Raw genomic sequence first — 60,948 nt, 5'->3', positions numbered from 1 at the left:
TAAATGAATGTGATATTTGAGTCTCTCTCTCTCTCTCCCCGACTGAAATATTTACAGTTTGTGTGATATGGGGATTGAAGGCATGTTTAGTTTGACATTAAAAATAACTTTTATTAACAATGGCAACACTGCCATGTTGCACTGAGCCTTACTGTTAGAAAACCACATCAGTGTCCGACTTTCGTCTGTAGCAGATGCACCTCCCCCGACTTCACTTCTCAGCTTATGTCTACAGTCGATTGCTTCAGCCTTACCACTCAAACGCAGCGTGTGTGTGCGTCCCCCTCAGGTGTGAGGCGTCAGTGTTAAAAGAAAGATAGTCTATTACAGTGATAAGATAGTGAAGTGACAATGGAAATGCATGTCCTCAAAGATGGAAGGCAGATGGGAGGAGGCGAGATCAGGTGGGACCATTCTAGCCAACGAGAGGGCAGATGCTTGTGTCAACAGGCCATAGAGCTAGGTAGAAGACTCATCTTTGTATCTGTGCCATGGTTTCCGTTAGCCAGTAATTGCTGGCTTCTGGCCAATAACAAAATTGCAAAGCCGATAAATAGAATTGTCCGGGCAAAGGAAAAAATACCATTGCGAAATAATGCTTTTTAGCCTATTCGTTGATGTAAATACCAGTCGATGTAAATACATTTGAACGGTCTTGCATCGTTTTGTGAAATTAAATTGGTGGTGTGTATATTCGTTATGTATCTTATTTACCACAGGCCTACAACATACATATACAGAGCCTTGGAGAGAGAATCTGTCTGTCAGCTCAATAGCTGCTGCCACAGCTCCTCAAATAGCTCTTTCTTTGCACCTGGAGTGAAAAGTGATTTTATAAGCCCAATCTTTGTGCAAAAATTATACATGTAATTGCTTGTTTTGATGGCCATAAAAAGAGCTACTATTTTTATTTCTCAACTGGTAATTGAAGCATGCTTCCCCATTTGCCATTCAAATGCATAGGCAACGGAAGGCAGGCTTCATCAGCACGTCACACACCACTTTGCAATAAGCTGCCTTGCAAAAGCATTCAACCCCCCATTTTTTCCTATTTTGTTGCATTACAACCTGTAATTTTAAATGATTTTTATTTAGATTTCATGTAATGGACATATACAAATTTGTGAAGTGATTTTTTTTTTAAATCACCCCCAAAAAATTGTTAAAGTGGTGCGTGCATATGTATTCACACCCTTTGCTATGAACCCCCTAAATAAGATCTGGTGCAACCAATTTCCTTCAGAAGTCACATAATTAGTTAAACAAAGTCCACCTGTGTGCAATCTAAGTGTCACATGATCTGTCACATGCTCTCAGTATATATACACCTGTTCTGAAAGGCTCCAGAGTCTGCAACACCACTAAGCAAGGGGCAGCACCAAGCAAACTGCACCATGAAGACCAAGGAGCTCTCCAAACAGGTCAGGGACAAAGTTGTGGAGAAGTACAGATCAGGGTTGGGTTATAAAAAAATATTCAAAACTTTGAACAACCCACGAAGCACCATTAAATCCATTATTAAAACATGGAAAGAATATGGCACCACAACAAACCTGCCAAGAGAGGGCCGCCCACCAAAACTCACGGACCAGGCAAGGAGAGCATTAATCAGAGAGGCAACAAAGAGACCAAAGATAACCTGATTGGAGTATCTGTCCATAGGACGACCACTTTAAGCCGTACACTCCACAGAGCTGGGCTTTACGGAAGTGACCAGAAAAAATACATTGCATAAAGAAAAAAATGAGCAAACACGTTTGGTGTTCACCAAAAGGCATATGGGAGACTCCCCAAACATATGGAAGAAGGTACTCTGGTCAGATGAGACTAAAATTGAGCTTTTTGGCCATCAATGAAAACTTTGTCTGGCGCAAACCCAACACCTCTCATCACCCCGAGAACACCATGTTTTTATCAGCAGGGACTGGGTAACTGGTCGGAGTTGAAGGAACAATGGATGGCGCTAAATACAGGGACGTTCCAAAGCCACAATCCCAGTCATATTAGCAACCCATGCTAGTTGTTGCATCTTTAAATCTCCCCTCTTTCGATATTTTTATCTCTGTCACATGAAACCGCTTTTGACAATGGTGTTTTCCCACTAATTGCGTAATGGAATGAACATTCATGAGTAGCCTACTGTCTTCTGTGCATTGCTACGTTTATAATGTAAAGTAATAATAGTTTATCTTAAGCTAAACATTCTGATCTGTTGCATCAGACTCATTGCTTTTAACTTGTTTTTTTTTGTGTCGCCTAGGCCTACTGGTTGTATGAATTTAGGATCTATCATCCCACAACTGTCCCAGAGTCTGATTGGAATAGGCTATTTCTTTCTCGACAAGCTGACCAAGAGAATATGATCATTTTTCTACTATAGGGGGATAGTAGATTGACATAGGCTAGTGATTTTGCGGTTCGACACTCATCTTGTTGGCTGAGGAAAAGCACATGTGGACCGTTATTCTAGCATCTTCAAAGTGTGCATCGGAATTCAGTAAGAGGGATGCAGGTCGTTGTATCACCGACTTGCATGTTCTGTTAAGAGGAATTACCATACAATACATGTCATTTCTGTCATTCTGAGCGCCATTGGTGGAAGCCCTAATCAGGTCAATGCATATGGGTTGTACATTTCTAAAATATCCAGTAAATAAAACTGTTCTTCTTATTCATTGATTGCTTCCAACTCATAGGAATCTCCACCCAGTTCACTAATTTAACATGTTTGAAGCCCTCAATGGCAATACTAAAATGGGTTATATCTGAGTCCTCTATCTATCTCTATGACAACAGGGTTGCCACGTGCTTCCATGTATATCAGTGCATGCGTAACAACCTAACCATTACGAAACTTCTATTCGATCAAATTAACTAAATTTAACACTCCCTCGTTGACCTCCAAACAAAAATACAATTATTTATAACTTGTTATTTGTATGAGCCCATATTACCTTTTTCTAAACCTAGTCATAGGCCCATATAATAGAACAGACTAGATACTTTACTGCCCATTTTTCAATGGGAATTAATCATTTTGCTGTCACAATACTCAACCTCACACACACAGCAATAAGGCAGTAGAAATTGTAGGGCCTAGGTTATTTGTTTAAGGGCACAATGGCAGTGATTGGTGGGCTATCTTGGATGAGAGATCATCAGCTTTCCTGTTGCCTGTTTAGTTTCCATTTGTACCTGTCCCAGAGGTGAAAATCAGAAAAAAAGCTGTTGTTTAACACATTATGAGGTGATATAAAGACAGTATGGCTGTCATACATGGTTATGAAAAGTCACACAATATATACAGTACCAGCCAAAAGGTTGGACACATCTACTCATTGAACGGTTTTTCTTTATCTTTACTATTTTCTACATTGTAGAATAATAGTGAAGACATCAAAACTATGAAATAACACATATGGAATCACGTAGTAACCAAAGAAAGTGTTAAACAAATCAAAACATATTTTATATTTGAGATTCTTCAAAGCCTTGATGACTGCTTTGCACACTCTTAGCATTCTCTCAACCAACTTCACCTGGAATGCTTTTCCAACAGTCTTGAAGGAGTTCCCACATATGCTGAGCACTTGTTGGCTATTTTTCCTTCACTCTGCGGTCCAACTCATCCTAAACCATCTCAATTGAGTTGGGGTCGAGTGATTGTGGAGGCCAGGTCATCTGATGCAGCAATCCATCACTCTGCTTCTTGGTCAAATAGCCCTTACACAGCATGGAGGTGTGTTGGGTCATTGTCCTGTTAAAAAACAAATGATAGTTCTACTAAGCGCAAACCAGATGGGAAGACGTACCGCTGCAGAATGCTGTGGTAGCCATGCTGGTTAAGTTTGCCTTGAATTCTAAATAAATCACTGACGTTGTCACCAGCAAAGCACCATCACACCTACTTCTCCATGCTACATGGTGGGAACCACACATGCGGAGATCATATGTTCACCTACTCTGCGTCTCACAAAGACACGGCGGTTGGAACCAAAAATCTCACATTTGGACTCCAGACCAAAGGACCGATTTCCACTGGTCTAATGTCCATTGCTCATGTTTCTTGGCCCAAGCAAGACTCTTCTTATTATTGGTGTCATTTAGTAGTGGTTTCTTAACAGCAATTTGACCATGAAGGCCTGATTCACACAGTCTCCTGAATGGTTGATGTCTGTTACTTGAACTCTGAAGCATTTATTTGGGCTACAATTTCTGAGGCTGGTAACTCTAACAAACTTATCCTCCGCAGCAGAGGTAACTCTGGGCCTTCCATTTCTGTGGTGATCATAATGAGAGCCAGTTTCAACATAGCGCTTGATGGTTTTGCAACTGCACTTGAAGAAACCTTCAGATTTCTTGAAATTTTCTGGATTGACTGACTTTCTTGGACTGTCGTTTCTCTTTGCTCATTTGAGCTGTTCTTGCCATAATATGGACTTGGTATTTTACCAAACAGGGCTATCTTCTGTGTACCACCCCTACCTTGTCACAACACAACTGATTGGCTCAACCCCATTAAGAATGAAAGAAATTCCACAAATTAACCTTCAACAAATCTGTTAATTGAAATGCATTCCAGGTGACTACATCATCAAGCTGGTTGAGAGAATGCCAAGAGAGTGCGAAGCAGTCATCAAGGTAAAGGTTGGCTACTTTGAAGAATCTCAAATCTAAAATATATTTTGATTAGTTTAACACTTGGTTACTATATGATTCCATATGTGTTATTTCATAGTATTGATGTCTTCACTATTATTTTACAATGTAGAAAATAGTCAAATAAAGAAAAACCCTGGAATGAGTAGGTGTGTCCAAACTTTTGACTGATACTGTATTACAGCATCATAATGCATTATACAGTAAAATGTTGCCAGAAAACTAAAATGGCACTACAAATAAGAGTCTAGATTCCTGTGTAGACCTTCAACAACCCTACAGCAGCAAATTACCAAATGTTCACCCCCAGCCCAGCATGGGCTGTCAGCCTTGAATGGTGATCTAAACGTTTATTGGGCAGTTCATAAATGAAGCCGATTTGATACCACAGGGCTGAAGTAGGCTGACTGGTCATTGTAGTGGTAATAACATTGTGTCAGCAACTAACTAATGATAGGTGTTGAATGCATGACCTGGCTATGAACTTTACTCAGAAGAGATATCGATAACGTTATGGCTAGTCGACTACCTTGACTTTTTAGTGTGTGCAGCGTGGCTGGTTGTGTAACGCAGGGCAGGCTTTGTGCAGGTGGATATTGTCTGACAAGTAGAGAAACTTGAACTCGCAAATATTGGCTTTGTCCAGAAGAGGTGTGACACCCACAGCTCTGAGAATACATGAAGTACTACTCAGCCTGTCTGTGTAGAAATGGGGAAAGTATACTGCCTCTACCTCACAGTTCGACCAAGGTGTATGAATTGAAGAATAAACTGAAGGTTCAAAAGATTCGTAAAATTGAAGTTTAATATGAAGTGAACTAAAAACGTTTTGGTATAAAGACTTAATCATTGATGTCTTTGGATATAACATGTCTAAGCACTCAAAAATGAGTCAGTGGTTGGAACCAGTGAATATTGGTATATTCCACATAAGACGAGGGATGTTATGCACCCCAAAATCAGATGGGGACCAAAGTACGTGAGGATGGCTCGGGGGTGGTCCACATGGGGGTTTTGCCTCCCCTCCATAAATTGGAGAACTTCGCTTTTTTCAAACACCTGAAACAGATTTGTCCTGCAATCTAGAGCCATAATTATTCTGCTTAATTCTATGTAAAAACAATTAGATATATGTATGTAATTCTGCATATCTAAGCATATCTCTTGATCTCTCTATATCCTCCTGATTGGTGGTTCTTTTGTTAATGAAACCAGATGTGCTTCTCTGCATCGTCACAAAAATCTGGGTAAAAGATTGAAAGGAATGTGAGTCTTATTCAGTATTTAATTATTGCTTGCTTTTCTAAAGTCTACCAACCTTAGCATGCTAAGATAGTTAGACAAGCTAGCTACTCTAACTTTATCGCCTGAAATGGCTTCTAGGTAGCTAGTTATGAGGTTGGGAGACTGTGAACCTATATGGAACCTATCCAAAGCCAACTTCATAAAACTGCGAAGTGGCTAGTAGCATTACAGAGTCCTTTTATTTTTCCCCCAGTTTTTTTTACAGGACAAATCTAAGGGAGCAAGGCACGCCTCTGCATAGGACCGTACATTTATTGGGGGTGTTTTACCAGAACATTATGGTATGACATGATATACTGTCTTTGGATATCTTGAGTTCTCAGAAAGAGTCCATGGGGCCATAGCTTCCTTATCAAGACAGTACCATGAAAATACATTATTGAGTCCCGTTGATTGGTAACCATGAATCATATCTTGGAAAAGGAACACTGTTTTATGGATGGGCCAGTGCAGAGAGCGTGGTGTGTCACAAAAGTACAAAGTTCCCCTGGAATGGCTATTCTGTGTCTGTGGTGAAGCAATCACTGGTGCATGTTCTAATCTAAATGATGTCTTGTGGAGACATTTCATAAATGCAAGCCTGAGTTCTGAAAGTCAAAAAATACTTCTTCTTGTTCAAATGAAAACAAAGCGTGAGCATTGAATTGAATGTAATGGAGGACAAATAAATATAAACTAATGTGAACAAATATGAATAATTATTTAGGTGAGTTTACCCTAGCCTGGTTGCCAGTCTGTTACTGCTCTCTTGCCAACTCTGGGACCAGGCTACAGACAGATCTGGGACCAGGCTACAGACAGATCTGGGACCAGGCTACAGACAGATCTGGGACCAGACTACAGACAGATCTGGGACCAGGCTACAGACAGATCTGGGACCAGGCTACAGACAGATCTGGGACCAGGCTACAGACAGATCTGGGACCAGGCTACTGACAGATCTGGGACCAGGCTACTGACAGATCTGGGACCAGGCTACTGACAGATCTGGGACCAGACTCAGATGGGACCAGGCTACAGATAGATCTGGGACCAGGCTACTGACAGATCTGGGACCAGGCTACAGACAGATCTGGGACCAGGCTACAGACAGATCTGGGACCAGGCTACAGACAGATCTGGGACCAGGCTACTGACAGATCTGGGACCAGGCTACAGACAGATCTGGGACCAGGCTACAGACAGATCTGGGACCAGGCTACAGACAGATCTGGGACAATGCTACAGACAGATCTGGGACCAGGCTACAGACAGATCTGGGACAAGGCTACTGACAGATCTGGGACCAGGCTACAGACAGATCTGGGACCAGGCTACTGACAGATCTGGGACCAGGCTACTGACAGATCTGGGACCAGGATAGACAGATCTGGGACCAGGCTACTGACAGATCTGGGACCAGGCTACAGACAGATCTGGGACCAGGATCTACTGACAGATCTGGGACCAGGCTACAGACAGATCTGGGACCAGGCTACAGACAGATCTGGGACCAGGCTACAGACAGATCTGGGACCAGGCTACAGACAGATCTGGGACCAGACTACTGACAGATCTGGGACCAGGCTACAGACAGATCTGGGACCAGGCTACAGACAGATCTGGGACAATGCTACTGACAGATCTGGGACCAGGCTACAGACAGATCTGGGACCAGGCTACTGACAGATCTGGGACAATGCTACTGACAGATCTGGGACCAGGCTACAGACAGATCTGGGACCAGGCTACTGACAGATCTGGGACAATGCTACTGACAGATCTGGGACCAGGCTACAGACAGATCTGGGACCAGGCTACTGACAGATCTGGGACCAGGCTACAGACAGATCTGGGACCAGGCTACAGACAGATCTGGGACCAGGCTACAGACAGATCTGGGACCAGGCTACAGACAGATCTGGGACCAGGCTACAGACAGATCTGGGACCAGGCTACAGACAGATCTGGGACCAGGCTACAGACAGATCTGGGACCAGGCTACAGACAGATCTGGGACCAGGCTACAGACAGATCTGGGACCAGGCTACGTTCAATACCAAACAGTTAATTTAGCCTCACTGCCAACGCATGTATCACCTGGTAACCACCACAATACCTTCAGCTACATATCCACATGGCGGCAGCACCACCACAGCTACAGATCATGCACTGAGTGGACAAAACATTAGGAACACCTCCCTAATCTCCAGTTGCACCCCCGTTTGCCCTCAGAACAACCTCAATTCGTCCGGGCATAGACTCTACAAGGTGTGGAAAGCGTTCCACAGGGATGCTGGCCCATGTTGACTCCAATGCTTTGTGTCCAGTTGGCTGGAGGTCCTTTGGGTGGTGGACCATTCTTGATTCACACGGGAAACTGTTGAGCGTGAAAAACTCAGCAGCCCTTCAATATTTTTTCTTGCCCATTCACCCTCCGAATGACACACATACACAATCCATGTCTCAGTTGCCTCAAGGCTTAAAACTCCTTATTTAACCGGTCTCCTCCCCTTCATCTACTCTGATTGAAGGGGATTTAACAAGTGACATCAATAAAGGATCAAAGCATTCACCTGGTCAGTCTATGTCATGAAAAGAGAATGTTTTGTACACTCAGTGTAGATTACCTCCGAGCATTATCATCAGATCACACACAATTCAGCCCAGCATGCACTGCAGCATTTACGTAGACCTAGTGGTAGGCCCACACATACTTTATGAATAAAAAAATACAACTAATAATATAGTAAATGTTTTCTCACACACTTTCCATCATGTTAAATATTTTATTTGATAAATAAATCATAAACCATTAACATGATATAATAATAGCAATCATATTAGGCTAATATATTATACAGCATTGTAATTGACTTGTGGAGCTGGAACTGTGCTGACTGACACCATTGAGAATGTGTTTATGGTAACACTTGGCATTATGCAAAGTGTTGTCAAATCAACAACCACAGCTTGAAGCTGGATGCATTGGTTAATGGACATTTTGTATGTGACAGGTGGAAGTTTGCCTATTCAAATGAAGCCCATATGAAGTCATTTAACTATGCAATGGTGTTGACAGAGCAAGTTGGCAGGTGTCCTCTTGAAGAGTGCAAGGTGTTGTAATGGTCACATAGGAAATTGCTGGTTTAAACAAAAAGAGAAGGCAAAGGGTTTGCATACAGCCTAGGTCTTTAGAGACCAGTTTCAGTTCATTTATGTGTGTGTGTGTCTCTCTCTCTCTCTCTCTCTCTCTCTCTCTCTGTGTGTGCGTCTCTCTCTCTCTCTGTGTGTGTCTCTCTCTCTCTCTCTGTGTGTGTGTGTGTGTGTCTCTCTCTCTCTCTCTCTCTCTCTCTCTCTCTCTGTGTGTGTGTGTGTGTGTGTGTGTGTGTGTGTGTGTGTGTGTGTGTGTGTGTGTGTGTGTGTGTGTGTGTGTGTGTGTGTGTGTGTGTGTGTGTGTGTGTGTGAATGGAATAGTTGCGTTAGAAGGGAGATACATCCATATCCCATTGCAGATAATGAGCGCTGTAGGTTTACCCTGTATAGCGTCCTGCCTTGATCGGGTCAATAATGTTGCCTTTCCCTCCCCGCAGCCTATGTTCATGTCATCCAGTGGTTCTCTCAGTCTCACGCGTGATTACCCGATTTAGTAGCATCATCATCTAAACAGACAATGCCGGCCCACCCATCCCATCCATCCAGTCATGTTCAACCCCTGCAGCGTCCATGGTATGGTTCGATTGCCTCACCACCGCTGCTAGAAGCGCGCCCACGCTGGCGTGCGCCATGATTGGCCGCAGTCCCTGTCGATCATTTTAGCATCCCCCTACCGCCCCTCTGCCCTGCACGTCTGTGGTGGCATCACAGAGCACAGACCGGCATATATGACATACCATAATTCGTGGGGTTTGTGGATGCATGCCAGAGCGAGCTAAAAGCAGTTTCTGAGATACCCTGGACAGCGCACATTCTGTCTCCTCGAGCCCACCTCTCTCTCTCCAGGGTACCGTGCCTCACAATCTCAACGCTATTTGACCTTCGCGGTACAAATTACAGGGCTTTCTACATCCAGCAAAAAGAGATGGTAAGCACACTACCCATATCGGCTATACTGTCGGCATTTTGTATGGGCGTCAACTGATGTTTGACACAGGTGACAACACGATCGAAGGGAGATAGACTACCTCTTGGGGAAATAGCTCTGATTCGTGTGATTGTCTGAATTTTAATTGAATTATTGGAAGTCTTGTGTCAGACTTGAATTAGAGGCACTATCAGTGTTTTTATACTTGGGAAAGTTAAGTAACAGCAAGGAGTGTGCAACTGATGATGGTCAGGCGATGGGAAAGTGCAAATTGCAAACTCAATAGTTATTGAATTGTTACGGAATTGATTTTGTTCACTGCAGAAGGCTAAACATAGAAATATATATTATCCTATATTGTAACATGTTATTGCATGGTGCATAGATCATATGCATTTTAATAATACATGTATTACTATGTGCAGTGTGCACACTATGATAAAACCTAGTGCTGCGCTATTAACCCGGTTATTTTTCGTTTTTAAACATCTAATTGACCAATGTAGGTTAAATTATTTGAATCTCATGTCTTTCTTTTTTCTGTGCACTCTTTGCACAGTTTCTCTAGATCAAGCAAGAACTTTGCGATGTTGTAGGGAGTTGTAGTTTCTAACAGGCTAATATTCTACATAGTTTATTGCAGAAAACGTGGTAATTAACTACAATGATCATAATCCATTGTGTGCCTACTTATGTGGTCTGTGTTTCTTTTAGCCTGCTACATAAAAGAAACAAGAATGAGCCATCAAGAGGGATAGAGAGCAGTTGCATCGCAAGGTATCTCTACCTGAAAATACATGATCTAAGTGACTGATAGTTGGTATTCAGCAGTCATAAAAGTATGCCTTATTTACTATGAAGAACTACTAAAATAGTGATTTTGTCAGACAGCATAGGCAGCAGTTGTATAGAGATGAGATGATGAATATACACAACAACTGAAATATTTTATTAAATAAAGTAATAAATTATGTCTAATAAGTGATAAGCAGTAATGGGCAGTCACTACCCTCATGGGACTTTTATTAATTGTTTTATTCTGTGTTGTTACAGCATTCAACTCAGATAATGCATAGTGCATTTATTTAAAAAATGTATAATCGAAACTGAAATCGAAACTGTCATTCTTTTTTAAATAATTGAACCGAAACCGAACCGACCTCAAAAAGCACTAATCGCTCAGCACCATTTAATACCTACAGTATTCAACTCTTTTTTTACTTCGTCAATACCTTGCAATGTCTGGCTTGTTGGTCCCTTTTAGTAGAGTGCTTGTGTCAGCAAGAACCAATTCTGTTCTTTAAAGAGGAAATCTGCAGTTGAAACAATAACAAAACAAGCTCCCCACTACTGTTTCAGTAAAAAGCTGAGGGATGGGGCTGGAGAAATGTAACCTGTTAACAAACCCTGTTCAAACACAACAATACTTCCAAATCCATCTGAATGATTTATTGTACTTTGATTGTTAACAAGAGTCAGAGTTGCTTGAAAGATGCTGTCAGCCAGGAGCTGGGAAATCAGGAATTACAAAGCTGCTCTGGGCTATTAAGATGCACATAAATCCCACACAAAAAGTATTCCTTTTCCTCCAATCCCAGTTAATCCTAAACTGGCCCTTCTGGCTTGACCACAAATCCAGGTTTTTACCAATACCCTTCCCCATTTCATTTCTTGATTGTAAATATGAACTAACAAATGGGCCTAACGATAACCTTGTCAATGCCAATAGGGAAAATCTTAGAGTAATACTTTACTTAGTGTAGGGAGGGATATGGTACTTAGTGTAGGGAGGAATACTGTACTTAGTGTAGGGAGGGATACTGTACTTAGTGTAGGGAGGGATACTGTACTTAGTGTAGGGAGGGATACTGTACTTAGTGTAGGGAGGGATACTGTACTTAGTGTAGGGAGGGATACTGTACTTAGTGTAGGGAGGGATACTGTACTTAGTGTAGGGAGGGATACTTAGTGTAGGGAGGGGTACTTAGTGTGTAGGGAGGGATACTGTACTTAGTGTAGGGAGGGATACTGTACTTAGTGTAGGGAGGGATACTGTACTTAGTGTAGGGAGGGATACTGTACTTAGTGTAGGGAGAAATACTGTACTTAGTGTAGGGAGGGATACTGTACTTAGTGTAGGGAGGGATACTGTACTTAGTGTAGGGAGGGATACTGTACTTAGTGTAGGGAGGGATACTGTACTTAGTGTAGGGAGGGATATGGTACTTAGTGTAGGGAGGAATACTGTACTTAGTGTAGGGAGGGATACTGTACTTAGTGTAGGGAGGGATACTGTACTTAGTGTAGGGAGGGATATGGTACTTAGTGTAGGGAGGAATACTGTACCTAGTGTAGGGAGGGATACTGTACTTAGTGTAGGGAGGGATACTGTACTTAGTGTAGGGAGGGATACTGTACTTAGTGTAGGGAGAAATACTGTACTTAGTGTAGGGAGGGATACTGTACTTAGTGTAGGGAGGGATACTGACAATCTGAACCAAAAGCTAGTAGTTATAACTGAGTATCTGTTTGAAGCCAGGTAAAAGAAAGACAAAGAGTAGACTAAAGACAGCCAGGTGACGAAGTAAATGATTGGAAAACAACAGAGGATAGGTTTTATAACTACACCTACTACACAACAAGCTAGTTCTTTGAGGGCAACATAGTATGACATGCATGGGTACCAAAATGTATGAAAGTTACTTTTCTTACAGTCTTTCGAGACTACTCAGCTGATTTGGTTCTGGGTGCTGAGATTACATTTCTCATTGATATATTACAGATGTAGGATCTTAATTTGAGCCAGTTTGATACAGCAGGAAAATAATCCTGCAGCAGCAGGAAATGTGAATTACTATGTGGATTATAATTCATGAACATTTTTCATTGGGGCAAATCAAGTGTGTAATTTCAAAGAGCAAATTACAAACTACAGAAGCCTTTTTAACCTCCAACACTACAAGTTTGACATTCCCCGCAACAGGGTGATCAAATTAAAATCCTACATCTGTATTTGAATAAAACAGATTATTTTTTTCCTCCCCATAATGCTCAAAAGTGCTTGCGGAACTGTGATATAGCTTATCAACAATATGAAATATGGTTATCCATAGTAAATAAAAACAATATTTCCAAGATTTGCATGTGCTCTGGCTGTCATTGCTGGCTCTCTAACTAAGTAGCCAGTCCTGTATGTCTCTCTGTTGGCCCATAGACCTAAGGGATAGTTTAAACTCTCAGCTCAGTTTAATGAGATAAGGGACACTAAGTGCCCCTGGACATGTACAGGACAGGAGATGCCAGTATGGTGGCACCAAAGAGCTGAGGACAGGTCACAAATTGTGTTTGTCTCCTCTGCGTCAGAAACCCAACACCCCATAGCGTATCAGCTTTGGTCTGTGTCGGCCCATCTCCTAAAGAAGGTGGAGGTAGACTGAAATGTCAATATGGCCCCTACCGCTTGTTCCCCCCAGGTCGCCCTTCTGACATTTGTTACTGCAGAACGCAGTGGCCTGGATCAATAAACAGTAAAGCTCTTGGAAATGGGGGACAAATAGAGGAGAGGCATTTCCCCTAGTGACCTTTTCTCCAGTGTCCCAGTGAGAGAGAGACAGATGGAGAGAGAACGAGAGAGAGAGAGAAAGAGAGAAAGAGAGAGAAAGAGAGATAGAGAGAAAGAGAAAGACAGAGAGATAGAGATAGAGATAGAGAGCAAAGAGCAACACACCACTCCCTGACATTATGTATAGGATACCGGTTACTGTGACTCGACAAATATTGTGTTGGCTGACCAACATATACAATATGAACATAAGCCACTTCCAACACCTTGCTTACCACCTTGCAGCAAAGGCATTTAGCCAGAGACAATAATGTTTGTAAGAAATAGTCAATTTTACATTTAGCAGACACTATTATCCAGAGTGACTTACAGGTGCAATTAGGGTTAAGTGCCATGCTCAAGGACACATCAACAAATTATTACCCCACTGCTCTGGGATTCAAACCAGCGACCTTTTGGTTACTGGCCCAATGCTCTTAACACGCTTAACCGCAAGGCTACCTGCCACCCAAATTTTGGCAATTGCTTAATAATACATCGGATTTCTTAAGTGCTTTTATGCATTTGTGGACCTTGTTTTATTTGTAATTCACTGCATCTAAAATCCAACTGTTTACATGAAAAGTGGCTCTATAATGTGATACATGGGCTCTATAATGTGATAAATGGGCTCTATAATGTGATAAATGGGCTCTATAATGTGATAAATGGGCTCTATAATGTGATAAATGGGCTCTATAATGTGATAAATGGGCTCTATAATGTCATGTACATTATTTTGTTAAATGGGCTCTATAATGTGATTAAAAGGCTCTATAATGTGATACATTAGCTCTATAATGTGATAAATGGGCTCTATAATGTGATAAATGGGCTCTATAATGTGATAAATGGGCTCTATAATGTGATGTACATTATTTTGTTAAATGGGCTCTATAATGTGATAAATGGGCTCTATAATGTGATAAATTAGCTCTATAATGTGATAAATGGACTCTATAATGTGATAAATGGCTCTATAATGTGATAAATGGGCTCTATAATGTCATGTACATTATTTTGTTAAATGGGCTCTATAATGTGATACATTAGCTCTATAATGTGATAAATGAGCTCTATAATGTGATAAATGGGCTCTATAATGTGATAAATGGGCTCTATAATGTGATAATGGGCTCTATAATGTGATAAATGGGCTCTATAATGTGATAAATGGGCTCTATAATGTCATGTACATTATTTTGTTAAATGGGCTCTATAATATGATTAAAAGGCTCTATAATGTGATAAATGAGCTCTATAATGTGATTAATGAGCTCTATAATGTGATTAATGAGCTCTATAATGTGATAAATGGGCTTTATAATGTGATTAATGAGCTCTATAATGTGATAAATGGGGTATATAATGTGATAAATGGGGTATATAATGTGATAAATGAGCTCTATAATGTGATTAAAAGGCTCTATAATGTGATGTACATTATTTTGATAAATGCCATTACAAATGGACATACAGTGACACACAGACACATTTATTGCAAGTGACTTCTCTTCTCTTTTGTTTTTTACTTTCAGAACCATTTACAAAGTTTGGACGAGCGGTTAAACGCGCTTTTTTACTTCCTGTTTGAAGACAGAGGTATGTATTTTCCAATTGAAGACTGCAATGGTTGTTAAAACTACAAATGTGGTTGTCAAAACTACAAATATGTCTGCTCAGACGACAGAGTAGCATCAAGTCCTTCAAAGCTCACCTCACGCAGGAGGGTAGCGGTCTAGGTACACGTCGGTGTGTGTAATCAGACTGACCCATCTGAATACTACAAATTCCCACAGCTTTGCCATATCCCCTTGTTAATGAACTTTTAACACATTTTACAGTACTTAGGGATATACCTGTGTTATTAAGGTGTAATAACCTATGTAATACTTCTGTGATAGAGTAGTAAATAGCCAGTTATGGAGTACACATTTTTTATATAAGCCTACTATGTGAACACCTATACACACATACCTGGTCCAAGGTAAGTTATGATAGAATTGTTGCCTTGAGGTCGTGATAGAAAGTCATGTCTTAGGGAATTACTTTTATATGGAGTTTTAGAGAATAAACGTTGGGATTCCTTCCTGTCAAGCACTGTCATAGCCTTCTACTCCATTATAATTTGTCAACAGTTATCTTTTGGTATTATCAATGATGGATATTATTGATTATTGATGTTATTGATTATTGATATTGTACTATACTGTTGAGAGAGATTGCAAGTAAGCATTTCATTGCACCGTTTATACCTGCTGTGAACTGTGGACATGACGAATACAATTTGATTTGTATTTAGTACATAAACCATATAGGCTACGACAAGGATTTGTAATCGTATGAAAATCATGAACAACATACTATATATTTTTTCATATCAGGTCAAGCAGAGTGCAATGTTAGATCTTATTGCTTATGACAGGTTGAACAGTAATGGCTTGAATAATGGAATGGCATGATGATCCCAACACTGATTGTTCACTGTGTTCTCTCCCCTCCACTTAGACTCCAGGGTACGAGGATGGCTCCTGTTGGACTCATATCTCCCCACCCTCTCCCTCACCATCCTTTACCTCCTCACAGTATACCTGGGATCAAAATACATGAGGAACAGGCCAGCATACTCACTCAAGGGGGTCTTACAAGTGTACAACTTCTCTGTGACCATGCTCTCCCTGTACATGCTGGTTGAGGTAAGTTGTTCTAAGACAAACCTCAGAGGTCAGAGAGATGTCTGAGTCGGGGATATGAGTGCCTTTATACCCTGGCTCGTGTTCATTAGGCATCAAACGGAAGAAACAGACTGACAGGGAGAGACAACCTTGACTTCTCCAATAAGAATAGTATATTTTCATTTTCTGTTGCAAAACATTTTGAAACGTTTTCCCACAATGAACATAACCCTGGGAAAGGGCATCTGTAAATGGAGTGCGTTAGTGACAGTACACTAGGTACAGTAGGTGTAAAGAGTGTCTGTTAGTGACAGTACAGTAGGTATAAAGAGCATTACTCTGTCAGACAAGTCCAAAGGCATCTGTCTTAGTAACATCCAAGTTTTATACATCTGTATTAGTAACATCCTAGTTTTATACATCTGTATTAGTAACATCCTAGTTTTATACATCTGTATTGGAAACATCCTAGTTTTATACATCTGTATTGGTAACATCCTAGTTTTATACATCTGTATTAGTAACATCCTAGTTTTATACATCTTTCTTAGTAACATCCTAGTTTTATACATCTGTATTGGTAACATCCTAGTTTTATACATCTGTATTGGTAACATCCTAGTTTTATACATCTGTCTTAGTAACATCCTAGTTTTATACATCTGTATTGGAAACATCCTAGTTTTATACATCTGTATTGGTAACATCCTAGTTTTATATATCTGTATTAGTAACATCCTAGTTTTATATATCTGTATTGGTAACATCCTAGTTGTATATATCTGTATTGGTAACATCCTAGTTTTATTCATCTGTATTGGTAACATCCTAGTTTTATATATCTGTATTAGTAACATCCTAGTTTATATATCTGTATTGGTAACATCCTAGTTTATATATCTGTATTGGTATCATCCTAGTTTTATATATCTGTATTGGTAACATCCTAGTTTTATATATCTGTATGAGTAATATCCTAGTTTTATATATCTGTATTGGTAACATCCTAGTTTTATATATCTGTATTGGTAACATCCTAGTTTATACATCTGTATTGGTAACATCCTAGTTTTATATATCTGTATTGGTAACATCCTAGTTTTATACATCTGTATTGGTAACATCCTAGTTTTATATATCTGTACTAGTAACATCCTAGTTCTATACATCTGTATTGGTAACATCCTAGTTTTATATATCTGTATTGGTAACATCCTAGTTTTATACATCTGTATTGGTAACATCCTAGTTTTATATATCTGTACTAGTAACATCCTAGTTCTATACATCTGTATTGGTAACATCCTAGTTTTATATATCTGTATTGGTAACTTCCTAGTTTTATATATCTGTATTGGTAACATTGTCGCGATACGAAACCTTCAGCCCCGCCTCTTGGCCGGCAGCGGGGTGCTAGAGGTGGTTAGCGTTCCGCTCCCTGGATTGGACAGGGCACTATAGATACTTCAGGTTATCTCGGTATAACCAGGACCGCTCGCGTAGCCCTGCCTCTCTTTCTTTATCGATACGTTGTCCGTGTAGAGAGGTCTTTTGCCTCTCTACACGGTTAAGTTACTGAGACTTTCTCTGGATTTAATTGCATCAGTATACACGCAACTGGTCAGTAGGCGACAGGGTCGATTCAGATAACCATAGGTATAAGCAGGGGATCAACTAAAGGACTAGAGTGACTCTCAGTCCCGTTGAACTACCGCAGCGTCTGTGGCGCGCAACGAGGCCGAGGTACTGAGCTCAATTGAGAGGTTAAGTTACTGAGAGTTTCTCTGGATATAATTGCAATCAGTATACACAGACCTGGTCAGTAGGCGACAGAACAGCTGTTCAATAGTTAAACGGTATAACCCAGAGTCCCTTCTCAGATCCAGCAAGTTAGAATCTTTGTAATTTGAGTTTTAGGCACCAATGCCTTTTAAAGTCAAATGGTTGTCTTATGAATTCAGAATTCAAAAAGTCAGCGCCGAAGTATCGGCAGTTTCTCTATATATACCTTTTTATCCATCACTCGAGGTCACGTGAGTGTCCTCCCCTCTACAAACTTGGAGGACACACAGCTGATTTACCACACATTAACAACAGTTCATATATGGGCATCCGTTTATGACAGTGCCCTTACTCTTATAACAGTACAGGGCGGTTCTTCCTGACACCACAGTGCCTTGAAACATTTATGAACAGATATTTGTGCCCCCCATTAGTGGACTTTGTTTGAACTTTGCGACCTTTTGCCACATTTCAGGCTTCAAACATAAAGATATAAAACTGTGTTCTTTTTTTGTGAAGAATCAACTCCCCAGACTATTTTTAATGTTTGGGACACAATCATGAAGTGGAACGACATTTACTGGATATTTCAAACTTTTTTAACAAATCAAAAACTGAAAAATTGGGCGTGCAAAATAAAAAATTATAGAGGATATCTTTGAGTTTCGCTGCCTACTCTAGAAGGTTGGGGAGCTGCAGTTCCGTTTACTGGGTTGCTTGTTATGGCGGTAGTTAAAGGAGTGTGGTTGCTGCTTACTGTGGTATCCAGCCTGATAGCATTTACTAATACTGGTCCGGCAGGTTAGGTTAACTATCCAGCCTGATAGCATTTACTAATACTGGTCCGGCGGTTAGGTTAACTATCCAGCCTGATAGCATTTACTAATACTGGTCCGGCAGGTTAGGTTAACTACCCAGCCTGATAGCATTTACTAATACTGGTCCGTCAGGTTAGGTTAACTATCCAGCCTGATAGCATTTACTAATACTGGTCCGGCAGGTTAGGTTAACTATCCAGCCTGATAGCATTTACTAATACTGGTCCGGCAGGTTAGGTTAACTATCCAGCCTGATAGCATGTACTAATACTGGTCCGGCAGGTTAGGTTAACTATCCAGCCTGATAGCATGGTACCCTAATACTGGTCCGGCGGTTAGGTTAACTATCCAGCCTGATAGCATGGTACCCTCAACGTCTTTCCATAGTATTGTTTGGGTGCTATTTTCTTCTAGACTATTGTTCCACCCAGTGTGGTTAGTTTTTCTTTTTAGCTTTACTGTGGGGAATCCTGGGCATTTGGTATCATTTGCAGTGTCACGTTGTACAGGTATGCCCCATCTTTTTGTGAATGATTCCCTTTCGCATTCTTGTTGCTCTAGGTATACTACTTTTCCTATTTCTAGATCTTCTTGATCGTATTTTAAACCCAAATAAAATCCTAATCCTTGGTTCTGTACTCCCCCAACTTCATATTTCCTGTGAATTATAAGAGGGAGAGCATCCTTTAGTTTATTCTTATTTTTTAACTATTGGGTTTCTGGGTTTGGATGGGCCCTCTCCAGGGTCTGATCCAAATACCAATTTCATCCTGGCCAGGAATGATCTCTTGAGGGGGCTGTGTTCTCTTTTGAGTGCTGCCTTTTGTTTTTCTTTTCCCTCTCCAGCAGCACTGTCTGTATATATGTACTTGTGGCAAGAGTAGACTCCTTCTGTCTTGAACACCGGGTCCTGAGCTATGTACAGCTGCCACCCTAGCCCAAGTCTGTACCTCCTCCTGCCATCTCCATCATGGGGAGGAACATCCTTTCCTCCACTCAGAGGGGTGACAAAGCTGAAAATGTGCTGCTTTTCCATTGCTCTGCCCCAGTGTAACTCTCTGACTGGCCTGCATTGACCTTCCCACCAGCACCTTCTCATGAATCCAGGGTGTTTGTTAGACTCGTGGTTGTTGTCTAGGGGGTAATCGTCTATCTGGGGGTAATCGTCAACCTGTGGACTCCAGAAGCACTCCATCCCAGGCTACACTAGGGTCTACTAGGATCCATTCACCTTGTCCTGTTTCCATCCAGGTCTGTTTGTTGACTCTGTCTATCCCATATCCATCACTAAGTCCCTCTCCAAGGTCCCTAGCTCTCAGATACTCATAACTGGAGTTAAATTGGAATCTCTGGGTCAGTTGGCCTGGTTCTATTCCCAGGGTTGCTGTTGGAGTGGGCCAGAGAGGCGCTTCTATCCTCACTGGGGTCAAAAGGGCTCCTTTGGTTAATTTAACTTCTATAACCCTCTGCCTTCGGCACTCCAGACAATCTTTGTCTGAGATACCTCCCCATCTGTCCCATGCACACTGGCACCCTCTGGGGTTCCAGGGGCCATTCACTGTTCGTATGTCTAGTGCACAGTGTGTCATAGTGTTGCAGTTGCATCTACCACATACTTGTGTCCTACCATATCTGCACCTATTTTCTCCTGAGGCCCCATCTGAGCATACCTCAATTTTCCTTAGGCTTTGCTCAGCAGGCCCTTCATACTGCATTTCTCCAGTAGGCTCATTACATACGTCACAAGGTACGCACGTCCTCATGCCTGAGCCTGGTGGTCCTGTCAGAACACTAGGTTCCCAGACCACTCTACCTGTACTACCTCCCTTTAGTCCTTGCCTGGCTACTTCCTCATGTCGGAAGTGCCGGCCTATCCATATGCCACTCGGGCTTCTCCTAACTTGTAGGCCCGCTCTGCACTCTAGGAGGTATTTCCAGTCAGGTACATTTATGGAGGACATACTTTCTTAAGTTGTGTGTCTACTTTTTTCCCGCAAACTGTTTTTACCGTATTTAGCGCTTATTATTTTCTCAATAATACGTCTTTTACCTTATTTCTTAGGTACTACCAGGTCACTTTTATCTGCCGCTGGATTTTTCCTAATCCTGATCCAGTCTCCTACCTGTAAAACACAAGGTAGAGGGGTAGACTGGGGATTAGGAACATCCACCGTACTGTTTATCCCTGGTAGTCCCATCAGTTCCCTAGGGCTAGGCCCTGAACTGGTTGGGGTGCTGTTTAACTCTATGCATGCCTGCACTAGTTTTGGTCCCCAATCTTTGTCAGCTCTCCACAACCCCAAAGTTGTTTTTAGCTTGCCAATGGTCCTCTCTGCACACCCGTTTGCTTGTGGTGTGTAGGGAGGTGAGAAGATGTTCCGTATTTCCCCCTGGGAGCACCACTCTTCTACCTTTTTGTTTTTATACTGACGTCCATTGTCAGTCCTGATCGATTGAAACCGCCCTAGGGTCAAAGTCAAAAGGTTAAGCATTGTCAACACAGGCAGAGCATTGCATGTTTTCGCTGTGTGTACCATTGTGTAGCCTGTTGCCATGCACACCGCTACTATAGCATACCTATGTCCCAGTACCGTAGCACTTTTCATGGGACCCATAGTGTCTAATGCTATTTGACTCCAGGGCGTGCATGTTTTGATGTGTTGATCAGACACTCTTCCTATATTACTAGGCTTTTGCTCTTGACAGGTAATGCACTGCTGGCACACCAGTTTGGCCTCTACTGGGTCAAATTCAATCTGGTCCTGTCTAAGACGCTTCATAAAGATTTTGGGACCTGGGTGTCCCCAATCTATGTGTAACGCCTTAAGTTTGTCTGCTTCAGTTTTGTAGAGAACTATTCTGCCCATCTGGACTAGCTCATCTACTTCCCTGTTGCCTTGTTGATTGAAGTCAGCTTCCTTTCCACCCCCATCTCCTGTGTAGTCTTTTTGGTGACTGACAACAACATCCATTCTATCCATTAACTCATGGATCTTTCTCCACTCTCCTTCGTGCTGAATTGTTTTGTTTTTAGCACTTCTGTACACATTGTTCTGCCATATCTTTTTATCAGAAGTCATGGCCTGGGCACTGTAGCGACTGTCTGTGACCAACTCCAACCTTTTTAGATTTGAACCAGCACAGTGTAGCAGAGCTTCCATTATGGCCATGACTTCTGCTTTCTGGGCAGTGCCTGCTATTTCTTGTTTCTTCTTTATGAGTGTTTCGCCAGTGGCTTTGTTTTTTACAATAAAAACCCACTTGGTTACTGTAGCTCCCTTCAGTAACCACGAGCACAACCGTTCCTTGATTTTAACTGGCGGCTTTATTCTGTAGTTTTAGTCAGAATTATCACCTTCCGTGAGAACTATAAAGTAAATGAAAAATACAGTTAAGCACACTCTTACAACCTTATCTTACGAGTGACTTATTAGCTTGGTATAACTCTGAAGTGCTTACATACATAACAGTTTAACCGGCGTTATTACGGGTTCAGATTAAACACATGAATAAAGGAAAAAATACCTCATTGGCTGCTGATTACAGAAGGGAGGAAATCAAACTTCACACTTATTATTCCTGGCATGAATTCACACTTTATCCTAACATACACTCTTCAACCTTTATGAACTACACCCGATGACATGAAAACTTAGTTAACGCAGCGCAGGATTGCCTTCCCTCCAAAAGTGTGTTGCTACAATAAGGATCCCCGTTACAACAGTATTAGCTACGTAGTTCCGCTTGTATTATCATTTCCCCGCACAGCGGATACGTAAACAATTCAAACAAAAGACAACGACACAACCTGTAAGTCTAACTGTCAGTTACAGTTACTCCTGTTTTCTCACTTCCATCCGTGTACACTACTATGTTCCTAGGTTTATCCTCCTTTGGTTTCACCTTGACTGTTGTAGGTCCTGGTCCTGTGTGTTCAGTGTCCCATCCTTGGTCACTGATGAACACAACTCCTTTGGTGGCATGTACGTTCCTCCACTTATCCCAAGTGGTGGTCGTAATACCTACCATTTTCTTCGTATGGTTAGTGGCCCATAGTTCGTTTAGTTCTGTGTCTTTTATGATTATGGCCTGTCCTTGGGCAAGGGACACTATTTTGTTCCAGTATAGTTCTAGCAGGGCCATTTTAGCTCCGGGACTTGAGTATTTCACTGTGGGTCCTTTCAACTGCTTACTGTAGCACTTGATTGTTCTCTCCGATCCTTCATTGGCCACCCATATGAACCCGTCCCTATCTATGTCCTCCCCTTCTAATTTTACAAATGTCCATAGGGGCAGATCGGGGTTTCTTGGCTCATTAGTCCGGTCTACAGCTGCCATCTTTTTTTCTTTTTTCTTTACTTTATCCATGATTCAGTCATTTTATCTGTTCAAATGATGGGCTCTTTCCCATATTGCTTATGTGACAGCTCTAGTTTGTCATTTCGTCTAGTAATGCATTTATAGCAATTCTTAGCTACCCTGCTATAGCCGGGTATATGGTTTCTAATATACCCTAGTTTACCTAGGCATTTCTGCATCTCATTCACTGTTTGTGGCTTCTCCATTCTCTGCACTTTTTCTAGGTATCATTCACTTGCCGTTATTCCGTCGCTGATTGTGAAACCGAGAAAACTGACTTCCTTCCTGCCTATCTGACTTTTTGTCAGATTCAGCTTTTTTGCCTGCAGTATTCAACTTGGTTAAGGCCTCTTTTGTGTCTGGCTATTTTGCATTGCTTCTCTGGCTTATGTACTCCTCCAATTATTTTATGTGTGTTCTGACTCTCTCTATTTGGTCTGGAACAAAAAATGGTTCTACACCTGCATTGCTTGCTGTTTGGGGTTTTAGGCTGGGTTTCTGTACAGCACAGATATCAGCTGATGTACGAAGGGCTATATAAATACATTTGATTTGATTTGATTTGATTTATGACTCCCCTTACTTATAATTATTTGGCGTCCAATAAGCTGAGGAGATTTTCTTCTTCTTGTAGCATATTTATCCCTAAGTGGTTTATTATTTTCATATCTTCTTTAAAGTCCATCCTGAAGTTTTACCCTGAGGTGTCCACTCTTTGCATTATTTACTTCCCTGTAACGTCCCATTCCCCTACTCCTGTGTCAGTGTCTAACTGACCTAATACATATGCACATGGGTCATATGGAAATAGAGCGCTGGTAGGGGCCATTAACTCAGCTAGTAGTAGAGTCTTAAATAGAGGTGTGGGTGTATTAGTAACATCCTAGTTTTATATATCTGTATTGGTAACATCCTAGTTTTATATATCTGTATTAGTAACATCCTAGTTTTATATATCTGTATTGGTAACATCCTAGTTTTATATATCTGTATTAGTAACATCCTAGTTTTATATATCTGTATTGGTAACATCCTAGTTTTATATATCTGTATTAGTAACATCCTAGTTTTACACATCTGTATTAGTAACATCCTAGTTTTATATATCTGTATTGGTAACATCCTAGTTTTATATATCTGTATTGGTAACATCCTAGTTTTATATATCTGTATTGGTAACATCCTAGTTTTATATATCTGTATTGGTAACATCCTAGTTTTATATATCTGTATTAGTAACATCCTAGTTTTATATATCTGTATTGGTAACATCCTAGTTTTATATATCTGTATTGGTAACATCCTAGTTTTATATATCTGTATTGGTAACATCCTAGTTATATATATCTGTATTGGTAACATCCTAGTTTTATATGTCTGTATTAGTAACATCCTAGTTTTATATATCTGTATTGGTAACATCCTAGTTTTATATATCTGTATTGGTAACATACTAGTTATATATATCTGTATTAGTAACATCCTAGTTTTATATATCTGAATTAGTAACATCCTAGTTTTACACATCTGTATTGGTAACATCCTAGTTTTATATATCTGAATTAGTAACATCCTAGTTTTACACATCTGTATTGGTAACATCCTAGTTTTATATATCTGAATTAGTAACATCCTAGTTTTACACATCTGTATTGGTAACATCCTAGTTTTATATATCTGAATTAGTAACATCCTAGTTTTACACATCTGTATTGGTAACATCCTAGTTTTACACAGCGGATCAAAAGTGATGCTGACGCTTCGATAAAATATTCATGTGAAAAAAGATATGATTCCTCAAAGTGATGATCTTTCATCCCTCCCAGGTGTTTGTGAGTGTGTGTCTGTATGTATCTACAGTTGAAGTCAGAAGTTTACATACACTTAGGTTGGAGTCATTAAAACTAGTTTTTCAACCACTCCACAAATTTCTTGTCCACAAACAATTGTTTTGGCGGTTAGGACATCTACTTTGTGCATGACACAATTTTTACAACAATTGTTTACAGACAGATTATTTCACTTGGAAATTATAAGTTATAAGTTATAAGTCTGTAAACAATTGTTGGAAAAATTACTTGTGTGTATGTACTCTTCTGACTTCAACTGTGTATATATATATATATATATATATATATATATATATATATATTTATTTATTTATTTATTTTTTTTTTTTTATTTATTTATTTATATTTATATATAATATACAGTACCAGTCAAACGTTTTGTAGACACCTACTCATTCAAGGGTTTTTCTTTATTTGGACTATTTTCTACATTGTAGAATAATAGTGAAGACATCAAAATTATGAAATAACACACATGAATATCATATCATATCATATCACTCCGTCTCTCCCTCTCTTTCTCCCTCTCTCTGTCTCTCGCTCTCTCCCTCTCTCCGTCTCTGTCTCATTCTCTCTGTCTCTCGCTCTCTCCGTCTCCCGCTTTGTCTCTGTCTCCCTCTCTCTGACCCTCGCTCTGTCTCCGTCTCTCCATCTCAGTCTCTTTGTCTCTCCCTCCCTGTCTCTGTCTCCGTCTCTCTGTCTCCCTCTCTCTGTCTCCCTCTCTCTGCCTCTGTCTCTCTCTCCCTCCCTCTCTCTCTCTCTCTCTCTCTCTCTCTCTCTCTCTCTCTCTCTCTCTCTCTCTCTCTCTCTCTGTCTCCCTCTCTGTCTGCCTCTCTGTTTCTCTCTCTCTCTGTCTGTCTCTCTCTCTCTGTATGTCTTTCTCTCTCTGTCTGTCTCTCTCTCTGTCTCCCTCTCTCTCTCTCTCTCTCTCTGTCTCTCTGTCTCCCTGTCTGTCTCTCTGTCTGTCTCTCTGTCTCCCTGTCTGTCTGTCTGTCTGTCTGTCTGTCTGTCTGTCTGTCTGTCTGTCTGTCTGTCTGTCTGTCTGTCTGTCTGTCTGTCTGTCTGTCTGTCTGTCTGTCTGTCTGTCTGTCTGTCTGTCTCTCTCTGTTTCCCTCTCGCTCTCTCTGTCTCCCTCTCTGTCTCCCTCTCTGTCTCTCTCTCTGTCTCTCTCTCTGTCTCTCTCTCTGTCTCCCTCCCCTTCTCTCTGTCTCCTGCTCTCTCTCTGTCTCCCGCTCTCTCTCCGCCTCCCTCACCTCTGTCTCTCTCCCTCTCTCACCTCTGTCTCGCTTCTGTCTCTCTCTCGCCTCTGTCTCTCTCTCGCTTCTGTCTCTCTCTCTCTCCATTTACCTATTTATTTCTCTTCCCTCTCCTCCTCTCTTTCTCACCTCCTCTCTCTGTCTTCCTTTTTTCCCTCTCTTCCCCCTTTCGCTGTCTTCCTCTCCTCTTCTCCTCTTCCTTTCTCTCTCACTCTCCTCCTCTGCTCTTCTCTCTGTCTCCTTCTCCCACTGTGACCTCTGGGCATGGGCCCGTCTGCTGACTCATATGACATGTTGTGCTGTGGTCCAGATGCCAGATCAGCTTAGATTCCAGGCTAGGTGAGAGGGTGAAGGACCATACAGACAGATTAACCTCACTGGAAACCCTCCTAGGCAGGCTACCACTCTCGCACAACACAGATTGACTATTTATATAGCTAGAAAGATGATACTGTTATGATTATTAGTAGGAATGTGAATCATGAAGATCTCTACAGTGTAAGCTATGTCTAATGTCTATATGATAGGCAATGTGTGAAATACAGATTGAGGTGTAGTTTGTAGGTTGTGTTGTTAGTTCCAAAGTGGCACTGAGGTCTAAGACACTGCATCTCAGTGCTAGAAGTGTCACTAGTGGTTCGATTCCAGGCTGTATCACAACTGAGTCCCATAGGGCGGCGCACAATTGGCCCAGCGTCATCCAGGTTTGGCCGGCGTAGGCTGTCATTGTAAATAAGAATTTGTTCTTAACTGACTTGCCTAGTTAAATAAAACGTTCCTGGCCCCGGGATCCTTTCTATGGGATGGACTGAAGAGGAGTCACTACTGCATTATGTGTTTCTAACACATCCTCTGTCTTACACTGTTGGTGTGCACCACCTTTCATTTGTATTTTTTTACCTTTATTTAACCAGGCAAGTCAGTTAAGAACAAATTCTTAATTACAACGACAGCCTAGGAACAGTGGGTTAACTGCCTGTTCAGGGGCAGAACGACAGATTTGTACCTTGTCAGCTCGGGGGTTTGAACTAGAGTCCAACGCTCTAACCACTAGGCTACCCTGCCGACTTAACTTCTTACGGCTAATTTGATTTGACAACAGCCAGTGAAAGTGCAGGGCGCCAAATTCAAACAACAGAAATCTCATAATTAAAATTCCTCAAACATACAAGTATTATACACCATTTTAAAGATAAACGTGTTGTTAATCCCACCACAGTGTCCGATTTCAAAAAGGCTTTACGACGAAAGCACACCAAACGATTATGTTAGGTCTGCACCTAGTTACAGAAAAACACAGCCATTTTTCCAGCCAAAGAGAGGAGACACAAAAAGCAGAAATAGAGATAAAATTAATCACTAACCTTTTATGATCTTCATCAGATGGCACTCATAGGACTTCATGTTACACAATACATGTATGTTTTGTTCGAAAAAGTTCATATTTATATCAAAAAATCTCAGTTTACATTGGGGCGTTACGTTCAGTAATGTTTTGCTTCCAAAACATCTGGTGATTTTATTTTACAGAAATTTTATTTGAAAGATTATTTTATGCATATAATTAAAGATATACTTCTCCTTAATGCAACCGCTGTGTCAGATTTCAAAAAAGCTTTACGGCAAAAGTACACCATGCAATAATCTGAGTACAGCGCTCAGCCACGAAAACAAGCCATGTTGTGGAGTCAACAGAAGTCAGAAATAGCATTATAAATATTCACTTACCTTTTGTTCTTCATCAGAATGCACTCCCAGGAATCTCAGTTCCACAATAAATGTTCGATAAAGTCCATCATTTATGTCCAAATACCTCCTTTTTGTTTGCGCGTTTAGTCCAGTAATCCAAAATCCACAAGGTCCAGACGAAAAGTCAAAAAAGTTCTATTACAGTTCGTAGAAACATGTCAAACGATGTATAGAATCAATCTTTAGGATGTTTTTATCATGAATCTTCAATAATGTTTCAACCGAACAATTCCTTTGTCTTTAGAAATTAAAAGGAATGGAGCTCGTACTCACGGCCGCGCGTGACTAAACTAATGGCTTTCTGCCAAACCCCTGATTCAAACAGCTCTTATTCACTCCCCCTTTACAGTAAAAGCCTGAAACAAAGTTCTAAAGACTGTTGACATCTAGTGGAAGCCTTGGGAAGTGCAATCGGACCAAATATACACTCTATATTGGATATCAAATCAAATCAAATCAAATGTATTTATATAGCCCTTCGTACATCAGCTGATATCTCAAAGTGCTGTACAGAAACCCAGCCTAAAACCCCAAACAGCAAGCAATGCAGGTGTAGAAGCACGGTGGCTAGGAAAAACTCCCTAGAAAGGCCAAAACCTAGGAAGAAACCTAGAGAGGAACCAGGCTATGTGGGGTGGCCAGTCCTCTTCTGGCTGTGCCGGGTGGAGATTATAACAGAACATGGCCAAGATGTTCAAATGTTCATAAATGACCAGCATGGTCGAATAATAATAAGGCAGAACAGTTGAAACTGGAGCAGCAGGATAGGCAATCATTTATTGTTTGCGCATTTAGTCCAATAATCTAAGTAGTCTAGCGGTTATGGGTGTTAGGTCAGTTACCAAAAAGTTGCTGGTTCATGTCCCTTAGGCTGACTAGGTGAAAAAAAAATGTCTATGTGCCCTTGAGCAAAGCGTTTAACCCTAATTGTTCCTGTAAGTCACTCTGAATAACAGTGTCTGCTAAATGACTAACATGTAAGTGGAGTTGGCCTGAAGGCATATAGGGATGGTTTCACAGCTGGAGCCTAGTCCTCGACTGAAAATTATGCTCAATTGTGAATCTTCGTTGAAAGTGTTTTTCAATAGAGCTTGGTCTATGTATGAATCCTACACTTGTGCACTAGATACATTCACTAAAACGTAGAGAGAGGGAGAGAGGGAGGAAGTATGCTGTCGTCTGAGAATAATGACCTCCAAGCAGTGAGATCTATTTAAAGAGCACTTGAGCACAGTTAGGATGCGGAGAGCAGTCATATATCCCTCTTTGTGGAAGTTTATACAGGGGTGACCAAATACCATTACAACTACTCACTGGGTTAGACTGACACGGCAGAGAAAGGCAGGCAGGGTCGGGCTACTGCCTCAGCTCAGTCAGTCCTGACAGGGATACAGATGTGTGTGTGTGTGGGGAGGGGTATGTGTGTGGAGCTTGGTGGGGTGTGTGTGTGTTACAGGGAAATGGTGCATGACTGTGTGTGTGGTGGGGGGTGGTGAGAGTTATACAGTGACGTTGACCGTGGCGTTTTGGTTGCAGCTCGTCTCGGCAACCTTGTCGGCAGGCTACCGTCTGCAGTGTCAGGGACTCCACGAGGCAGGGGAGGCGGACCTCAGGGTGAGTAACACCGTGTGTGTGTGTGTGTGTGTGTGTGTGTGTGTGTGTGTGTGTGTGTGTGTGTGTGTGCTGACTCCTTCCCACCCTCTATCCTTCCTCAGTAACACTTATGTTGGGCTCTGCTGTCTACTCCATGACTGGCCTCTGAAAACCACTGACATAGAAATGCAGAAGTCTATCTAATGAATAACACAAACCTACTCTTAACATCTTGAAGAAAGGAGTCATGTCGTGTTGACTGTTGTTCCCTTACTACTTATTAGAAAACGTTACAACCATCTAGTTAAGAAATGCAATGTCTCCTGCACTCAACTATCAAGTGTCTCAACAGATGCTATCATTGCTATGTTTGTTCATATTGGGGGCTCTCGTTAAATGACTTGCCTAGTTAAATAAAGGTTAAATAAATAAGATAAATACAAATACAGTACATACAGTATATGGAGCTTGTATAAATCAGTTATTGGTGACTCAAGTCAAATATGCTGAAGCCCTTGCTGTGTAGCCTCGGACAACCAGCCTGATCTCTGATACACGGATTACATTGTTCAGTATGGAGAATGATTTATGTCAGCTGGCGAGATCAGGCTGGTTCCACAGTGTGAGGAAAGGCTAGAGGTCCAGCTTTCCCTGGCAAAAGAGTGGTAGTAGATCTGTGAGTACCATCACATGCTGTTACCTCCTACAACTTCAAAGGGAATGGGTTGTATAATATATTTCTGTCAGCTAGTGTCCACAAACGGCATCCCACCCCCCATCTTCTGCACCCCCCCTAGTTTGAAAAATATATATATCTGAATGTGATAACGTAAAGCAACATATGCAAGAATACAATTGTGTAATTAATTAACACAAAGAGTTAATTACAATGTATTAGATTTAAATAAATTACAATGAATTACATAACTTAATTACAGTTACATTAGCTGTAAATTAAAGAATAATAATGAGTATCCACTGCCACACAAAAATATTGAAATTACATCTTGGTCACATTTTATTTTTTATTTTTTTGTTGAGGGTCATAGTTACAGACACGATCATGAAAGGGAAGTTGATTCCATACTCGCCATATTACTGCACTGTCCGCTACATGCTCTTCTATAAACTCACCAGGTAGCCAAGGTGCTGTGGTGGTACTACTTCTCCAAGGTGATTGAGTTCCTGGACACCATCTTCTTTGTGCTGCGGAAGAAGAACAGCCAGATCACCTTCCTGCACGTTTATCACCACGCCTCCATGTTCAACATCTGGTGGTGTGTTCTGAACTGGATCCCCTGTGGACAGAGTAGGTCACATCCACTTCCACCTACATCACTGTTAGAATCAAAGGGACTCGATTGATGTAAGAGCGAATCAGTAGGGGGCTTTGGGCGTGGTATAGGCAGAGACGAAAGAGGGAAGCAAGACATCTCACTCGCTCCTTTTTTCTATACAGTCAATGAACTAAGCAGACCAGACCATAAAGATATATAGAAGACTCATCTTTGTATCTGTGCCATTATAGCTTATGTGACAGTATGGGCAACGCCATTGAGGCTACCTATATTTTAAAGGAGTCCATTTTCTTTTTCACGATTGGCTGATCCCTCCTTATGACCAGGTTGGACTCCAGCTAAAACGACCTTTTAGCCACTAGAGGTCTCTATCATTCTCTATGGATCAGACCCAGCTGCTAATGCATTGGTGCCTATGGGAGAGCCACCTGCTTAAGTAGACCGGGAAAAAAAAATATCAATGGCAAACGGCATGAGTGGGACATCTTCATTTATCCACCATCTTTGATATAGGTTGACGTTAGGGTCAGATTGAGATGAGAGCTGAGGTTGATGTTCTTCCTGTGGAAATGTTCTAACACCTATTCTTCAATGTTGAAGCCCAATGGGGGTAGTTGTTATTTTGCTGATTATGCCAACATTCTTCAAGCAGGGCTAAGGCACTGCATCTCAGTGCTAGGGGTGTCACTACAGGCCCTGATTTGATTCCAGGCTGTATCACATCCGGCCGTGATTGGGAGTCTCATAAGGCAGTGCACAATTGGCCCAGCGTCGTTAGGGTTTGGCCAGGGTAGCCCGTCATTGTAAATAAGAATTTGTTCTTAACCGACTTGCCTAGTTAAATTAAGGTTAAATAAAAATGTAATGGGGCCTCCCGGGTGGCACAGTGGTCTAAGGCTGGTTGCAAATTGCCACCAGAGACTCTGGGTTCGAGCCCAGGCTGTCACAGCCGGCCACAAACGGGAGGTCCATGGGGCGACGCACTATTGGCCTAGCGTCGTCCGGGTTAGGGAGGGTTTGGCCGGTAGGGACATCCTTGTCTCATCACGCTAGGTGTACGGTGTTTCCTCCGACACATTGGTGCAGCTGGTTTCCGGGTTGGATGCGGGCTGTGTTAAGAAGCAGTGCGGCTTGGTTGGGTTCTGTTTCGGAGGATGCATGGCTCTCGACCTTCGTCTCTCCCGAGTCCGTACAGGAGTTGTAGCGATGAGACTAACAATTGGAAACCACGAAATTGGGGAGAAAAAGGGGCTAAAAAAATAAAAATATATAAAAAATAAAAATGTAATAAATAAAGGGATCCGCCCCCCCCATGAGGCCGGCAGCATTGTCATCCCATCCCAGCAGGCCATATATAACTACACCAGGAAGAAGCCCAAAACCAGGAGCAAACTCGAGTGAGCATGTCCTGTCCTATAATAAAAAATAAATAAATAAAACTAGCCCAAACAAGCAATTTGCAAAATATGTTTCATTATTTTTCTCACTGTAGTTGTGTTGCCTTGGTGACAGACCAAACTGCTGAATTTCAATGTGAAAGGTTTGTCAAGTATGTCAATCAATAATACATTTTTCCCAAATCTTTTTTCCAAGGTTTCTTTGGGCCGACTCTTAACAGTTTCATCCATGTGTGTATGTACTCCTACTATGGCCTGTCCACAATACCCTCCATGCAGAAATACCTCTGGTGGAAGCGCTACCTGACTCAGGCTCAGTTGGTGAGTACACTGGTTGCAAATTCCTTTCATGAAACAAGCGCTTATATTCAATCAAGCCTGTATGATCTCACTTGAACAGTGAAGGGAACTACTCTTCTAGTCTAAGAGCAATGGCCTACATTAAGCATAGACATGGGACGATAAAAGCCACGCATGTTAGAGGAGTTATAAGACCCCTGACGGAGAGGATCCCCCATTTTGCTCTCCGTCTATCTCAGATCCAGTTTATACTGACCATCACACACACCCTGTCTGCAATCGTCGTCCCTTGTGGTTTCCCCGTTGGATGCCTGCTCTTCCAGTTCTCCTACATGGCCACCCTCGTCATCCTTTTTGTCAACTTCTACGTCCAGGTACAGTAGCGCCTTGGGGTAACCTTCCCATGAACACTGGATTCAAACTGTGCTCTGTATAATAGGACACGGTAAAACAAATGTGTCTTTCTCAAATTATTGGAAAAGTCCACAAATACGACAATGTTCTTCGTTATGCTAGGGATTCATTTAAAGGCATGTCTGAATGTTTATGTTGGTTTTTCAATGGACGAAAGTTGACCGATTTTATCCCAGACCTACAGAAAAAGACGGCCAGAAGAATCCATCAAGTCCAGTCGCCCAAATGGCCACTCTGTCTCCACCAATGGCACCAGCTTCAAGAAGAGAAAGTAGTATTTGGACCTGGTTGTCAAGACAACGACCTACTTCAACAACCACCAGAATCTATACATGTCGTGACACTACTGCTAAAATGCTCCAAAACAGGGATAAGTTTCAGTATGCATGTTTTGTATAGAAACCTTTGTACTTAATTGTTGTATTAAATTCTTTATTTGGTTTCCTTGGAGCTTGACAACATATGTGTAACATACTGTACGTACAGGAATGATGCGCTCATTTCCTTTGCACTTTCAATTGCTGAAATGCAAGTGTGAAAACTCCATCCATTCCTTACCACGCAGTAACCTATGCAATTCATAGTTTATATTCTCATAGTGTAAAAACCTGAATACAATCAGCAATTTCCACAATACTTTGACATAATTTACGTTGCTATTGCTTTATTGAATATAGCCCATGTGTACAGTGTGTACTCATCAAAAATATCAGTCCAGAGCATTCACTGAAATCATTGTTAAACTGAAGATGCCTTAGAAACACTGCAGATCCTTATACCTGATGTATCACAATGTATTTGAATGTCTTCGTTTACGGGTACAACATGTGCTGGTAAACATGACTGGGTGACTGGGTCTTTAGAAAAAGCAATATTGAACAGGCTTTCCTGACGACTTTGGTAGACTTTATACCTTGAGAAATGCAACCACTGATCAATATCTTTGAATGGCTATCGGCAAACAGACAAAATAAAAGTACTTCAAAAAAATAAATGAGCATGGTCTGCCTTGCTCTATTTCGACGAACCACGTCCCTGAAATTCATCAGCCATGATCTTTTTTTTCCAGCTATGGATGTGTTAGCTATCAGCAATGGATGTGTTAGCTATCAGCTATGGATGTGGTAGCTATCAGCTATGGATGTGGTAGCTATCAGCTATGGATGTGGTAGCTATCAGCTATGGATGTGGTAGCTATTAGCTATGGATGTGGTAGCTATTAGCTATGGATGTGGTAGCTATTAGCTATGGATGTGTTAGCTATCAGCTATGGATGTGTTAGCTATCAGCTATGGATGTGATAGCTATGGATGTGTTAGCTATTAGCTATGGATGTGTTAGCTATAAGCTATGGATGCGTTAGCTATTAGCAATGGATGTGTTAGCTATTAGCTATGGATGTGTTAGCTATTAGCTATGGATGTGTTAGCTATTAGCTATGGATGTGTTAGCTATGGATGTGTTAGCTATGGATGTGTTAGCTATTAGCTATGGATGTGGTAGCTATTAGCTATGGATGTGGTAGCTATTAGCTATGGATGTGGTAGATACTAGCTATAGATGTGTTAACTATTAGCTATTATTGTGTGTATTTTGAAGAATGCCAGAAAAAAAGATGAGCGAGATTGCTTGTGTGAGAACTGTGATCACGGTCTATGATCCATTATGTGAGAACTGTGATCACGGTCTATGATCCATTATGTGAGAACTGTGATCACGGTCTATGATCCATTATGTGAGAACTGCGATCACGGTCTATGATCCATTATGTGAGAACTGTGATCACGGTCTATGATCCATTATGCGTATCTGTATGACGTCACCATCAGGGTCCGTCAGGGTGGTGAGTGTTTCAACAGGAAGTGGAGGGTCTTGTCCTCGCTTTCCCTTGTCACCAACTCATTGGAGGTTCCTGTGGAGAGGAAGAAAGGATAAGTAATCTTAAAAAGAGATACAGTGCCTTGCGAAAGTATTCGGCCCCCTTGAACTTTGCGACCTTTTGCCACATTTCAGGCTTCAAACATAAAGATATAAAACTGTATTTTTTGTGAAGAATCAACAACATGTGGGACACAATCATGAAGTGGAACGACATTTATTGGATATTTCAAACTTTTTTAACAAATCAAAAACTGAAAAATTGGGCGTGCAAAATTATTCAGCCCCTTTACTTTCAGTGCAGCAAACTCTCTCCAGAAGTTCAGTAAGGATCTCTGAATGATCCAATGTTGACCTAAATGACTAATGATGATAAATACAATCCACCTGTGTGTAATCAAGTCTCCGTATAAATGCACCTGCACTGTGATAGTCTCAGAGGTCCGTTAAAAGAGCAGAGAGCATCATGAAGAACAAGGAACACACCAGGCAGGTCCGAGATACTGTTGTGAAGAAGTTTAAAGCCGGATTTGGATACAAAAAGATTTCCCAAGCTTTAAACATCCCAAGGAGCACTGTGCAAGCGATAATATTGAAATGGAAGGAGTATCAGACCACTGCAAATCTACCAAGACCTGGCCGTCCCTCAACTTTCAGCTCATACAAGGAGAAGACTGATCAGAGATGCAGCCAAGAGGCCCATGATCACTCTGGATGAACTGCAGAGATCTACAGCTGAGGTGGGAGACTCTGTCCATAGGACAACAATCAGTCGTATATTGCACAAATCTGGCCTTTATGGAAGAGTGGCAAGAAGAAAGCCATTTCTTAAAGATATCCATAAAAAGTGTCGTTTAAAGTTTGCCACAAGCCACCTGGGAGACACACCAAACATGTGGAAGAAGGTGCTCTGGTCAGATGAAACCAAAATTGAACTTTTTGGCAACAATGCAAAACGTTATGTTTGGCGTAAAAGCAACACAGCTCATCACCCTGAACACACCATCCCCACTGTCAAACATGGTGGTGGCAGCATCATGGTTTGGGCCTGCTTTTCTTCAGCAGGGACAGGGAAGATGGTTAAAATTGATGGGAAGATGGATGGAGCCAAATACAGGACCATTCTGGAAGAAAACCTGATGGAGTCTGCAAAAGACCTGAGACTGGGACGGAGATTTGTCTTCCAACAAGACAATGATCCAAAACATAAAGCAAAATCTACAATGGAATGGTTCAAAAATAAACATATCCAGGTGTTAGAATGGCCAAGTCAAAGTCCAGACCTGAATCCAATCGAGAATCTGTGGAAAGAACTGAAAACTGCTGTTCACAAATGCTCTCCATCCAACCTCACTGAGCTCGAGCTGTTTTGCAAGGAGGAATGGGAAAACATTTCAGTCTCTCGATGTGCAAAACTGATAGAGACATACCCCAAGCGACTTACAGCTGTAATCGCAGCAAAAGGTGGCGCTACAAAGTATTAACTTAAGGGGGCTGAATAATTTTGCACGCCCAATTTTTCAGTTTTTGATTTGTTAAAAAAGTTTGAAATATCCAATAAATGTCGTTCCACTTCATGATTGTGTCCCACTTGTTGTTGATTCTTCACAAAAAAATACAGTTTTATATCTTTATGTTTGAAGCCTGAAATGTGGCAAAAGGTTGCAAAGTTCAAGGGGGCCGAATACTTTCGCAAGGCACTGTAGTTTACTTACTTTATTTTGGACTTACCAATGATGTGGTTATCGTTTCATAAAAAATATTTTAAAATGAGTTCATTGGTTGGTTATGAAGCCACATCCAGAATGTCCTAACAAGAAAAAAAATCCCTTTATTCCAACTTAATCCCATATATTGTTACCTGCATACTGCCAGACCTAGAAATCCGAACAGCCATATTTACACTGACGTCACTCGGGTTGGAAAAATCAGGTGGATTATGAAGTGTCGCTGCTGATCTTGGTTCCATGTGGTCCGTTGCTCCTACGGTGGGAGACTAAGTACATCCCCGAAGCCCACTAACACAGTAACTCTCTGTGACCATGGTTCACACCACAACCCTACCAGGAACACTGGATGCCCTGCTTCACCCTGGATATATTTACAGATATATTATATTTGTATATTATATTTGAATATTTGTATATTATATTTGAACTTTCTCTTCAAATCCCTCGTTTTCACAAACCGACTCACAAAATAAAGATAATGTGGGTGATCCGTTTCGGTCTTAATACAACAGAAAATCTAATTTTCCATTTAAAAAGAAGACGGGAACGAGATCCAAGGGCAGGCTGGACTGAGTTTATTCCACAGTGACCTACCATGTGGAATACAGTGTGTGGGTCAGAGGGGTACGATACAATTATTTCCATGACAGATTTAAAAAGCAATTTTCAACTGACCAATGCAGACATCAATCTGAAATCTTTTGGACATCAAAGCTTGAGTCAGAAAATGATACTCATATGATAGATAAGATATACAAAACCTTCAAGATAGCCTATCCAACTAAGTCTCATTGAAAAAAATATAAACTATTGGAACTAAGACCTAAAAATAACTGATATTGGCAAAAGATGAAGTTTTGGAACATAACTGTAATTTTGTTAGTTAACTAAAATGTATGCTTAATCCAGTACAAACCAATATACAGAATTCATTATACAAGTGACACAATTCACAAATTCTACAACCCTACGGCCAAGTCATGTCTTACGTGTAAAACAATCATTGAATCAATCATTTATGCCTTCTGTGAGTGATGGGCGGAGTTAGAAAGTTGCCTTGCAGAAGCTTTGAAATGCAAGTTACCTTTTTAATCCATCTATCTGCATATTTAAAGGCACGGTACATGAAGGTGAGGTGAGATACCTTTTATGGGTTGGACCATTACTTTCTCATCCAATTTTTTTTTTAAACTTTGACTTTACTGGAAATCAAAATGATGCTCCATCGTTAAGACAGTGGATGAATCAAAGGATAAAACATTATTTTTTAAATTTTTAATTATGAGACCAAACAAGATGTGTTTGGCTACTGAGGGAACATGTAGGTTTGAGCAAGTATGATGTCATTAATGTTTGTTGAAATTCATGTACTTCTTAGTTGGGTGTTTTTCTTGTCATTCATCTTTTGAGTTGAAGCCAACGTCATGTCTAAATTCCCAGATTCCATACCGTAGCATTAAAACTCTATGGCATACACATTTTGACACACTGCCCAACAGGCTAACAGCATAGTTATGAGCCCCAGTTGACCATTTCAAAATGGCCTGGTAGTCAGTCTGTGGTAAGGGCGCCCTCTACTGTTTATAACTATGGAGAGTTTGGTAGCCTAGGTGCAATAGGGCTATGGCTGCGACTAGCCATAGAGTTCTAAACCTAAAGTGTAAGAGAGACGTGTGTTATCGCAACGACAGAGGCCTTGTTTGCGCTGCTGGGAGAGGACTGGGAGAACTGTATCAGAGAGTGATGGGGGGCGGACTACAGCAGGGTGTCTACTAGATGGGGTACAGCAGGGTGTCTACTAAATGGTCTATGGGAGGTTGTCTACTAGACGGGGTACAGCAGGATGTGGTCTATACCAATGTAGTTCAGAGCACTCAGACACAATCAATGGGTGTAAGGGGAGGAGGGACAGGGCATGCTCACTTGAGTTTGCTCCTGGTTTTGGGCTTCTTCCTAGTGTAGTTACAGTGGGGCAAAAAAGTATTTAGTCAGCCACCAATTGTGCAAGTTCTCCCACTTAAAAAGATGAGAGAGGCCTGTAATTTTCATCATAGGTACACTTCAACTATGACAGATGAAATGAGAGAAAAAAAAATCCAGAAAATCACATTGTAGGATTTTTAATGAATTTATTTGCAAATTATGGTGGAAAATTTCAACATCAGAATCATCAACTACACATCCAGTTTCAACATCAGAATCAGCAGACAGAACCACAGAAACTTTGACTAATATAACCAAATGAACAGTTAACTGGTTTGTGAGTCAGAGGAACAGACAGAGCAGTGAGGTGTCCTGTAGAGGTCTTACAGACAAGACCGTGTTTGGGACTATGGCCTTACCCACCAGAGGAGCGAGACTGCTGAAGAGCCTGGTTTTGTCCATGGCCACCTGGAAAGCAAACACAGACTGAACAGACAGCACAAAGCACAATGATGTTTATATTTAGTGGGAAATATAGCCAAACACACAGTGGCCCTTGAGAGCAAAGTGGTTTAGTACTTGACCCACTAAACATGCTATACAATAGCATTCAATACTAAACACTGTATTCACTAAACATTCTATACAATATACACCAAACAGTGTACTGTATACACTAAACATTCTATACAATATACACCAAACAGTATACTGTATACACTAAACATTCTATACAATATACACCAAACAGTATACTGTATACACTAAACATTCTATACAGTCTAAAGTTGTCCAGAAGGGATACAGCGTTTTCCAAAATTGACTTTTCATAGCAGTTTTAGAAAAATTATGCTGCAGGTTAGGAGAATTAGCATATGGTTAGGAAAAACGTTAGCTAAAATCAACTTTTGACATCCATTTGGACAAAAACTGTATACCATGTAGACCTGACCCTAGTCTACACTGAACAGTTTATACAATAGGAATGGAATCAAGCTCAACAAATGCATGGTTTCATGCCATTCCGGCCTCCTATGGTCTTCACACAATAAACAGTATATATGCAGTACTCTGTCCACAAATTGACCTGGTACCTCTTCAAAGTGGTCAAGAATGTAACATTCTCTGACATGTGACAAGTCTGTATACGTGGCACCAATAGTCTCAGTGACTTCGACAGTGACCTGAGGCCGTCAGACCTTAACACACATGCGGTGATGCCGAGACTCGAGGCAGCGCACACGTTTTCAGCGACAGGATCTGACCTCACAGGCAGTGGTTCCTTTGATCTCCAGAAGGTGGCAGGATTCCATCCTGATCTTGGACATGATCACCACATAACCAACAGTCAGTAGATCCAAGGTCTTAATTATTACTACTCGTTGTCTCATTGAAAGCATTGCTCAAATAGCATTACAGCAGACATTGGGGGAAGGCCGTGACATATGACAACAACCAAATAGCCAACCTCAGTGTCAGAGCTGCCACCCAGTTTGAATGAATTTACACCTGTGAGGTTCCACTTCTTTCCCTATGATATGAGAACAAACAACAACTTTACTGTATTTGATGGCAATATGGTATACTGGACCTATATAAAGGGTACAGTATTGGTGAACCATTGAAACAGAGCATTTTGTTTTGATCACCGAGACAGATGTTGTCAGATTGGTCTGTTTTACAGCAGAGATCTACAGAACAATCATTATTACTCCCATACTATGTGTAACGCATTCAACTCTCCTACTGCCACGTGCCATGTAATGATAAAGCTTGACAGAGTTGGCTACAGTACATCCAGCATGGGACCAGGCTAATGGAAGCCCACACTAGGGTTACGTTACCCCTTTGTGTGTGGTATTACGAGGCTAATGGAAGCCCACGTAGTGGGGTTATACATGACCCCTTCATGTGTGGTAAGGCTTACCTCTGCGCTGTCTGCAGTTGCCAGAATAGGGGACCTTGGCAGAAACAATCAGATGCTCATTTAAAAAAATACTATGTGGTCCAATGTACCAGAAATAACCATAGTGTCAGTGATTGGGTGTAGAGTGAAAGCGGAGTCAGGCGCAGGACACAGGTATAGAGTAATCCAACTGAGTTTACTCAAAGAATAAAGCAAAATTCCAAATAGGAAAATACAACACAACTCAAACACAACCACTAACGACATGAACAATCACGGACAGAACAGAAATGTATGTCAGATGGTTAAATAGGGGATGTAATGAGGGAATGTAAAACAGGTGTGTGTGTAATCAGACAAAACAAAACGAAACAGAAAAATGGATCGGTCGTGACTAGAAAGCCGGTGACGTCGACCGCCGAACACCACCCGAACAAGGAGAAGGGCCGACATCGGCGGACGGCGTGACACATAGATCACAGGTCTCCATTGCACCTAACACATCGAGATCTACAGTGGCGAAATACATTTCATAAATTCATACATTCTTTTACAGTGGAAATGAATCCAGCATTCTGCAGTATAACCTGTATATTCTGTATCAGATCAGATCACAGTCTGTGATTAAAGAGCTGAACATATCTGAATGTAAGGTTTCCATGACATGCTGTATCAATGGCTGGTTTTCTGAAGATACTCTTTGCTGGGGGAAATAGAAGACTAGGGTGTAGCCTACATTCATAAGCCCTTTTCATTGGCTTCTCGTAAAGGAATTTGTATAGCATTGTTCTAATAATTCAACTGTCACGTTAGGGGTTACCAGCAGTCATTTGCTTTCAAAGACCCTGTGGGTAGCGGCCAAGATGTCATGCTTGGAATCTTAGATGATCTGGCCCATGTTTCTCTTGGTCATGTGGTGGGTGATAGGGTTGGACAGGTGAACAGTCAGAATGGACTGATCATCACAGTCTACAGAGAATCATGTTAAAGAATACTAATAATGTACTTCTCAGACAAAAGAAAGGCATCAAACTGATGGAGAAAACATCCAGGGGTAATGATTCACTCACCAAGCACGCTGTACCTAAACACGTCCACTCTGATCAAATGGATTGACTCCCACAGTGAATCCTGTAACACCAGAGGACATGGCAAGGGCATAAAACACAAACTCAGAAGTCTCATTTGTGACATTGTAATTTTGTAATGACCCATTAAAGTAAACACCAATGACCTTAGCGCTGATGTACAGTGTTAGGGAGCAGTAAACTACATGTAATTAAACTAGTAATGTAACTACATTTTGCAGTAGCTTGGTGGTAGTTGAACTAAATTCTAATCTTGATAGTGTGTTTTGTAGTGAATACATTTTTGCCATGAAGCAGTGTCGCTAACTTTTGGAACTGTACAGTCATTTATTTGCGAAATAAAATACGGGTGAAGTAGGCAAGAATTTCCTTTCTTTTTCTGCATCAGACCTGCCTAATTCTCACTTGAAACATTGTTTTGGTGTTTAAAAACTTCTCAGAGTTACAATCCCGTTGAAGGGATGATATGACAACAGCCAGTGAAAGTGCAGAGCGCCAAATTCAAACAACAGAAATCTCATAATTAAAATTCCTCAAACATACATGTATCTTATACCATTTTAAAGGTAATCTTGTTGATCCCACCAAAGTTGTCACGCCCTGACCTTAGTATTCTTTGTTTTCTTTATTATTTTGGTTAGGTCAGGGTGTGACATGGGTGATATGTGTGTTTTTGTCTTATTCTAGGGTGTTTTTACTGTCTAGGGGTATTTGTAGATTTATGGGGTTGTTTTCATCTAGGTGTTTATGTTGGTCTATGGTTACCTAGATTGGTTCTCAATTAGAGGCAGGTGTTTATCGTTGTCTCTGATTGGGAACCATATTTAGGCAGCCATCTTCTTTGGGTATTTCGTGGGTTATGGTCTATGTTATGTTGCACGTTAGCACAATGTTTATATAGCGGTCACGGTCGTCTTATTAGTTTTTGTTTAAGTGTTCTTCGTGGTCTTCATTAATTAAAGAAGAATGTATTCTAACCACGCTGCGCTTTGGTCTACTCTATACGACGATCGTGACAAAAGTGTCCGATTTCAAATAGGCTTTACCGCGAAAGCACCACAAACGATTATGTTAGGTCACTGCCTAGTCACAGAAATATTCTGCCATTTTTCCAGCCAAAGAGAGGAGTCATAAAAAGCACAAATGGAGAAAATTAATCACTAACCTTTGATGATCTTCATCAGATGACATAGGACTTCATGTTACACAATACATGTATGTTTTGTTCGATAAAGTTCATATTTATATAAAAAAATCTCAGTATACATTGGTGCGTTATGTTCACTAGTTCCAAAAACATCCAGTCATATTGCAGAGATCCACATCATTTTACAGAAATACTCATAAATATCGATGAAAATAGAAGTGTTAGACATGGAAATATAGATACACTTCTCACTTCTTAATGCAACCACTGTGTCAGATTTTAAAAATGCTTTACGGAAAAAGCAAACCATGCAATAATCTGAGAACGGCACTCAGAAAACAAATAGAGATATCCGCCATGTTGGAGTCAACAGAAATAACATAAATATTCACTTACCTTTGATGATCTTCATCAGACTGCACTCCCAGGAATCCCAGTTCCACATTCAATGTTTGATTTGTTCGATAATGTCCATCCTTTATGTCCAAAGAGCTACTTTTGTTAGCATGTTTGGTAAATAAATCCAAAGTCATGAAGCGCGTTCCCTAGTTGCAGACTAAATGTCAAAAAGTTCCGTTACTGTCCGTAGAAACATGTCAAACGATGTATGGAATCAATCTTTAGGATGTTTTTAACATAAAACTTCAATAATATTCCAACCGGAGAATTCCTTTGTCTTCAGAAAAGCAAAGTAGCGTGAGCTACCTCTCATGTGAAATGTGCGTGACTGCTGCCAGAACTCTGACTCAATCTTCTCTCATTCTCTCCCCCTTCACAGTAGAATCCTCAAACAAGTTTCTAAAGATGGTTGACATCTAGTGGAAGCCTTAGGAAGTGCAACATAACCAATATTCCACTGTGTATTCAATAGGGGCTGGGTTGAAAATTGATCAACCTCAGATTTCCCACTTCCTGTTTGGATTTCTTCTCAGGTTTTTGCCTGCCACATGAGTTATGTTATACTCATAGACATCATTCAAACAGTTTTAGAAACGTCAGAGTATTTTCTATCCAATACTACTAATAATATGCATATATTAGCAACTGGGACTGAGGAGCAGGCAGTTTACTCTGGGCACCTTTTCATCCAAGCTACTCAATACTGCCCCTGCAGCCATAAGAAGTTTCAATAGGCTAAATTAGACATTCTGTAAACTTCTGACTCCAGAGTGATCTTTTCACAAAATAATTTGGATGTAGTGAACTACTTTTTAAAAGTTACTTAGTTAAGTAAGTTAACTATATTTTTCTGAAGGGTAGCTTCCACTGTTCAGTTTGTTAAACTACATTTTCAGAGTAGCTTCCCAATTGCTGCTGGTGTAGTGACATTTTGTCAGGTCAGTCTCACCTCTGGTTCTTTTGACAAAAAAGCTAGTGCAGGACGTTCCCAGGTTGAAGTCCTTCAGTTTCTCATCCTCTGACATTAACATCTGAATCTAAAGACTCATATTAATTTATGTGTTATATACATAATTGGCTGAGAGGAATATCAGACCGAGTCAAACCCCATTGGGGAAGTACTTATGGCTGACATGAGATGGACACTGAGTTAGCTTTAGAATAAGACGCACGTGTCATAACTGCCACACATGTGTCATAACTGCCACACTTGTGTCATAACTGCCACACATGTGTCATAACTGCCACACATGTGTCTTTATCTTACCTGGGGTTTCATCCATATGTTGACGTATGTCACCTTAAAGCTGGGATCTGCATAAGGTGAAAAACTGTTTGCTCCAGCGCCTTTGTTAAAGTTCACATTTTTTTGATGACAGCATGGTAAAAAAAATGTGCACTACCTATTCTGGTGTTCTAGCGTGCGTGCAATGATGTCATAGAGGGGAAAAATACTGTGATCATTGTTTTAAGTAACTTCTTTGTTGTTGTAAAATTCCAAACAGACGTGGCTGTTTCACCAAGTACAGATTCCAGCTTTAAGTAATCCATATGTCCACCTATGTCACCTTAAAGTGACTGCCCAATGAAAATCTCACTTTTAAAAGTTAATATTCTGTTAACTCATATGATGACAATAACCAGCTGCCAAAATTTCATGACTGGTACAGCCCTACTCATACCCAAATAATGTTGTTGACTCTTCCTATACTCATATTTGTGGCCAAAGCATACATACATTGGAGAAGAAACACTTCAAAAATCCCACCTCAAAATTGTATCTCAAACTGATTGTTAAAAAAATACTTGCTATTTTCTCATAGAACATGATGTAATTTCCCTGAGATGGCCAATCAGCGGTCTATTTGCCTGAATATTTTTCCTGCGTGGTATACGCTCACACCATTCTTTTCTTGGGGTATGTCCACACCATTCTTTTCTTGGGGTATGTCCACACCATTCTTTTCTTGGGGTATGTCCACACCATTCTTTTCTTGGGGTATGTCCACACCATTCTTTTCTTGGGGTATGTCCACACCATTCTTTTCTTGGGGTATGTCCACACCATTCTTTTCTTGGGGTATGTCCACACCATTCTTTTCTTGGGGTATGTCCACACCATTCTTTTCTTGGGGTATGTCCACACCATTCTTTTCTTGGGGTATGTCCACACCATTCTTTTCTTGGGGTATGTCCACACCATTCTTTTCTTGGGGTATGTCCACACCATTCCAACACAGAAAAGCTTTTTTTTAACATCATTTAAATTAATAATAATAATAATAATTAATAATTATAGGCAATATATCATATAAATCTGGAAACACTGGGCAGGTACTGACACGTCTGCTGCCGCTCCCCCTCTCTGGCGCTCGAGGCTGCTCATCATTACGCAAACCTGTCACCATCAGTTTCATTCCCGTGTCTGCATTGATGCTGTTTTGTTTCTCTTGTCAGATGCTGGTCTTGTTTAGTTTCATGTCTATTTATTATTAAACTCACCTGGACTCCATCTCACAGCATCTGTAGTTAAGGAATTGATTGCCTGACAGCCCTGACTTTATCTGTCAGGAACTTCCTCAGTTTCATTCCCGTGTCTGCATTGATGCTGTTTTGTTTCTCTTGTCCAGATGCTGGTCTTGTTTAGTTTCATGTCTATTTATTATTAAATCCTCACCCTGTACTTGCTTCCCATCTCACAGCATCTGTAGTTAAGGAATTGTTACAGGTACTTTAAGTCATCCATATGACAGCATCTACTGACTTTGGATCAGTGACTCAGGAACTGCTGCTATGCTTGTTTCAGTGGTATCCAGAAATGCTCTGATGCAGGGGAATGTGACATCACCATGAGGGAGAAGGATCATTATCTAACCATGTGGGAGACCGATCATTATCTAACCATGAGGGAGACCGACCATTATCTAACCATGAGGGAGACGGATCATTATCTAACCATGAGGGAGACGGATCATTATCTAACCATGAGGGAGACGGATCATTATCTAACCATGAGGGAGACAGATCATTATCTAACCATGAGGGAGACAGATCATTATCTAACCATGAGGGAGACAGATCATTATCTAACCATGAGGGAGACCGATCATTATCTAACCATGAGGGAGACAGATCATTATCTAACCATGACAGGGAGACAGATCATTATCTAACCATGAGGAGGAGATCATTATCTAACCATGAGGGAGGATCATTATCTAACCATGAGGGAGACCATGAGGGAGATCATTATCTAACCATGGGAGACAGATCATTATCTAACCATGAGGAGACAGACCCGACAGATCATTATCTAACCATGAGGGAGACAGATCATTATCTAACCATGAGGGAGACGGATCATTATCTAACCATAACCATGAGGGAGACAGATCATTATCTAACCATGAGGGAGACAGATCATTATCTAACCATGAGGAAGGCAGACTATGAGGGAGACAGATCATTTCTCTAACCATGAGGGAGACCAGATCATTATCTAACCATGAGGAAGACCGATCATTCTCTAACCATGAGGGAGACAGATCATTATCTAACCATGAGGGAGATAGGTCATTATCTAACCATGAGGGAGACAGATCATTATCTATCCATGAGGGAGATAGGTCATTATCTAACCATCAGAAACTGTTGTTCTGTGTGATATATTCTTTACAGAAATAGTACAACTTATTTAAATTGCTTGTGCAACTAGAGGTGGGTGTTTGAAATGTTTTGAAAATAATGTGGAACTAGCCTTGTTTCATCTCCAAAATAGATGCTCACTTCATTGCGAAAAGTTGTATTCTTTGACAGGTAAGATATGCATGTATTGTTGACCCCAAATAACAACATTCATCTTTGACTACCACTATCAGCAGTTAATTTCTTCATGGGCTAGTGAAGAACTCAGAGTCTACACAGTATGAGAAACATATTATGTCTCTATCGTTTATTACGTTGAAGCTCTCTGCAAAAGCTGAGTTGGTGAACCACTTGTTGGCCAGCTCATTCCTGGACCTCGTTATGGTCATTCGACAGAGTGCTTCAGAGAGGATCACCTGCATCTTATAGTCTGAACAAAACCACTGCCTAAGTCACATTCCCAGACAACTATCCATTTTTCATAAAATGAGTTGTATGCCATAAAAACAATAACTGAAACATTTGTTTGATTCACCGCCCAAGTTTAATTACTTTTGCGAATTGCTCGCTGAAAAAAAGACAGCCTGCACTACAATTGTGAGGATGTGGGATCCATAGTCAGATCCATAGTCAATGTGGACGTAACCTACTGGGTCGTGTTCATTGGGGCATGCAACGGAAAACATTTTGAAGCGGTTTGCAAAGGAAGTCCAGATACAGTAGTCCCTACCTTTTCCTGTCTATTTTCTTTCGCTTGGTGCCTAATGAACATGACCCTGCTGAGGAAAAGAAAATGCAGACAGTGTAGACAATCTATCCGCTAGGGGGCAATACATTCTCAGACATCACAGTCAATGTTGGAATGGTCTCTCGTCCTCTCCATCATAGTATACCTTCTAATCAAAGGAATCTGACATGACTGAAAACGTACAGGAGTAGACAATGATCTTTGGCCAGGCTTGGTTTCCGCCTCTTCTTTTGTAGTATTGTTGAGGATCGAGTGAATCGACCTTATACCTTGAATGGATAAAAAAAAGGTATATTATGGTGGAGTATTAGTTTCATCATTTTGGAGACGAGAACAAGTTAACATCAATAGAACTGCAGGGGTGTTAATTATTCTTTTAGAAAATATATTCTGTTCTTTAGTAAGCATCATCAAATGTGACATCATTGATGAACAGACTGTAAAACAAACTTTTTCCTTGCTTTTCTATTAGACAGTCTCACTTCGTGAACAAAATGGCATCCTTCCTAACCTTCTGAGCCAACGTCGTCTCTCTCAACAGTTAACTGTACTGCCTTACCTCTTAAACTCAGACCAAATGTGACTTCTGGGTCAATCCCAACCAATCCCAACATGCAGCAGGAAGATGCTGGTGAGCTGACCTCAGTCTTTCCCCAAATAGCAAACAGCATGACTGTAGCTACCAGCATAAACAAAGCAAGGGAAGCAAATCGTGGAATGATGAAAATGATGGAAAAAAACTCACCTTCCACAGGAGGAGGAAAACGCTGGAAAACTAGGAAATATTAGTATTTAATCCAAAACAATCATAAGACCGGTACCACCTAGACGAGGGATGGGCAACTTGTGGCCCCTACCCCCATCAAAGTTTCACATCCCTGCCCTAGACCCAGCCTGGTCTCATAAACTAGATGTAACATAGTAACTGTAAATCCGGGACGCTCAAATTAGTATGATATGTTATGTTTGGTATGGTTACATAAGATATATGGTTACTTAAGACAAATGGAAAGCAGGGTGGTTGAATGGGCTGGATGGGTGGGGGTATAACGCGACTGTCTGGCAACCCAAAGTTGCGAGTTCAAATCAAATCAAATCAAAATGTATTTGTCACATACACATGGTTAGCAGATGTTAATGCGAGTGTAGCGAAATGCTTGTGCTTCTAGTTCCGACAGTGCAGTAATAACCAACAAGTAATCTAACTAACAATTCCAAAACTACTGTCTTATACACAGTGTAAGGGGATAAAGAATATGTACATAAGGATATATGAATGAGTGATGGTACAGAGCAGCATAGGCAAGATACAGTAGATGGTATCGAGTACAGTATATACATATGAGATGAGTATGTAAACAAAGTGGCATAGTTAAAGTGGCTAGTGATACATGTATTACATAAGGATGCAGTCGATGATATAGAGTACAGTATATACGTATGCATATGAGATGAATAATGTAGGGTAAGTAACATTATATAAGGTAGCATTGTTTAAAGTGGCTAGTGATATATTTACATCATTTCCCATCAATTTCCATTATTAATGTGGCTGGAGTTGAGTCAGTGTCAGTGTGTTGGCAGAAGCCACTCAATGTTAGTGGTGGCTGTTTAACAGTCTGATGGCCTTGAGATAGAAGCTGTTTTTCAGTCTCTCGGTCCCAGCTTTGATGCACCTGTACTGACCTCGCCTTCTGGATGATAGCGGGGTGAACAGGCAGTGGCTCGGGTGGTTGATGTCCTTGATGATCTTTATGGCCTTCCTGTAACATCGGGTGGTGTAGGTGTCCTGGAGGGCAGGTAGTTTGCCCCCGGTGATGCGTTGTGCAGACCTCACTACCCTCTGGAGAGCCTTACGGTTGAGGGCGGAGCAGTTGCCGTACCAGGCGGTGATACAGCCCGCCAGGATGCTCTCGATTGTGCATCTGTAGAAGTTTGTGAGTGCTTTTGGTGACAAGCCGAATTTCTTCAGCCTCCTGAGGTTGAAGAGGCGCTGTTGCGCCTTATTCACGATGCTGTCTGTGTGAGTGGACCAATTCAGTTTGTCTGTGATGTGTATGCCGAGGAACTTAAAACTTGCTACCCTCTCCACTACTGTTCCATCGATGTGGATAGGGGGGTGTTCCCTCTGCTGTTTCCTGAAGTCCACAATCATCTCCTTAGTTTTGTTGACGTTGAGTGTGAGGTTATTTTCCTGACACCACACTCCGAGGGCCCTCACCTCCTCCCTGTAGGCCGTCTCGTCGTTGTTGGTAATCAAGCCTACCACTGTTGTGTCGTCCGCAAACTTGATGATTGAGTTGGAGGTGTGCGTGGCCACGCAGTCGTGGGTGAACAGGGAGTACAGGAGAGGGCTCAGAACGCACCCTTGTGGGGCCCCAGTGTTGAGGATCAGCGGGGTGGAGATGTTGTTGCCTACCCTCACCACCTGGGGGCGGCCCGTCAGGAAGTCCAGTACCCAGTTGCACAGGGCGGGGTCGAGACCCAGGGTCTCGAGCTTGATGACGAGCTTGGAGGGTACTATGGTGTTGAATGCCGAGCTGTAGACGATGAACAGCATTCTCACATAGGTATTCCTCTTGTCCAGATGGGTTAGGGCAGTGTGCAGTGTGGTTGAGATTGCATCGTCTGTGGACCTATTTGGGCGGTAAGCAAATTGGAGTGGGTCTAGGGTGTCAGGTAGGGTGGAGGTGATATGGTCCTTGACTAGTCTCTCAAAGCACTTCATGATGACGGAAGTGAGTGCTATGGGGCGGTAGTCGTTTAGCTCAGTTACCTTAGCTTTCTTGGGAACAGGAACAATGGTGGCCCTCTTGAAGCATGTGGGAACAGCAGACTGGTATAGGGATTGATTGAATATGTCCGTAAACACACCGGCCAGCTGGTCTGCGCATGCTCTGAGGGAGCGGCTGGGGATGCCGTCTGGGCCTGCAGCCTTGCGAGGGTTAACATGTTTAAATGTCTTACTCACCTCGGCTGCAGTGAAGGAGAGACTGCATGTTTTCGTTGCAGGCCGTGTCAGTGGCACTGTATTGTCCTCAAAGCGGGCAAAAAAGTTATTTAGTCTGCCTGGGAGCAAGACATCCTGGTCCGTGACTGGGCTGGTTTTCTTCCTGTAGTCCGTGATTGACTGTAGACCCTGCCACATGCCTCTTGTGTCTGAGCCGTTGAATTGAGATTCTACTTTGTCTCTGTACTGACGCTTAGCTTGTTTGATAGCCTTGCGGAGGGAATAGCTGCACTGTTTGTATTCGGTCATGTTACCAGACACCTTGCCCTGATTAAAAGCAGTGGTTCGCGCTTTCAGTTTCACACGAATGCTGCCATCAATCCACGGTTTCTGGTTAGGGAATGTTTTAATCGTTGCTATGGGAACGACATCTTCAACGCACGCTCTAATGAACTCGCACACCGAATCAGCGTATTCGTCAATATTGTTATCTGACGCAATACGAAACATCTCCCAGTCCACGTGATGGAAGCAGTCTTGGAGTGTGGAGTCAGCTTGGTCAGACCAGCGTTGAACAGACCTCAGCGTGGGAGCCTCTTGTTTTAGTTTCTGTCTGTAGGCAGGGATCAACAAAATGGAGTCGTGGTCAGCTTTTCCGAAAGGGGGGCGGGGCAGGGCCTTATATGCATCGCGGAAGTTAGAGTAACAATGATCCAAGGTCTTTCCACCCCTGGTTGCGCAATCGATATGCTGATAAAATTTAGGGAGTCTTGTTTTCAGATTAGCCTTGTTAAAATCCCCAGCTACAATGAATGCAGCCTCCGGATATATGGTTTCCAGTTTGCAGAGAGTTAAATAAAGTTCGTTCAGAGCCATCGATGTGTCTGCTTGGGGGGATATATACGGCTGTGATTATAATCGAAGAGAATTCTCTTGGTAGATAATGCGGTCTACATTTGATTGTGAGGAATTCTAAATCAGGTGAACAGAAGGATTTGAGTTCCTGTATGTTTCTTTCATCACACCATGTCACGTTAGCCATAAGGCATACGCCCCCGCCCCTCTTCTTACCAGAAAGATGTTTGTTTCTGTCAGCGCGATGCGTGGAGAAACCCGCTGGCTGCATCGCCTCGGATAGCGTCTCTCCAGTGAGCCATGTTTCCGTGAAGCAAAGAACGTTACAGTCTCTGATGTCCCTCTGGAATGCTACCCTTGCTCGGATTTCATCAACCTTGTTGTCAAGAGACTGGACAGTGGCAAGAAGAATGCTAGGGAGTGGTGCATGGTGTGCCCGTCTCCGGAGTCTGACCAGAAGACCGCCTCGTTTCCCTCTTTTTCGGAGTCGTTTTTTTGGGTCGCTGCATGGAATCCACTCCGTTGTCCTGTTTGTAAGGCAGAACACAGGATCCGCGTCGCGAAAAACATATTCTTGGTCGTACTGATGGTGAGTTGACGCTGATCTTATATTCAGTAGTTCTTCTCGACTGTATGTAATGAAACCTAAGATGACCTGGGGTACTAATGTAAGAAATAACACGTAAAAAAACAAAAAACTGCATAGTTTCCTAGGAACGCGAAGCGAGGCGGCCATCTCTGTCGGCGCCGGAATTAAGTTTTAAGTAAGTTAGAATCTCATCATGGACAACCTTATTAACATTTTAGCAACATTTAAATTACTTACCTCTTTTTAGCTACTTTGCAAACACCTAGCATGTTAGCTAACCCTTCCTCTAACCCTAACCTCAACCCTTTTAGCTAACCCTTCTCCTAACCCTAACTGTAACCTTAACCATTTAACCTAACTCCTAAATTGAACCCTAATCTTAACCCTAACCCCTAGCCTAGCAAACGTTAGCCAGCTAGCTAACGTTAGCAACCTAGCCACTTAGCTAGAATTGGTAACATATCATACGTTTTTCTAATTTGTAATATATTATACTTTAACAAATTTGTAACATATTGTACGTTCACAAATATGTAACATATTGTATGTTTTGCAAATTCGAAACATATGATCCAAATTGTAATTTGTAACATATATGAAATGGGTGATGGACATACACAAATTAATACATAGCATACAAAACATGCCTTACTAAATGAAGTCTCTTGGATTTACGTACAGAAAAATAAGAAATGCTTTGGGACCAGGTTGCTAGACCAGGGCTCTTCCAACCCTGTTCTTGGAGAGCTACCCTCCTGTAGCAAAAACCTACGGGACGGTAGCTCTCCAGGAACAGGGTTGGAGAGCCCTGCCTCAGATCTGAAATGACATTAGGTAAGCACTTCGGTAAACAGACCATCCAGCCTACCATAAGGCAAGGTGAAGTAATTGATATATTGCTTAAACATATCCAACATTTTCAGATGTACATGAGTGCTTAGGGAGTAGGGGCTAGGGGTTGATTTAATATTCAGACACACAGGCTGGTACAGGAGGTAGGCTGGAACCTCACACGCTTGTGAAGAACAGGAAGGCCCGCACACTGTTTAAGCTCCCAGTTAACCACTTTATTGACAATGTTTCGATCCGACCCGGATCTTCGTCAGGTCAAACAGTAACAATAAAAAAGATGAAGTTGGAAACTGTTGGAATAACCACACTTTTGACCAGGACGTGCGTGGCAGTAGATATAATTACAGCAGCGTTTCCCAAACTCAGTCCTCTGGACCCCAAGTGGTGCACATTTTGGTTTTAGGCCCCAACACTATAAAAGCTGATTCGAATGATCAAAGCTTGATGATGAGTTGATTATTTGAATCAGCTGTGTAGTGCTAGAGTAACAACCAAATGTACACCCTTTGGGGTCCCAAGGACCGAGTTTAGGAAACCCTGAATTACAGTGACCTATTTCCAAAACCAATCAAATTCTTTCAAATGTATTTATAAAGCCCTTTTTACAGCAGATGTCACAAAGTGTTAATACAGAAACTCAGCTTAAAAACCCAAACAGCAAGCAATGCAGATGTAGAAGCACGGTGGCTAGGAAAAACTCCCTAGAAAGGCATGAACCTAGAAGAAACCGAGACAGGGACCAGTCCTCTTCTGGCTGTGCTGGGTGTATATTACAAGAGTGCATCGCCATTAAGGCCAGATCGTTCTTCAAGATGTTCAAACATTCAGAGATGACCAGCAGGGTCAAATAATAATCACAGTGGTTGTAGAGGGTGCAACAGGTCAGCACCTCAGGAGTAAATGTCAGTTGGCTTTTTTTCATGGCCAAGCATTCAGAGGTCGAGACAACAGGTGCAGTAGAGAGGGAGCGAGGGAGGGAGAGTGATATCAATGAGATGGGCAAATGTAGTAGTTACAGAAAATATGATATATACAGTCATATGAAAAAGTTTGGGCACCCCTGACAATTTCCATGATTTCCATTTATAAATAATTGGGTGTTTGGATCAGCAATTTCATTTTGATCTATCAAATAACTGATTGACACAATAATATTTCAGTAGGGAAATGAGGTTTATTGGATTAACAGAAAATGTGCAATATGCATCAAAACAAAATTAGACATAAATTAGTGCATAAATTTGGGCACCCCAATAGAAAAATCACATCAATATTTAGTAGAGCCTCCTTTTGCTAAAATAACAGCCTCTAGACACTTCCCATAGCCTCTAATGAGTGTCTGGATTCTGGATGAAGGTATTTTGGACCATTCCTCCTTACAAAACATCTCCAGTTCAGTTAGGTTTGATGGTTGCTGAGCATGGACAGCCCGCTTCAAATCATCCCACAGATTCTCAATGATATTCAGGTCTGGTGACTGGAATGGCCATTCCAGAACATTGTACTTGTTCCTCTGCATAAATGCCCAGGTAGATTTTGAGCAGTGTGTTGGGTCGTTGTCTTGTTGAAACTTCAACTTTGTGACTGATTCTTCAACATTATTCCCAAGAATCTGCTGATATTGAGTGGAATCCATGCGACCCTCAACTTTAACAAGATTCCCAGTACCGGCACTGGCCACACAGCCCCACAGCATGATGGAACCCCCACCAAATTTGACTGTGGGTAGCAAGTGTTTTTCTTGGAACGCTGTGTTCTTTTGCCGCCATGCATAACGTCCATTGTTATGACCAAATAACTCAATCTTTGTTTCATCAGTCCACAGCATCTTATTCCAAAATGAAGCGGGCTTGTCCAAATGTGCATTTGCATACCTCAAGCGACTCTGTTTGTGGCGTGTGTGCAGAAAAGGCTTCTTCCGCATCACTCTCCCATACAGCTTCTCCTTGTGCAAAGTGCTCTGAATTGTTGAACGATGCACAGTGACACCATCTGCAGCAAGATGATGTTGTAGGTCTTTGGAGGTGGTCTGTGGGCTGTTTTTGACCGTTCTCACCATCCTTTGCCTTTACCTCTCCGATATTTTACTTGGCCTGCCACTTCTGGCCTTAACAAGAACTGTGCCTGTGGTCTTCCATTTCCTCACTATGTTCCTCACAGTGGACACTGACGGCTTAAATCTCTCCAATAGCTTTTTGTAGCCTTCCTCTAAACCATAATGTTGAACAATCTTTGTTTTCAGGTCATTTGAGAGTTGTTTTGAGGCCCCCATGTTGCCACTCTTCAGAGGAGAGTCAAAGAGAACAACAACGTGCAATTGGCCACCTTAAATACCTTTTCTCATGATTGGATGCACTTGTCTATGAAGTTCAAGGCTTAATGAGCTCACCAAACCAATTGTGTGTTCCAATCAATCAAGTCTAAGTAGTTACAGGTATTCAAATCAACAGAATGACAAGGGTGTCCACATTTTCGCATAGCCTGTTTTTCACATCTGATTTAATTTCAAACAACTTAATATTGCTACACTAAAAATCTTTGTCTGGACAATACCCCAGTACTCAGCTTTTATTAGAAAATGAATGGAATGCCACTGTGATCATTTTCTGTGACGACAGAGTAAATTATTATGCAGCCTCAGAGGGGTGCCCAAACTTTTTCATAGGACTGTACATACGGTATGTACAAAATGACACCTCACATGCTTATCAGGGAAAAAAATCATAGACGCCTCAATAAGGCTTGGCAGGTCCTTCATGCCGTTGTATTCTTCCATTTTCATGAAGTCTATAGCCCTTTCAAACCACGTCAACACGTGGACATGAGCAAACACACAGGACAACATACAGCCAAACAGACACAGAACCCAATAGATGACCAAATGTATGAATGTTAAATACATTTCTTTAGATTAAAAAATAACAATGTTGCTGGGTTAGATACTTAATGAGACCTTTCCTGGGAAGGCGGGTAAAGCAGTCTTCATCCGTCTGGCATGCATCATCAATGGCTCTCGCTCTAAAAAGCTGAGTGACGCTGTTGAACACTTCTATCAAGTTCCTGCAATTCACAAAAAGGAGATAGTGGGAGAGAAAATTTTAAAAATAATTCTAACAGAACTGTTCAACAGATTTCTCGTGGAACCAAGATGATTTTATAAGGTTGTTGAAAGTAGGCTATGCTACTTCTGGCAAGAATGTCATACCCACAAAGGGTTAACTATAATTGAATGAATATGTGGATGTGAGAAAATAAACCTCTTAACCAACGCCTTGGGAGGCTTTCTCCCTCAGAAGTGATGCTGTGATGGCTACAACAGTATTACTGACGAAAGCCTCCTCCAAAAATGATTTCGAAATGATAGAAAATGTTAAATATGCATGGTTTTGATAAATATAGATGCAATACATAGGACTATACTGTAGGCTAGTTATTGCTTTACACTGCAGGTCTCGTCAATGGGGTCCTTTTCACGAAGGTGTTTTTCGTGTTTAATTAAACCCATAGGTTAATAATATAAACATATTTTGATAATTTACTATGTTTTACGATAATATCATGAACCGTTTTTTCGGCTACTATAATTATTAAAGAAACAATTTGATTTCATTGTTTAAAAAAGGAAAAAAAAATACGATCACAATTTGCAGTGTGCAAGTGTAGCTATAGAGACAATTTTGCCACAGGTAAATCTAATTAGTGAACCGCTTGAAAAGACCATGATCAGTCAAAATAAATAAATAATGTTGTAATCATTGTTATTCCTATTTGTTAAAGACAGCAATTTTAATTCATTATTGTATTCGAAGTATTTTTGGGGGAAAATATGCTTTTTTTTCTGTGTGGAGGCATTCGATCATTTGCATATAAGAGCAAACACAAACATCTAAAGATGTAACATTATAATTTTGATAAATTAAAATTGAACTTTCACAGTTATGATAAATTTCACTTAAACTGCCTTATTTACGGTTATGCAATGTAATAGCTAATAACGCCCTTCAATAACAAATGGCACGCTTGGTTGTTTGATCTACAAACAGTGACAGATACAATCTATTCATTTATTATTGTGTCGTGTCCATTGCCATTTGTAGGTAAATATAACAACAACTGTTAAGCGATAGCCTAATGATTACACCACTTAGACCTTCTGTGAGAAGGGAATGTACTCAATGAATAATGGACAGCAAATATGTTAAGATTTCACTTGAGGGAAAATATTCATCGTTTCATTCATCATAAAATCGTATACAGTAACGTAAGCCTATGTTTTGATCAGCCTCGTAACAGTGCCAATTTGGCTAATGGAAACATGCAAACCCCTGACATGCTTCAAATGTAAAATAATGTCGGGAAAAAAATCCAAACTATGGCCATGCCTGATCAGATTCCCGAATAAAAGAAAAGAGAACAACATTCCACAATAAAACAAAAAGGTAAATTCGTAAAGACATGGGTGTAGCCTCCGAAAATAAAATCTATCCGCTGAAACATGAAATTCGTTAACATTGCAGCATGACTGATGCAATGTTTGTTGTTAATGTGCAGCCCCGGTAGTTTTGATGTTTACACGTCAGTGCGGCTTAAGGTTTACATACAACAACTCCTAATGATCTCAGATAGATCACTTGACACCTGTCACTGTAGGCTACTTGTGTAACCGTTGAATGTGGTTATTTCACATTCAGATTACTCACATAAATGTTTGCTGATTTATGAGCTAATCGTTATTCCTAACCAACAGGTTTGACATTTACAACACATATACATTTTCTGTCAGAACTGCAAGCATAATCGAAATAGGCCTATTCCCATTGTTTTCCAGTTTCAAGTTTCAAAGTTTATCTGCCACTTGCACAGGATAAAACAGGTTAAAAACCAAACCGTGAAATTCTTACCTGGGAGCTCTTTCCCAACAATGCAGTGATAATACTACTATTACTACTACTACTAATGATAATAATAACAATAATACATATATAGAGAGTGATAATAATAGAAAATCTCATGAAACAATTAAAATAAGCGTAAAACCCACACAAGAACTACGAGGGATAAAGAAACGTTTGTTAGCGGCCTTGTGTAACTTCATGACGTCTAAGTGTATTCAAGATCAACATAGATATAGGTTAAAGCATAGTTAATTGCATTTGGTGTTTCATACATACACAGTGCTTGGAAGGAATGCTCGGGGAAACCGCCACGCAGTAGGATAAGTGGAGGTCAGTGCCACGGATCAGGTGAACTGAAAGTGCACAGTGCTCAGCCTCAACAGAGCTGAGGCTAGACATATTTTCTAGTCCTGCCTCCTCCTCCTTTACATAGACGAGACAGCGTACCTGTAGTCATTCACCTTGCTACTCCCGTGGCTTCGCGTAACACTACTCGGTAAGCAAAGGGAGCATTGGATTGAGATAAAAGACAGGGGATACAAGATAAAAGACAGGGGATACAAGGTGCGCGGTTAGGGGACGCTAGCTGTAGGCCTATTGATGAATCCTGCTATGAGTCAAGTTCAAAAACCGTCAAATTGAGAGAATCTTACAAGATGGCAAAGTCCTCGGAACAGTTTGATGACCCCGACTGTGTTTGTTCCTTCGGTATGAAGTTAACGTGGGATATCAACGACCCAAAACTGCCTCAGGTATGTCAAAATCTCTCATATGACAGTTTACGCTATGCTTTAGACTATAGGCTATTCAATGAGAGATATTTACATTTCCAAAGTATATATCACTTGACACTCTATTAAATCAAAATATGTCAAGGTTGAATTTAAATTAAATCATTGTTTCAATTTGTAGCCTAAAGATATACAAAGTTCAGGATAAATTAGTTTGCACTCAGATTGTCATGATTTGCCTAATATGCTTTCACAACTCAGCTATCAGATATTCATTTGCGCTTTGTGACCATATCTTCGGGTCTCTCCACAATCAAAACGTATTGCAGCAAGCCAGGCATATTCTAATCATTGGCCTGTACCTTTCGTGTGTAGCCTTATTATCCAATTAGAAAGCAACTATAAAGTAAGGAATGTATATTTCCCCCTAATTCTGACAGGACGCAAAGCAGTATGACGCTTTTCAGGAGTGGACGGATGGTTATGTGCGTTACATCTACAATGGCGAGGACAAGAACGCACAGCGCCACCTGAGCGGATGGGCCATGCGGAACACCAACAACCACAACTGTCAGATTCTCAAGAAGTCCTGCCTGGGTGTCGTAGTATGCGGTCGAAACTGCACGCTGGCTGATGGAAGCAAACTCCAGCTCAGACCGGCGATTTGCGACAAAGCACGACAAAAACAACAAAGTGAGTAAATGCATTATGCACATCTGTATTGCATGGTGTACACTTGCCGACGAGTCTCATCGGGAAAAAAGGATGAAAACATCGTATTTTTAACATTAACAATGCAGCTGTTGATGCTGTATCAAATTAATCATAATGATAGCCTACTTACCTTACCTTACCTTACTTGGGCCTGTCGACTATGTAGACTGTTTTTGAGAATATAACCCCACTCTGGATCGAGATATTCAACTTTTGATCTGGTCTAAACACTTGGTAGGTTTCCTGTGACTCCTTCATTCAGTCATCACCTTGACACACTATAGGAAATGTGGCACTGTGCTTCATCATAATAATATCCTCACTTAAAAAAATAACGAAGTTGGCTACAGTCGAGGATAGACCACAGGAGCAGCCAAAATGTATGGAAAACATTCTTGGTTGTATTTTGAAAAAGCAATTAGGTTCTTAGTGTGCTCAGATTGTAATGATCATAATAACATAATACACAGCTTTATATACAGGACACCTAGTCAAACAACTTCAATTAAACAATATTGTTAGTCTGAAAATATTTAAAATTTATTTTATATATATTTTTTGTATTAATTTATTTTAATTTGTATTAATTTCCTTAAATCATTGTTTCACTTGTGACCACTCCCCACACTATGATCTTCCTCTCACATCCAGAAAAGTATAATAGTTAATAAATAAATGGACAATACCTGAATACAAAGGTTGCTTTTATACTATCAGCCCAGAGCAAAATCAAATAATATGGCCTTGTTAAAAATTGTGTTGTTGTTTAAAACTGAGTGGTTGTTGAAAACTGTGTGGTTGTTTAAAACTGTGTGGTTGTTTAAAACTGTGTGGTTGTTAAAAACTGTGTGGTTGTTAAAAACTGTGTGGTTGTTTAAAACTGTGTGTTTGTTTAAAACTGTGTGGTTGTTTAAAACTGTGTGGTTGTTTAAAACTGTGTGGTTGTTTAAAACTGTGTGGTTGTGTGTACTGGTGGTTGTTCTCCAGAGAAGCTGTGCCCCAGCTGTAACTCTGCCCTGGAGCTGATGCCATGTAGAGGACACAGTGGCTACCCCGTCACCAACTTCTGGAGAATAGATGGAAAAGTCATATTCTTCCAGGTTTGTGGGCTCATATTCTCAACTGAGATTCTGGAAACACTTTATTTAACGGTCTTCTTTCCTCATAAACCATTAATAACCTGTTTGTTGATCATCATATATAAAGCATTTATTACATACAAAGACCATGTACAATAGCTGTTTTCTACTTACTTCATACTATAGATGTTTAGTGGTTTATAAGCAAACCTTCAAGTAAAGTGTTAAGGTTTCAGTATAAAGAAAAATTGACAATGAATTAGCAATTGGCGTGGGTTCATAAATTTGATGATTGATTAATAATATTTGAAGGCAAATAATTTGAATTCACGATAAAGTAGAAAACAAGAAACACAGTGTTTTTGGTTACGAGCTTCGGTGCAAAATAAATCTAAGTGTGTGACTAAAGATTTTCAAAATTATTTCAAGAAAGTAACAATCATAGTATGTGTTGATGTGATTGCAGGCCAAGGGAGTCCATGACCATGCCAGACCGGAGAGTAAGTCTGAGACGGAGGCCCGGAGAAGTGCAGTGAAGAGGAAAATGTCCTCTCCACACTTCTCCCAGAAGAGGAGGCTGATAGAGTCAGATGTAAGAACATTTACCCTCCATGGTCATATGCAGTTGAAGTCTGAAGTTTACATACACTTAGGTTGGAGTCACTAAAACTCATTTTTCAACCACTCCACAAATTTCTTG

General features: G+C 41.0%; 2 protein-coding genes across 3 annotated transcripts in view; both read left to right on the top strand.

The window, feature by feature from the left end:
* Positions 1–9,796: 9,796 nt before the first annotated feature.
* elovl2 (ELOVL fatty acid elongase 2) lies at positions 9,797–34,113 on the top strand. Its single transcript, XM_024374239.2, has 8 exons — positions 9,797–10,027; positions 15,167–15,230; positions 16,137–16,324; positions 29,654–29,731; positions 30,848–31,019; positions 32,602–32,726; positions 32,945–33,079; positions 33,296–34,113. Exons 1-8 carry the CDS (start codon positions 10,025–10,027, stop codon positions 33,392–33,394), a joined length of 864 nt encoding a protein of 287 aa, XP_024230007.1. The 5' UTR covers positions 9,797–10,024; the 3' UTR covers positions 33,395–34,113.
* Positions 34,114–58,042: 23,929 nt separating this feature from the next.
* LOC112215310 (chorion-specific transcription factor GCMb) overlaps positions 58,043–60,948 on the top strand; it is a 6,032-nt gene continuing 3,126 nt past the window's right edge. Inside the window, exons 1-4 of one of the 2 annotated variants that reach the window (XM_024374237.2) lie at positions 58,043–58,476; positions 58,896–59,148; positions 60,142–60,269; positions 60,715–60,840. In XM_024374237.2, the coding sequence (XP_024230005.1) occupies positions 58,381–58,476; positions 58,896–59,148; positions 60,142–60,269; positions 60,715–60,840 (603 nt within the window). In that variant the 5' untranslated portion in view covers positions 58,043–58,380. The remainder of the gene's footprint in view (positions 58,477–58,895; positions 59,149–60,141; positions 60,270–60,714; positions 60,841–60,948) is intronic. The other variant, XM_024374238.2, reaches the window with a different exon arrangement.

Source organism: Oncorhynchus tshawytscha, linkage group LG16 (genome assembly GCF_018296145.1).
Source record: "Oncorhynchus tshawytscha isolate Ot180627B linkage group LG16, Otsh_v2.0, whole genome shotgun sequence".
Taxonomy (NCBI): domain Eukaryota; kingdom Metazoa; phylum Chordata; class Actinopteri; order Salmoniformes; family Salmonidae; genus Oncorhynchus; species Oncorhynchus tshawytscha.
The sequence above is the reverse complement of the archived record's forward strand: the minus strand, read 5'-3'. Positions and strand labels throughout refer to the sequence as shown.

What these genes read in the sequence shown, in the direction of transcription:
- elovl2 (XM_024374239.2), top strand. An exon ending in CTGGATCCCCTGTGGACAGA is followed by an intron (nt 31,020 to 32,601) that starts GTAGGTCACATC and finishes CTTTTTTCCAAG; the next exon opens with GTTTCTTTGGGCCGACTCTT. An exon ending in TTGTCAACTTCTACGTCCAG is followed by an intron (nt 33,080 to 33,295) that starts GTACAGTAGCGC and finishes ATTTTATCCCAG; the next exon opens with ACCTACAGAAAAAGACGGCC.